We start from the raw sequence: 72089 nt of genomic DNA, 5'->3' as shown, positions 1-72089 counted from the left end.
TGTTGCCCCGTAAAAGACATAGTACTTTGCAACAACTTTGGGTGGCAAGGCACCAGCTCAAGTATGCATAATATGGTATGGAGCACTTCCATATGTTTGAAGAATTGAAGAAAGCCTTCCTAAAAGGATTCAGGAGAGATAAGACCATCACAGAAGTATTGTGGAAACGCTCCAGAGGCTAACTTAGAAGAAGAGACTAACAGAGGATTATACAGTAGAATTATGAGCACTACTAATGTATCTGGATCAGCCCAACAAACTTGCCCAGCCACACTGAGTTAGTGGTTCATCAGAGGAGAGAGAGAAAAGCTCCATACGACGGTGGCCTTGTATGATTTGGATAACCTCACCTTTGAACAAGTGGTGGTGGGAGAAACCAGAGCTGAGGGGATCTTGAAGAAAATAAACAGACCCCAAGAAGAAAAAGAAGGAGAAAAGAAAGAAGAAGGAGGAAGAAACTTCCAAGTCGGATTCTAGAGAAGACACCTCAGAATTAGATTCCAATCAGGAGAGTCAAATGCCGAAGAGTGAAAGCCTTGAGGACACGCAGGATCCATCGGACGGTTGGTGCACAAAGTGTAACAATCAGGGTCATACAAAGGAAGGGAGCCAATTGAAAAAGCACGCAGCCATGCGCTATCTGCGGGAAGAGCAACCACACCATTGAGATGTATTTTTACAACACTTGGAACAGGAATCTGAGAGTGGTGAAAGCCAGAAGCCAGTAGCGCCATCCCCGCAACAAATCCTAGCTGTCAACCAAATCTCTAGGGCCTCAAAACAATAGACCATATGAAAGAGGAGGTGGAAGATTTGGGCAGGGCTAATATGCTTCTACTATAATGCCCCAAGGCATAGACAAAATGACTACTCAATATTACAACGCCATCAGCACAGGAACTGCAAGAGAGGTAAGGCCGCAAAGGGAGGCAAACCCCCAACAGAAATTGATGCAACAGTGAATATAGTAAAAGTGGACCAATGGGCATGAAAACAACATGAAAAGCCACCACTTGTAATGGCTGTGACAAGATTGCAAGGACTTGTCAAGATGGTGAAAGGCAAGAATTCCGAGCTAAAATATAAGCAGAAGCTAGAATAGTGGGTAGGGCAGCAGAGAGTCCATAAGCATATCACCAAGTTGGTGCAGAGTATACAAGGGATGGTGTAGACAATGCAGAAAAGCCCGCTCCTAGGAGAGCATGCTGATGTGGATCCAGATAGGACAAGCCTGGTCAAGAAGAGGGAAGAAATTACAGCAGGCGAGAAGCTGCTATGCAATGATAGAGCAACTGAAGAAAGGATGATGAAGTGCCAAACTGGGGCCCAGTATAGCCGAGAGCAATGGAAGTGTCCCAAAAAAGGAAATGGAAAGAAATTCAGAGAAAGTCCAAATAGGGAAATTGACAAGGGAAAGTCATGAAAAAGAAAGAGAAGCAAAGGAGGGAGAAGGAAGAGTGTACAGAGGGCCAGAGTATGCCCACTGATGTGACAAGGAGGAAAGTAACAACCTTGTGAAGGAATACGACCTATGGGAGGATCTTAGCAAGATAAAGTTGAACATCACATTGGACCAAATGTTGAATCTAATTCCCAATTACAGGCAAAGGCTGCTCTCCAGGCCATAGTGCCAAATGAAAGATTGGCGAAGATGCCCATGTAGGAAATGGAAAATCTGAATCTAGAGTGTAGAATGTGGAAACAATCTAGGACTATGACACATCCGTTCCGGAGGTGACCATAAAGATCAGAGGGGAGGCATTTTCAAGGGTCATTCTCTGGATGGAGGATCAAGAGTAAATATAATATCAGACAGCCTGCTGGCCAAAAAGCTAAGAATCACAAATATGCAACTTATGTAAACCGGCCTTCAGAAACCAAAGGGCCGTGAAACAAACACTCGCACATAAAACACTTCAACGCCATTGTTGAGGACCTAGAAAAGGAAAACAAACAGGGGGAGCTAGAGTGCTCCTGCAAACAGTACACAGACACCGATTGGCCCCAAATCGCAGTGGCGCCCCTTGCGATATTTCTTTAATTGATTATAAGAGCTTTGATTACAATATAAGGCTGGTAATTCAGCCATCCCAGTAGAACTCCTAAAGCCTGCAAAGAACCTGCATCTGGCTTCTTGTCCACACGGCATCCACAAACAAAACCAGCCATTGTTCATATCGAAAGACTCTCCCACATTGAGTCTGCATACAGAAGCTTTCTCCCATGATCAAGGCTGCCACAACCATCCATAGCCTCTCACACTATGAACAGCATCACACCCTGACACATCCAGTGCTTCTGCATCACAACACAGACTCCCAAACTGTCTCTCAAAAGAGAACTCGCATCACAGCATAGCATACCATACAGTTGACACACGTGTACAAACCTTCTCTACCATCCAAGGGTACTATCCATCTCTGTCATGGATTCCCTTGAAAAGATGCAGGGGGGAAGAGAGCTTGAGCTCTTGCAAGCACACACACACACTCACAAAACCCTAATAGAGAACACACAAGGTGAGAGGCTGAAAATCTTCTTCTTCTCTACTCAACACTCAACACACCATATACAAGATAAGAGTACACACAATATGAAAGGTACTCAACCAATACATGCACGGGTTCTCTATAGTGTGAACCCGACTAAATGAGCTGGCGCTATAACTATGCTAGTCTCTAGAATGGCTGTCACACAGCCTGTCATCCCACTGGCCGCATATCTCCCATGATCTCACCAACCATGCCAGTGGTGTAAGTGTGGGGCCTATCCCCCAGGCGGGTCATCAGTGTCCACCGCCTCACTAGAGCTCGATATCTCAACACTCCCCCTCGAGCTCAACTCCATCTCATGTACACCAAGCGAAGCCCTGAATCTGCGGAGCTTCTCTGTACCCAATGCTTTGGTGAAGATGTCAGCTACCTGATCCTCTGTGCTGACATAAACAAGGTCAAGGTCTCCTGCCAAGACCTTCTCTTTGATGAAGTGGTAGTGGACCTCTATGTGCTTCGTACGAGCATGAAAGACTGGGTTCCTGGCCAACTGTATACTGCTAATGTTGTCACAAAAAATGACAACTTGTCTATCCACTGATAGACCCAAATCTGCAAGTAGCTTTCTCAACCAAGCTACCTCACATGCTGCCATAGCAGCTTCTCTGTACTCGGCCTCCGTACTCGATAGAGCAACCGTAGGCTGCTTCTTGCTGCTCCAAGTCACAGCAGCACTCCCCAATGAAAACATGAATCCACTGGTAGATCTTCTATCTGAGATACTACCAGCCCAATCAGCATCTGTGTACCCATGGACACATATCTCTGTCCCAGTCTCATAGAATAGTCCACAATGTAAAGTAGACTTCACATACCTCAGTATGCGTCTCACTGCATCCAAATGCGGTTTCCGTGGAACCTGCATAAACTGACTCACCAACCCAACAGCATACCTCAAATCTGGTCTGGTGATCGTCATGTAGATCAAACTTCCTACTATGCTCCTGTACATAGTAGGATCCTCCAAGATCTCTCCTGAATCGGCACTCAACTTGCCATTCTGATCCAATGGCACAGAAATAGGCTTACAGCCTGTCATACCATACTTGGACAACATGTCCAAGCCATACTGTCTCTGCAGTAATCCAATACCATGTGGTGACCTAATCACCTCAATGCCCAAGAAATATCTGAGCTCCCCCAGATCCTTCATCTCAAACTTCTGTCTAAGCAAGATCTTTACATCAAAGATCTCTGCATCATGATCCCCCGTAATGATCAAGTCATCTACATAAATGACAACAAGCACAACTCCTCTATCACCATGTCTCACATACAGCGAGAAATCTGCATTGGCTACATGAAAGCCAATAGTGACAAGATATTCAGAAATCTTGTCAGACCATGCTCTTGGTGCTTGTTTTAAGCCATACAAGGCTTTCTTCAACCTGCAAACATGCTCGGGTTGGCTCACATCCTCATAACCAGGTGGCTGCAACATATACACCTCTTCTTGCAAATCCCCATGCAAGAATGCATTCTTTACATCCATCTGATGTAAAGACCATTGCTTTGACGCAGCCACTGCTATCACAACTCTCACCGTTGCCATCTTGGCAACTGGGCTGAAAGTTTCCTCATAATCAATCCCATATGTCTGCGCATATCCTTTGGCTACCAATCTAGCCTTGTACCTGTTTATGCTTCCATCACTGTTATGTTTAACTTTGTACACCCACTTGCATCCAATGGCTTTCTTGCCTTCTGGCAATTGCACTAAATCCCAAGTTTCATTTCCATATAGTGCATCCATCTCCTCATCCATAGCTTTCTCCCAACACACATTTCCAACAGCCTCATCAATGCATGTGGGCTCTACAACCTGCACAACCTTTGCCATATATGCATAGTGATGTGCCACATAACCATCATATGTAAATCTCTGCATAGGGTTCTTCACTCTCCCTGATCTTCGCAGCTTTTCATTCATGGCTTCCATAGCCTTCTTTACACCAAGTGTTCTCATAGCTGGGATCCCAAGCTCCTCATCAAGGCTCATATCTGAGCCACTAGACTCTCCATCAACATGAGAATGCCCTGCAGAAATGTCAGGCATACCAAGGGGCTCAACCACTTTCTCTTTTCCTTTACGTGATGTAGTAATCACATTTGTAGGAGTGGTATTATGATGCAGCCTGCCACTCCATGGTCTATCAACAGACCCACTAGATGAGGACTCTCCTGGTCCACTCAAAGACTGTGATTGCTGACCTGCATTCTGTGCAACCACACTTCCACTCACATCAGCCCCAACAGCTTCTTTTTCAGCAGCATACCAGCTGCTCATCTCATCAAAGACAACATCCCTGCTTACCCTCAACTCACGTGTAGCAGGGTTATAACACCTGTATCCCTTTTGCTCAAGGGAATATCCAATAAACACACATTTTTCAGCTTTCGGATCCAGCTTAGTTCTCAGCTCATCTGGCACATGCACATATGCAATGCATCCAAAGACTTTCAGATGAGACAAATCTGGTTTTCTGCCAGTAAACCTCTCCTCTGGAGTTACATCATGTATGGCTGTAGTTGGAGTCCTGTTCATGATGTATACTGCTGTAGAAACAGCCTCAGCCCAATAGCAATGCGGCATATTCTTCTCTTCCATCAATGCTCGCGCAATCTCAGCAATGTGCCTGTTTTTCCGCTCAGCAACTCCATTTTGCTGCGGAGTATATCTGCATGTGAACTGTCTCCGAATACCATTCTTCTTCAAGAATTCAGAGAACTCATTGGAGAAGTACTCTCCCCCTCCATCTGACCTTAGGCACTTTACATATTTCCCTGTTTGCTTTTCAACCAAAACTCTGAAATTCTGAAAGTGAGTGAACACCTCACTCTTCTCCTTCATGAAATATACCCACAATTTTCTTGTGTGGTCATCAATGAAAGTGACATAGTACCTGCAGCCTCCCATAGACACGGTCTTCGTAGGACCCCATACATCTGAATGCACAACATCTAGTGCATTTCTGCTCACGTATCTGTTACGTGGAAACACATGCTTTGTTTGCTTCCCAAATTGGCATGCTTCACAGATTTTATGCATACCTTCCACTTTAAATTTTGGCAGCCCTGTCACAATTCCTTTTGTCTGCATAGACTTCAATCTCTGCACATTCACATGTCCAATTCTTTTATGCCATATGTCTGTGTCTGCAACAATTCCTGAACCATTTGCAAACATCGCAGCACTCATTTCAGGCATGTCTACATCCAACGTAAACATTCTGCCCACTCTGTTGCCTTTTGCAACCAACCTGCACTTGTCTTTAAAGTCTTCGACATAACACCCATCTGGGTTAAACCTAACCTGCAAACCCTGCTCAATCATCTGGCCAACTGAAACCAGATTCTTTGTTTTGTTCGGTACATGAAGTACATCTGCAAGGTACTTCACTTTGCCATCCTGCATAGACAATGGCACATCTCCAATGTGGGCAATTGGATGAGCAGTGTCATCCCCTGTTTCCACAAAACCTGGTCTTTCCGGGTTTTTCATCTCCTTGAACCACTCCCCATGACTCGTCATGTGGTTCGAAGCGCCTGAATCCACATACCATACATTATCTTTTTGTGCTGCATCAACATTTTCAGACATGGCATTCACAACATGCTGCATAACAAACAACCTTTCATTATCCTCATTATTTCTGCTTGAGGATGCATAGTTGTTTTGCTGCACTTTCCCATTTTGCATGTCAGCCTGCTTCTTATAACATTCTGACTGCACATGTCCAGGCTTACCACAATAATAGCATTCACGTGCATCATTATATTGCCTTTGCTAATTTCCACGGCCTCTTTGACTCCCCCTGCCTCTGAATTTGCCTCTTCCACCTGCGTGTTGTTGTTGTTGTTGATTCTGGGACTGTTGTTGTTGTTGCTGCTGCTGCTGGCCATAATTCTGATTACCTGTTCGGCCACCTCCTTGACCGCGTCCATGGCCTCCTCTACCTCGTCCTCTTCCTGAACTCGTGTAGAAGGCCTGTTGCTCTGAACTGCTTTTGCTTTGTGAAGACTGTTGGTCTTCACCCAAGCTCTTCTCTTCGATAATCAGCATAGACACCAAATCTTTAAAGTTGGACGTCTGTGGCCCGAGACCATGTAGACAGACTTCCACCTTGTCATCATCATCTATACTGACACACCAATAGATGCAAGGGATTCCACAATACCTTTTATCTTCAGCGCATAGTCATTCACAGACATGCTCTTTTTCTCCACAGTATGAAGTTCATTCTTCAACTGTATCTTACGTGCCTTGGTATTTGTTTCATAAAGCTTTACCAAGGTGTCCCACGCCTCCTTGGGGGACTTGGCATCCTGAATGTGCCCAATCATGGTGTCCTGTATACTAATGGATAGCCAATACATAACCTTCCTGGCTCCTTGGTTCCAGTCTTTAAACTCTTTCACATCTGCAACAGTAGGATTTATGTCCGGTATCTCCGGTTGCCTCTTCATGTTCACCTTCTATGTAGTCCCAATAGCATTTTCCCATCAGGAAATTCGTCAACCTGAACCTCCAAGCATGGAAGTTATTCTTGTCAAGCTTCTCAGCCACAATCTGTGTTATGCCATCATTAGACATCTTGCCAAACACACAATTTTACCAGAACCTGCACTCTGGTTTTTCCTACACAAATGCTGTATTTTCTGCACAGCGGTACTGTAGTACTCTCAAATGTCACAACCAGTGACTTCAATGTGCATACATACACCCAATGGCAACTGTAGACCTCTTTGCAGCACCCACAGTGTCTGCACAGTCAATTTGTCTTCCTGCAGTTCTTAAAACAGAGTTCTGCAGAGAATCGATGACTTACCCGCAGTGCTCGAAATCGCCTGCTTTCTGAAAAACGGAGGTCCAGACGCGCCCGAAACGCGTTTTCGGCTCGGAAATTTCAGTCCATAGGACTATATAGTTGCCCTATAGCTTCACTCCCGCGAAGAAAGCTCCTCAATCAGAGATCGTTTGCCGGTGCCTCCCGTAGAGCTCCCGACAAGGGTGTAGTCACCAACACAATAGGGAAGAGTAGTTGAAGCTCTTACCCTCGTACCGCTTCCTGTGGTTCTCTTGCTTGCAGCTCAGCCCTTAGCACGAACCAGGCTCTGATACCATGAAAAGATGCAGGGGGGAAGAGAGCTTGAGCTCTTGCAAGCACACACACACACTCACAAAACCCTAATAGAGAACACACAAGGTGAGAGGCTGAAAATCTTCTTCTTCTCTACTCAACACTCAACACACCATATACAAGATAAGAGTACACACAATATGAAAGGTACTCAACCAATACATGCACGGGTTCTCTATAGTGTGAACCCGACTAAATGAGCTGCGCTATAACTATGCCAGTCTCTAGAATGGCTGTCACACAGCCTGTCATCCCACTGGCCGCATATCTCCCATGATCTCACCAACCATGCCAGTGGTGTAAGTGTGGGGCCTATCCCCCAGGTGGGTCAGTGTCCACCGCCTCACTAGAGCTCGATATCTCAACATCCCTGTCCCCTGTCCTATCAGTAGCAAGGCTGTACCAAACATGTGTCCACTCCTGTACCTTCTGTCATGGATTCCCTGTCCCCTGTCCTATCAGTAGCAAGGCTGTACCAAACATGTGTCCACTCCTGTACCTTCTGCCTGCATGTGACCTATCTCCTGGAGAAACCCAAAAACATGTCTCTTCGAGAAAACCTACGACCTGTTTCCACATGAAACCCTTAGGCCTGTTTCCCTTTGAAACTTCTGTCCTGTTTCCATACATCTAGTTACCTGTTCCCTCATGAAACATCTGGCAACATAGAGATGCCCATAACTGTAGGTCCCACTGTTCCTTTCTAGCAGGAAGAAAACAATCTGCTCCATGAGCACGTAGCCATGCGAGCTTGCATCACTCGCATGCCAAGAAACATAACCAAATAACCTGTACTTTGCAGCCAAAAACCCAAGCACATAGCTGAATTTGCAGCCAAGCAAAAACAGCCCATAAACTGTCCCAAAACAGTCCCGAATCCAAAGCAAAGAGAAGCTGAAAGTTCCATCAGGTTGAACGCCATCGACATGATGTCTATGTTCATGGAAAAACAACCTCTGTCCACCTTTGTATCAAGAGAAACCAACCCTTGGCCACCTAGGAGAAAAGCACGCAGCCCTAAACGCCTGCAGTCCAGCCCTCCTGTGCACCAAGCGAGAGAGAGAGAGAGAGAGAGAGAGAGAAAAGAGAGCATGTGCCGCAGCTTCAGTCCTTCTACTATTTCTCCTGCAACTTGCCACCCTCCGGAAGAGATCTTGTCGGCCAACAATCCTGACCACATGGAATCCAAAGCTATACTTTTCTGCAGACCAGCCAGCCGCCTGGAGAGAGAAAGAAAACGCATCCTCCAAGAGCTAGAGAGAGAGAGAGATAAAGCGTTGCAGTCTGCCAGCTTTCCAAAAAAAAGAGATAGAGAGTGGATGAGCTTGCTGAGCTATGCGCTGCCCTGCAATCTGCCCACCTGCACTACTTGGTGACCAGCCGTCAAAGAAGAAGCACCCCCGTCTGCTGGCCCGACTTGTAGCTAGAGAGGGAGAACCTCCACGTGCTCCACAGAAGTTTCAAAGGGAAACAGGCCTAAGGGTTTCATGTGGAAACAGGTCGTAGGTTTTCTCGAAGAGACATGTTTTTGGGTTTCTCCAGGAGATAGGTCACATGCAGGCAGAAGGTACAGGAGTGGACACATGTTTGGTACAGCCTTGCTACTGATAGGACAGGGGACAGGGAATCCATGATAGAGATGGATAGTACCCTTGGATGGTAGAGAAGGTTTGTACAGGTGTGTCAACTGTATGGTATGCTATGCTGTGATGCGAGTTCTCTTTTGAGAGACAGTTTGGGAGTCTGTGTTGTGATGCAGAAGCACTGGATGTGTCAGGGTGTGATGCTGTTCATAGTGTGAGAGGCTATGGATGGTTGTGGCAGCCTTGATCATGGGAGAAAGCTTCTGTATGCAGACTCAATGTGGGAGAGTCTTTCGATATGAACAATGGCTGGTTTTGTTTGTGGATGCTGTGTGGACAAGAAGCCAGATGCAGGTTCTTTGCAGGCTTCAAGAGTTCTACTGGGACGGCTGAATTACCAGCCTTATATTGTAATCAAACCTCTTATAATCAATTAAAGAAATACCGCAAGGGGCACCACTGCGATTTGGGGCCAATCGGTGTCCGTGTACTGTTTGCAGGAGCACTCTAGCTCCCCCTGTTTGTTTTCCTTTTCTAGGTTCTCAATGGCGTTGAAGTGTTTTATGTGCGAGTGTTTGTTTCACCGCCCTTTGGTTTCTGAAGGCCGGTTTACATACATCTAGTTACCTGTTCCCTCATGAAACATCTGGCAACATAGAGATGCCCATAACTGTAGGTCCCACTGTTCCTTTCTAGCAGGAAGAAAATAATCTGCTCCATGAGCACGCAGCCATGCGAGCTTGCATCACTCCCATGCCAAGAAACATAACTAAATAACCTGTACTTGCAGCCAAAAACCCAAGCACATAGCTCAATTTGCAGCCAAGCAAAAACAGCCCATAAACTGTCCCAAAACAGTCCCGAATCCAAAGCAAAGAGAAGCTGAAAGTTCCATCAGGTTGAACGCCATCGACATGATGTCTATGTTCATGGAAAAACAACCTCTGTCCACCTTTGTATCAAGAGAAACCAACCCTTGGCCACCTAGGAGAAAAGCACGCAGCCCTAAATGCCTGCAGTCCACCAGCCCTCCTGTGCACCAAGCGAGAGAGAGAGAGAGAGAAAAGAGAGCATGTGCCGCAGCTTCAGCCCTTCTACTATTTCTCCTGCAACTTGCCACCCTCCGAAAGAGATCTTGTCGGCCAACAGTCCTGACCACATGGAATCCAAAGCTGTACTTTTCTGCAGACCAGCCAGCCGCCTGGAGAGAGAAAGAAAACGCATCCTCCAAGAGCTAGAGAGAGAGAGAGAGATAAAGCGTTGCAGTCTGCCAGCTTTCCAAAAAAAAGAGATAGAGAGTGGGTGAGCTTGCTGAGCTGTGCGCTGCCCTGCAATCTGCCCACCTGCGCTCCTTGGTGACCAGCCGTCAAAGAAGAAGCACCCCCGTCTGCTGGCCCGACTTGTAGCTAGAGAGGGAGAACCTCCACGTGCTGTTCAGCCCCCGCGTGCCACCTGTAAACAGACCGCCTGCCTGCTGCTCAATTCTATCCCCCTGTCCAGCAACCCACGTGCAGTCCATCCACGTGGAATTCAGGCCACTAGTCGCGACAGAGAAAGGCTTAGAAGTTCCCTCCTTCAGAATCCAGCAGTCGCCACTCAAAAAGCACAAGCTTCCTCTAAGAGATAGGCGCTTCCTTGCCTGCCAGCCCCTCTTTTACCCCAAAAAGCACACGTGGCCCCAAAATAGCTTATGGGCCACGTTTTCTTCATAAATGGCATTAAAAATTACTTTAAATGTTTTTAAAACCTTTTAAGTTAAAATTCCTTTGCCCCCTTTCACACATGGGGTTATCCACACATGGGCTTCCATCTTCACTCCCACCTGATGCCATTCACACTGTCCACCATGTCCCCGTGCACACCTGCATCTTGTCTAGAGAAAAACACAGGGTCGTGACAACTTACATCTGTTCGAAATCTGGATGGGTGACTAGAGAAGAGTCCGGTTAGTTGGAATCATCATGGGAGAACAAATAGAAGTGGCAGGATGTACGTTCACTGTCGTGTTTATAGTCCTAAAAATGGCTGAGATAGCGGGTGTATATCCCATGCTATTGGGAAGACCGTAGCTTAGAAGTGGAAGAATCGAGCACAACTAGGATACGGACATGATCATGATCCAGAGGGGGGGGAAAAAGGTATGCATCTTAGTGAGAGCAAGAAAAGACAAGTTTAATTTGGCCAGTCATATGCAGAAGGCCTAATTTACCTGGAAGGGGTAGAAGATGACGAGGAAGAGCAGATCTTGAAAGAAAATCTAGATCTGTTTGTTGCTGTCACTCTTTGAGGTGGATATTGAGAGGATTTTATAGAGATACGATCCAGAAGTCTTGGTTGCTTATCATGAGGTTCTCATGAATCAAGAAAGTACAAAGGAAGATGAAGAGGCCACTCAAGATAGTATAGCAAAAATACAGGCTGAGGAGGAGAAGGCCATGGTTGCTTTGAAGTAGGAGGAAGACCAATTGAGGAGGTGGAACATCAAGGTCTAGCAAGATGATATTGAGAAAGTAAACTTGGGAGATGATCATGAGCCTAGAACAATCAAAGTCAGTGCAAAACCGAATCAAGAATTTAGAGAAAGACTTGTGGAGCTGTTGAGATCCTACAAGAATGTGTTTACATAGAACCACTCTGACATGAAAGGAATTGATCCTAGCTTTAACCAGCACAAGATCAACCTACTAAAGGAGGATGCAATTTCTATCAAGAAGAGCAGGTATAGAATGAACCCTTACTATGCCAAGCAGGTCAAAGAGAAGATTAATAAGCTATTAAGAGTGGGGTTCATCTATCATGTAGACAGAGCAGAATGGGTATAACCCATATTCATTATCCCGAGAAGAAGAATGAGAAGCTTAAAGTCTATATAGACTACCGTAAATTGAATGCCTCCACCATATCAGATCCATTCCTCCCACCACTCATAGATTCTCTAATGGTGGATGCAGGTTGGACATGAGACATTCTCCTTTCTAGATGGGTTCAATGGGTACAGCCAGGTGCGAATGGCTCCAAAGGATAAGGAAAAATGGCCTTCGTGTTGTGTGATAGAATGGGGGCCTTTCACCTCCAAAGTAATGACTTTTGGAATGAAGAATGCTCCAGCCATGTTCTAGAGGATTGGTTCAAGAAATATTCTACAAATATTTAACGACCTTCATGAGGGTCTTTGTAGATGATTTTAGTGTGTTTAGAAAGAAAGAAGACCACATAAACCACCTCATGATGTGCCTGGAGAAGTGTAGAAAAGCCAGATTGAGCCTCAATCTAGCCAAGTGCACCTTTGCTCTCAACGGGGGCACATAGTATCTGTAGAAAGACTGAAAGTAGATCTAGCCAAGGTCAAGATTATTGTAAAACTGCAGCCACACCAAAGAACTTGCTAGATTCTTGGGACTCATCAAATGGCATAGCAGATTCATGAGGTTCTTGGACCTCTATACAACTTGACCTTCAACAACTGAATTTTGATCTGGTGTTCCATGTATTTGTTGATGCTTTTGATTTTGCCATCATTCGACATGCTTTGATGTAAGAGTTGTATAAAGAAGGCTGGTTCTGACCAGTTTACTATGTAAGCAGAAGGTTATCCAAGCTAGAAAGGAACTACTCCACCACAGAAAAGGAAGCATTGGGGATGATCTACTCGATCAAGAAATTCAAGCACTATTTGTTAGGTAATGTGTTTGAATTTCATGTGGACCACAAAGCAGTCTTGTACCTGGTGAACAAACCAGACTTGGCAGGAAAATTAGCCAGATGGATGTTGCTATATAAGAGTTTTAGTACACTATGAAGCGCACCCTAGGAAACAAGCATGTAGTCGCATATTTCCTATCTAGACTGGAGTCAAGAGAAAATCTAGAAGGGGTGGAAGATGACTTCCTAGATGCTCATCTCTTCATCAAAGATGGATAAAAACCCAGCTGGTATGATGAGATGATGCAGTTTCTCTTCAACTTTTCCTTTCTGAAGTATATGTCCAGAGATCAGAGGAAAAAGTTAACTCTCTAGAGCAAGTCATTTATGGTGGTGGTAGGTCAACTTTACAAGATAGGCATTGACCAGATCCTAAGAAGATGCCTCCCCAAGCATGAACAACAGGCTGCGCTGGCAGAAGCACATCAATGGATAAGTGGAGGGTACTTTTTTGGAGAAGTCACGGGGTGGAAAGTGTTCCAGGCAGGATTATGGTGGCCAACGGCATTAAAAGATACACACAAGTTCACGAAGGAGTGCGACATATGCCAGAGGCTGGGCCAGCCAAGTGATGCGTGCAGACAAATTGCCTCACACCCCAATGTTGCCACTAGAGCCATTCTAGAAAAGGGGTCTAGAATTTGTAGGCCCATTCAAGCTAGTAGCTCAGAGAATAGGGAACAGATGCATCCTAGTGGCTGCAGATTATTGCACAAAATGGGTAGAAGCAAAGGCTCTAAAATACTGTAAGGCATCGTTCAGTAGTAGCAAAGATTCTTTACAAAACTATCATGATAAGATTTGGGTTCCTAATAGAGATAACGAGATCAAGGGTGCCACTTCCTCACAATGAAGTGATTAAGAAACTAACAGAGCAACATATGATCATACATAAGAAATCGAGAGTCGATTACCCCGCAAGCAAATGGGCAAGTAGAATCCACCAACAAAATCCTAAAAGGAATTCACCCAACAGTCTATTACCGCAGGGGCAGAATCCACCAACAAAATCTTGAAAGGAATTTTGGTTAAGACGGTAAATGAAAACAGGACCGACTAGGACACGAAGCTGCACTCAGCATTATGGGCATTTAGAGAACAGTTTACAAGAACAAAATAGGACTTATGCCTTTCAACATGGTGTATGGATTGGAAGCACTAGTGCCCATGGAGTTCCTCACACAAATAACTTAAAGGCATGATCATGAGGGCTTCACATACAAAAAGAGAAGGGTTGGCCATGGTCTATACAGTCAAAAAGTTTCGTCATTATCTTTTGGTGACTAAATTCATTTTTCTTTGTCGACCACCAAGCTCTTCTTTACCTTGTGAATAAGCCTTGCACCACGGGCAAAATCACAACATGGCTCCTACTTTTTTTAGAGTTTGATTTTACCATCATGGTACGCAAGGTTTCCCAACATGCATTGGCCGACCACATGTCGCATATTCCTAATGGAAAATTGTCAATGGGAATTGATAATGACTTGCTAGATGCTCCCCTATTCCAACTATGAGGAAGTTGCACATTTCCTAGCTAATGGCTTAACCACCAAAACACCAATCAACAAGGATCAAGAAACAAGGATCAAGAAAGACACCTTATTAAGAAGGAACCCCCTATCAATTGATCATGATATAATTTTACAAATAAGGAAGTTGCACATTTCCTAGCTAATGGCTTAACCACCAAAACACCAATCAACAAGGATCAAGAAACAAGGATCAAGAAAGACACCTTATTAAGAAGGAACCCCCTATCAATTGATCATGATATAATTTTACAAATAAGGAAAAGAGAGAGTAATTAGATGAGGAGTTCGTGAGATGAGGATGAGTACGTCTCTATTTTGGGACAGGCCCACTCTCGGGTTGCAAAGGGGCGAACACTTCGTGGCCAGATACCCCTGCTCGAAAGATTCTCTTGGCAGGCTTATGGTCTCCAATCTTGTTTGGAGACGTGACTGAATATCTCAAATGATGTGATGAATGTCAACGGGCCGCAATTCTGCACAATAAGGACATGATGTCCCTTTATTATGTAATGTCCTTACAACCATTATAAATGGGACATTGATTTTGTTGGTCCCATTAGCCCTATTGCCCAAAACACCCAAGCAAGGTATATCATAGCAGCAAACGGACTACTCCACTAGATGGGTCGAAGCTTGAGCCACAAGAAAGCTCGACGCAAGGTCCACGGCCAAATTCCTTTACGAGTGTGTAATCACTCAGTTCAGATGTCCTCTTAAGCTTGTCAGTGACAATGACACCCATTTCATCAATTAGGTAGTATGATTCTTGCTACAAGAATTCTTGGTCACACACCATAAATCTTCACCTTATTACCCCCAAGATAATGGCCAAGTAGAAAGTACTAATTACGATGATATGTGCCATCCTAACCAAGACAATAAAGGCGAGTCGCAATGACTGGGAATAGAAGTTGTCGGCTGCACTCTGGGCTTATACATCATAAAAAGTGTCCATTAACACAACACCCTTCAGCTAAACATATGGAACTAGTCATGCCCATGGAATTCTTAGTGCCAAGCTTAAGGGTTGCGGTACAAGAAAGGCTCACTAGGAACGTCTTGAGTGACCAACTCTTTGAGCTAGAGAAACTAGATGAAACGCATCTAAGAGTTGTGTACAGCTTTATTGTACAAAAACTAAGGCACAAACAATGGTTTGACGACCAACTCAAAGACACGGAGATGCATGAGGGGGATATGCTCCTTCTTTATAGCACTAAAAATCATAAAAAAAATGTTAAATATAGAGGACTAGGAACATTCTTTGTAACTGAAATAACCCCATAGGGTGTTGTACGCATTGAAACACTCGACGACATAGAGATGCCAAGTTATTTCAATGGTAGCAAATTGCGACGCTACTACAGACCGCTCATGTAGAACGTCTTGAAGGTAATTCACCTCAAAAAGGAGAAAAAACAAAAACAAAATGAGATAAAAAGGCAGCACAAAAGGAAGCCAAGGAAAGGCAAGCAAAACTTAGAGGGAAGCAAATCTCTGTGAACATGCCTCAAGTAGTTGACATTGAAGAAGAGGACTGAGAAGTCAAACCTACCCGTTTGTGGTTTGGAATGACTATACCAATGAGCCTTACCCAAAAGTTAGCACTAGTAGACATTGGTGCTAATCATAACCTAATGTTGAATGACACATGGGGCTCTCTAGTCCAACCTACTTTACTCCACACCCAGGCCCACACCCAGGCCATAGTCCCTACCGTTGCTTTAAATCATGTTAAATGCCTAGGTGTTATTACAGTTCTATTTCAAATTGGGAATAACCCTTTGGAAGGAAAGTTCTATGTCATGCTTGCAGGGATAATGCAAGAAGAAATCCTCCTTGGAAGAGGGTGGATGGGCCACAACAACATACATAGAGTGGGAAGCAAGGACAACCACACATAGAGGGTGGATTATCACATAGAGTGGGAAGCAAGGATGGCCACACTACAACTTGCCTTTGGACAAGTTACTGTCCTTATGAGACAGACGAAGAGCTACAGCCGCAAACTCCACTGTAGCAAGGCATATCATCCTCATCACAGCAATCCTAGCCCCCAAGATGACTGAAAAACGTAAGACTATACCACCAAAAAAGAGGCAGATCCTTTACCATGAACCCTACATCGCCAAGCCCCTTTCCAACAAAGCCTTATCAATGACAAACTCCAAGCATGCCAAGCTTCACCAATGTCACTAAATCTACTAACACTACTAACTACTAGTAGGGTATCGCCTCAAACCACTCATGCATAGACCCTGCACTCAAAGCCATCCACCCAAACCAACCCAATACTCAATGGTGGGTACCAAAGAAGATCCTCGTCGCACAAGGGTACTACAAGGGTGCTACTACGATGTGGATCTTGAAAAGCTCCCAACTCCCCTCCCAAGCCTTGGCAACACCTAAGGCCAAGGCAACACACAAGGTTAGGAAGAACATTCGAAGAAGTCAACCTTGTCCACCTTGTCCTCAAGCCACAACCACTCAAAGATGGGTACCTACAGATATCTTGACGGCCCATAAGTTCTATGAAAGGGTAATATGTAGATATGGCTACCAAAGCTGCCGACGCCCAGCGTACAACCCCATAAGCCCATTGCACTGCACAACCTACAATGGTGCCCAAAGCTGGAGACACATGTCACCACTTAGTCTCTGCCAGATAAGGGCAAAGGAAAAGTGCAAGAGGATGCCAATGACACAAATACTACAACACGTGATTTCATCAATGATATACCCTCAACCTCAGTAGCCCCACCCTACCCTCATAATGTGACTACCAAGGTTCACCTCTACCAAGAAACCCATCCCTATAAACCCTAACTATCAAACTACCTCTGACTAGGTTGTGGCACGACAAGAGGAAGAGTTGCAAACCTCGCCAAAACCCAATTGGACCCGATTTGTAGCCATTGTAAATTGGGCGCAAGGAGTCAATACAAAACCCACAATGGGGTGCTACGAACCTAGTCAAGGGGTACAAAACCAATAAATAGGGTGCAAAAACAAGCCACGGCCATTCCCCCTTCAAATCCACGGCCATTCATTCTCTCTTACTACCCATGTCCATTCCTCGCACAAGCAATGGCCATTCCTCCCAACTTGTATGCAGACATGATTGTACCACTTCAAAGCCATGGGTGTACCTCCCTAGAAAATCTATATAAGGGCCCACCCCCCTCATTTTTCCCACTTTTCTTCTTGCTCTCTAGCCAAACTATTGCCCTTTTTTCTCTTGAATCTCAATAGCATCTTTCCCTCCCATCACCTTCTACTTACCTATTGCCATGCCAGTGTCGAGCGCTCCGACTCCTCTCTTGAGGTCATTGCCCACAACCCCCAAAAGAAGAGACAATATGTTAGCCATTTCTTTGAAGAAAATGGAAAGCACCCCACCCAGCTCTCCCATCTAGGAAAAGCCCTCATGAAGCAGGTCAACGGCTATGCCATCCATAGCCTGATGAAGAAGACACACAAGGTGGAACACAAGCTCTTGTACTACATAGAGTAGTGCTACCGTGCCGTAGTGGAACCAGCCATGCTAGCATGCCTAGAGTAGATTGAGCTCGATGGGTTGCCCACGATGGAGCCTTGGGGACCCGACCTCCTTGATTGCCTCTACTTCATTGAAACCTACAATGCCAGCAGTCAGGCAATAGTGCAAGTCCTCGATTTCAAAGGCACCCCCCTCTGGGCAAACATAGGGTTGCTCAATCCTTGAGAGCTAGAGGGCTTCTTGGACCACATCCAAGATGAGGTGCACTGTTAGCCATGTCATGCGGCATGTACGCACCTTCTAGGGCCTATGGCCAAGGATGGCATGAAGTGGCACAACGTCACCTGACAAGAGCCAACAGGGGTGCTCTCCTTCCTCCTAACCACCCATTGGGTGTGGTGATGCTAACATGGGCACTCCTTTCTCCTAACAACCCGTTGGGCAGACCTCTCCACCCTCGCCCTAGTTCATCAAGGAGTGCCAGTAAGCTGGGCCGAGTACCTTCACAAGGAGCTCCATGCAGTCTAGACGAATCTCCACGACAAGCTAGCGGCCTTATCTCTTCTCACCAAAGTACTATGTCATTTAGCAGGGTGGGACATATTGGCCCATCCCCATCCGATTTATAAGGGGAGACCGTTGTACCTCACCCAATCCTCAAGCTTTAACCTTCCTCCACCACTCCCCCCTCCAAACGCCAGCATCTTGAGACCCAAGAAGAAGACGCACGGTGCAAAGCTGTAGAAGAGGAGGATCTTTGTAACACCTCCCAATTCCTGGAGGAAACTATTTTGCATTCTTCACCCAGCATCCCTAGTGGCCAACCACTCCCCTTGCCCTCGCCAGCTCGCCCCCCGACAAAGGTCCCTCCGCATCACCCTCCACAACCAACAGACATACCATGGACACAGTGTTGGGTGTAGGCAAGATGTTTCCACTCACAACAGGATTTCTCTAAAGGCATCCGCACCTCCCAAGGCACCCTCATAGATTTTGTTGCCGGCTTCTCCAACTTAGCAAGAAAGTTAATGACCTCCATGATAGAATACATACAATGGCAACATGAGCAGGTCATGACCTCACAATTGGCCATGCTCCTAGCTTGGGCTGACCTCATACAAAACCTCATACAAAGTCAGCAGGACATCTAGGCTGCCTTAGTGCCAAATTGAAGGCCTTCGTCATGGATTGAGAGACCAGCCTCGCTGAAGCCCTAAATGTCATGGACCACCTATAAGCGAAGTTACACAATGCATAAGAGGAAGCCAAGTTCGCCCAAGCCAAATGCTAGCTTGGCGGGAAGCCTAAGAGATGTGGAAAATTTCTCAAGCCACCGAGGACGGCCGAGACATCTTACGCCTCATTCGAAGCCTACAAGCATGTTACAAAAAAATGATGGCCCAAAAGGGCGAGCAGCTCTACGGGCAACTGAAGAGCGTGCCAGCCAAGTGCAACCAACCGCTCCGGGTTAGGCATCCATCATTACCGAACACTAAGTGGACACATTGATGGATGCAGCCACCAAGCTTCTCACCCTTTCCTACCCACCCCTAAACTCCGCCAACATCTTAGAACTCAGTTTTCGAGCCCTCCCAATTAACCTCCTTTAGCATAACATCCCTTTTGAGGAACCCATCACCACCTCTTACCTCTCTTACATAATCACAAAAATCCCTCCCCACGCTATCAATTTGCTCGTCACCCTCTTATTTCAAAGCCAAATATTTTTGGATAGGCCCACCATCCTCTTACCACCAACCTCTTCAATTGGGTCCCCCTCATAGAGCATGGACAAGCCACTGAAATCGCTGCCTCAGTCGAGCTCATAAAAATGTCCCCTGCCATCATGTAGTTCCACGACTCACACATGGCCTTTCCCCAAGACTTCATCGCAGAAGATGCCCACCAAGCTAAGACTTTCTTCTTCTCCAAAAAAGCTCTTGCTACCACCAAAGGAGACAACGATGACGAGACGACGATGATGATAAAGAACCCTCCCTTAGTGGCAACCCAAGGGACCTCACCCCTAGCACCCTCATCAAGCTATCCACTTGCACCACCATGGCGGCTCCACTACTCAACCACCGCCGCACTCACCCCCAACTGGCACCTACCAACATCCACTACTCAACCACCGCCGCACTCACCCCCAACTGGCACCAAAGCCTCCCCCCTTCTGACCACCCTTCCTCTCTTCCCTTCACCACATGCCACCCCTCCTCACCACTCGGGCCCTCTTCAATGCCACCCTTACCCCCTTCCTCTCTTTATATTGGATTGGGCCCACCGTCGCTCCCCCACGACAAACCCTCTTTGTCAATGCGCCCACCCACCCTCCTTGATGCCTCGCTCGGTGTAGCACCATAATCTCTACCTTGACAACCCCTCCTCACGAGGAACCCCCACCCTCCCAAATCCCTATTAGTATTCCCTTGGAGGAAGGCAGAATCCCCCCTAGCCACCCCAGGATCAGGTGCCCCCCCCTCAATCCCCTCAATTGGTGTGACACCCTAGATTATGCAGAATTCAAACAAGCAATCTGAATCCTGCTTGGTTGCCAACTCCAACAAGAGCACCCCACCAAAGTTGTACATCGTATTATGGACATCCATGTCCTTTGACTCTACATCGACACGTCAATCACGATGGTGGCTAGAAAACTAGCACCTGCATAGGCAGCGAGGTGGCTACACGAGGCCCACAACCCAGACACCCAGCCAATCGTTTTTGATCTTATGGGCGAACAACCTATCTGCTGGCAATGCCCTTTCCTTTTGAAGCCTCACATTTGGACCGAGTACTGCAAAGCCCCATGGCACATCCAAATCAACCCCGTCGTATACCTCCCATCCACAGCCAATGGACGTGGAACCTGTTCCGCTAAGAATAGAAGCAGAACCCAAAGATCCAATTCAACTTCCCATGGTTTAGCCCCCCCACTTCCCGACAGTCCTTACACTAAAGAAATCATGATCGCTCAGATGACCGTCTTCAATGCCAAATATGATTAGATGCCCGATCGGGCCATCATCACTACTATCTTCTTCTTTAACTTAATCATCACCCTCTTGGTAGAATTCCATACATGGTACCACTATGATGAAGGAGCCCAAGGCCTCGCATTTGACATCAAGGGCCCTACACTCAGGAAACTCTTCGGGTATTATGAACGAATATAGTGGATGCTAGCTTGGTGACTCCATACCTTTGAAGGATGATAGAGATAGTGATTTGACAAGCTACAAAGCTTTCCACTGCTCCCCCCAATACCCCGAATCACAATGCGATTTCGTCAGCACCTACTCCCTCTACTATAGCCACTAAGCTTCATTGCCTGCTCACTCCACCACCACTTGTGTCATGATCCTAGGGGCTCACTCCTGAACTGACCCTTGAATCTTCTCTTCTCTCCTTCTCCTCATGCAAGGCAAATGCTCATTTTGGTGAACGTTAACCACAATGGTTAATAGTGTGTCTTTGGAGCAAGCTTTTTTTAGCGAGCTTATTTTGACAATCACTCTTTCTCTATACTGCCCATACCTCCCTACTTCTTCTCACTGTTCTTTCATCCTCCTAATTCCTCCCCTCCTCCTCCTAACCTAGCTCGGCTAGGCTAGCCCAGCCCAGCTCACCCAACTCTTTAATCCTCTCCCTCTCTCTCTCTCTCTCTCTCTCTCTCTCTCTCTCTCTCTCTCTCTCTCTCTCTCTCTCCATCTACCTCTTTTTTCCTCTTCTTCTCTCCCTCTTTATCGACCCTCTCTCCTCTCTCTTTCTCTCTCTCTCTCCTCTTCTTGGAAGCATATAATTTGGTGTCTCGTTTAGTACACAATGTTTGACAAATTATTCTTCTGGATATCTAAGTGGGTCGAGTTATAGACGGGTGTTTTCCTTAAAGGGAACAACACTGATTTGTAGAGAAGAATTTTTGAAGAGACCATTGACTTGGAAGACCAGAGACTCTCTTTTGGTTGTTCTTGTGCCAAGAAGGTGATCTTAAGGTTATTAGATGAACACCACTTAAGGGTGGGATGTTCTTTGGTATGTATTTCATGACCCCTGTGTTGCAGATTAGGAACCCACAACTTTTGTGGGGATGCTTAGTGATTACAGGTTGCTTAGGGATGCAAAGGATCGATATCATGACTTGGATGGTGCTATGCAGTTTTGGCAGTAAGATTGGTTAGACTTGGATAGATAGATGCCAAATCAAGAAGTCATAGTTGAGTGCTAGTGATTGACCAGATTTATGACTACTTGCACTCTCTCTCTCTTTCTCTCTCTCTCTCTCTCTCTCTCTCTCTCTCTCTCTCTCTCTCTCTCTCTCTCTCTTTATGACTCCTATTTTATTCCTCTCTGCATACCTTTTTCTCTGTCATATTCCTCTCCCCCTATGTCTCTCTTACCCTCCTCCTATTCTCTCTATCTTCAACTACCTCTCTCATTGTCCTCTGACACTCTTGTACCTTCTCTCTCTCTCTCTCTCTCTCTCTCTCTCTCTCTCTCTCTCTCTCTCTCTCTCTCTCTCTCTCTCTCTCTCTCTCTCTCTCTCTCTTCGCCTTGCTCTCACTCTCTCTCCTATCTCTCCCTCTCTCTTCATTTACATTCCCATCACTCAATATCCATCCATGCGACACAAAACAGACTTTGAGTGATTCCATCACAAAGAGGTTATTAGTAAAGAGAGAGAAGAAGAGAGGCCAATACAAAAGAAAGTTGCACACGCCCATCATTAAGTGTTGATTGCATGAAGCAGATAATATTAATTATCATAAGAAGAAGAGAGTACAAACACAAAAAGAGCTTCGTACGTCCATCATTATATCCATTACATTTTTCTCAATGGCACTAAAACTTTGTTAATAATATGCTCATCTGGTTCTACACAAACATGTCTCTCTTTGGATCTCTTGCAACTCGCGCGAGGTCTCCAATCTCATCATGATAAAGAGTTCTAGCACATCTCGCAGAACAATCAAGTACTCCAATAGCTTCTTCCAAGAAGCACTTCCATGTTGTAACCCACAAGAGAGAGAGAGAGAGAGAGAGAGAGAGAGAGAGAGAGAGAGAGAGAGAGAGAGAGAGATCCAGGTGACATACATACATACATACATACATACATATATATATATATATATATATATATATATATATATATATATATATATATATATATATATATAGATATATATATATATATAGAGAGAGAGAGAGAGAGAGAGAGAATGACTAGCAAAAAAACAAACCCTTCCCCACTCCCCAAATGGCGAGCTCTTATTTTTTTTAAATAAAAAGTATTTTTAAAAATCCCCTCTCCCACCCCACGTGTGGCAATTTTTTTAAATAAAAAGTTGTTTTTTATTTTTATTTTCCCTCCCCCACCCCCAAGTGCCGAAGCTCGCCACCTAGGGGGTGGGGGAGGGGTTTTTATTTTTGCTAGTCACTCTCTCTCTCTCTCTCTCTCTCTCTCTCTCTCTGTCTCTCTCTCTCTCTCTCTCTCGCTCACCTGTCAAAACACACACACACACACACACACACACACACACACACACATAGAGAGAGAGAGAGAGAGAGAGAGAGAGAGAGAGAGAGAGAGAGAGGGTGGGAGAGAGAGAGAGAGAGTGAGTGACTATTATAGAGAGAGAAGGTGGCTGGAGAGAGAGAGAGAGAGAGAGAGAGAGAGAGAGAGAGAGAGAGAGAGAGGAGCTTGCCACTTGGGGCTAGGGGAGGAATTAATAAAATTATTTTAAAAGTTTTTATTTTTAAAATGGAAAAAAAAATCAAAAAAATTTATTTTTCCATTTTTTCATAAAGAAAACCCCTCATTTTTTTCTACTCTCTCTCTCTCTCTCTCTCTCTCTCTCTAACACTGTCCCCATGAGACAATGGAGTGCCTTCAGATTTGAGAATAATAGTTGCTTAGCTTTATGAGAAGGTCATATGCCAACTTAAAACTAGATCGGCCTTATTAGTTGATTTCCTCAATACTATGGGTGTTAAGCAAGGCTACCCGCTATCTCCGACCCTCTCTATACACGAGGAAACGGATCCAATGGGGTTTCATAGGCCATCGATATGTGCCTTTTCCATCATGCTTCTATTGTATGCAGATGATGTTGTCCTCTTTACACACAAGGTGGCATTTGCTACACACATTACATGAGTTTTGCAAAGTCAGTGGTCTCTCAGTAAATGTAGGAAAGACCAAAATGATGGTTATTAAGACCATCCAGCCCGGGATATTGGCTAGTGTATGCTCAACCACCACAAGTAAAGACTCAGCCTCACATCAATTTTTGCATGCAAGTAAAGGCTAGGAGAGCCATTACTTTATTACACACTAGATGCCACCCCCTCGACACATTGAGGTAGGTGCATGGGCAGGTCACTTGACAAAAAGTCAGCTATGTAGACAATGTTCTATGCATGCCATTGAGACGGAGGAACATTGTCACGTTGAAATGCCTAGCTTATTCGCACATTAGAGAAACTTCAAGCAACTTTTAGATGGATAAGAAGATATACAATAGCTTTTGCGAGGAGCAAGTTTCTTTTCTCCCACCATGCTAGGCACATTTATCAACCAACTTTTCGATCATAGACAACACCTTATAAGTAGTCAAATTGACACCCCCTAAAACCCTTTCGTTTGAAAGGAGAATTATCTATGCTTTATAACAAAATTTGGTCCTGTGGGTCATGTATGGTCCCTAGTGGTAGATGATAATACCTAATCTAATCTCTCTCTCTCTCAGCCACAGTACACTCCACTATAGGGGTGAAACAGGGCTGCCCGCTCTCTCCGACTCTATTTGGACTATACATTGATGAGATCTGTGATTATATTGGGACACGAGGGGACAGAGGAGCCCAGTTGGCTGGCAGTTGGATACCTCTGCTCTTATATGCTGATGTCATGTAAAGTATCCAAGTGCCTTTGCATACGCTCTGGTGAGTCTTTCTCTCTCTCTCATGTTGAGCTGTCTTTCTCTCTCTCTCTTAATGGTTACTATTATCCTCTTTATGATGACTTATGGAAGTCTTTTTGTGTTTTGCATGAACGGATATTAAGTGATGGGTATGTAAATGAAGAGAGAAGGAGAGATAGGACTCTGTGTGTGTGTGTGTGTGTGTGTGTGTGTGTGTGTGAGAGAGAGAGAGAGAGAGAGAGATTGCAGCAAAAGCATGCACGTGAGAATATTGTCAGGATGCAAGATAGGCAAGGAGTATGGATTACTAATCCTACTTGTGTTCTAGATGTGTGTATGGGCTTTTATCGCGCCATTTGTTGGGTCCATAGGAGGTTACTTTTCCTGATGTCATTGTAGCTAGAGAGTCTTAGTTTCACTTGGTTTGTCACCAAGTATCAGATGTTTCTACAAATGAATTGGAAAGAGATATTTCTGCGGATGAGGTGGAAGATGTGTTGAAGCATTTGCCTAAAGGAAAAAGTGCAGGATGGGATGGGCTCCCCAATGAGCTTTTCATGAAGTATGTTGATGAATTGAAGGTCCCTCTCGCTTATATTTTTCAGGAGGTATGGAATACAGGTATCATGTCTGCGAGTTGGAAGATTGGGCTTGTACGTTTATTGCCTAAAGTTCCATCCCCAGCTAATCTATTTCAATGGAGACCAATCACATTAGCTCTCTCTTGTTTACAATTGTTACACATCCAATCTTATCTCGACTAGATAAGCTAGTGGAGAACGGTGAAGTTGTAAGGCTTACTCTTCCAAGTGGAGAGCAGATGGTTGGCCAAGCATTGGCAGGTGATTCTTTCATGTTCCTTAAGGCTCAAAGAGATAATGTTCACAAGACTATGGCTGTTTGGGATACTTTTGGTCTTGCTTCAGGATTATACATTAATATGTAGAAATTTGCTCTGATAAGCTGTACTGAGAGCGATTTGCTTGGTTTGGGATGGAATGGGCAGGTTGTCATACAAAGGGGACGTATCACACTCCACTTGGGTTATCCAATTGGAGTTGATGTTAATTCACAGGCTTTGTTTGCATGGATTTCTACAAGGATAAATGATAAGTTTGTGTATTGGAAATCTCAGGATTGGCCTATGCATGTTTGGCTCAAAGTGGCACAATCCATTATGATATGATATCCTTTTTCTTGCCTTAATTACCATGGACAGGCAAAGCTTTTGGATGTAGTGAATGGTTCCCAATAGGTTTGAGTGACGGCTTTACCTCTCCTTTCTCAGTTGATGATCTCATGGAAGAAGGTGTTGGCACACACTAAATGGAAGCCTTCAGATCAACGCGGGTGGTTGCAATTGAATTCTATGGAAGGTTTGGTGTTGGCTACTTCACGACTTCTAGAGTGGCCTGACTAACCTGTTGAGTGGCCAAAATTCAATAGAATGGCTTGATTGGGACTAGTGAGAATTATGGGATGCTTTGTTGCCACGTAGAGGTCGCTTATTATCTTTTCAAAAAATCCGTCAATATTTTCAAGTTCCACGTGAATATGTACAGTTATGGGAGAAGGTGAGGACAAGACTTACACCATTTGGTGATATTCCTTAGATGAAGGATCAACAACCTTGGTTAGATTGGGCATTTAGAAAGCCTCAAGACATTGTCCACAGCGTACAACAAATCAAGTGTACCATATGATGGTGGAAGAGAAGTACTAGATCACTGAGAAGGCTAATAGGGTATGGAACATCACGAAAAGTAGGGCCTGGTGGAAGGAAGTAATCTTACAAGGTTAGTGGCCTAAGATTCTATATCAAGGGAAGGTGTTCCTATGGCGCATGCTAGTTGGAGGTCTCCTACCATTGGGGGACCAGTCGCAAAAGCGACGAATTGCTTTTAGTAATTGTGTGTTTTGAACTACATGCTTAGAAACATGCCCACATCTTTTCATTTCATGTCCGGTGGCAAAGAAGGTGTGGGATTTCCTTTCTCGCATATGGATTCAATTGACAAACAGGCCCGTAAAGGTTTAAGACTCGATTTTTGGCAAGATTTCCGAATGGGCCGGATAACCCAGAACATTCAATTTTCTTTCATTTTTTCAAGTGGACAGGTTTGTGGCATATCTGGTTAACTAGGAATGCCTTCATATTTGATGCAAAAGTTGGTATTACAGCTCACATAGGTCGTATAAAAGGGCTACTATTGTGGCAAGTCTTTCCTTGCGGTTAGCTCACTTGGTGGAGAATGACATAGCTATATATTGGATGAGAGTTCTCCGAGCTACACCTGTGGTTTAGAATAATTAGTGAGGAAAAGCTAGTACATCACATGGCGGCATGTGGCCAATTTTAAATTAACTTTTGGTAATATATCTTCTATTACGAGAGAGAGAGAGAGAGAGAGAGAGAGAGAGAGAGAGAGAGAAGAAGAAGAAGAAGAAGAAGAAGAAGAAGAAGAAAGAGAGAGAGAGGAATGAAGGTGTGATGGGGTGGGAAGGAGTGAGGGGGCTAGGTCATGTAGGGATGGGCTCGAAGGAGAGAGGAGGAGGGATCGTAGGGCGTTAGTGGTAGTAGCAAGCATAGATGAGTATCAAGGTGAGTAGTGTTATTGATGTTACAACACAAAGGTCATTATGGTGAGAATTGTTAGAATGAGGATGAGCGAGCTTTTTGAAGTGAGTTTTTTTTTATAGTCAGTCTCTCTTTATAGCCTCTATTACCCTTGTTTTCTCTCTTTCTCTAGTTTTCTTAGGCCATTGCGCGCCCTCAATCCAATGTGCGTGTTTGGTCTAGCCACGTTTAGCACCAGAGGCTCCCACATGCCCGAGAATTCATACATAAATGCCCTTGAAGCACATAGTATGGCAATGGACTCTAGGCTCTCGGCTATACTGAGGTAGAAGTAGCCTTGCTAGGTACTAGCAAGTCTAACATCTTGCCTCTTTAAAATGCTTAGCCAGTTGTGCTTGTGGTTTCTTAGCTAATATTGATTTTGGTGATTTTTTGTAAGCTTGTTGAAATTTATATTACTAACCTTGATCATGGTTATGCTATTTTAGAGCTTTTTTGTTTGACGATCATTATTACAAAGAAATATAGATGACATGATGGAATAAGGTAGGACTACCATAAGAGAAACTACTAGCGACTAACAAAGGCATCAAAAGTTGACTAGTCAAAATTTGGAGTAATTGTTGGGAATGAGTTAGATGCTCCTATCGTTGGAGTAATCATTGGGAATGAGGTAGATACTCCCATCGTTGGAGTGATTGTTAAGGATGAGGTAGATGCTCCTATTGTTGAATATATAAGAATCCTCTCATACTCCTTACACATGAACATGCTAATTAATATCATGCATTAGTGAAGTTAATTGTTTGGATTATTGCTATACTTAAAGTGCATGTATGTGAGTGGGAAAAAGAAAGCCCTTACACAAGGTATGGCACGAAAAATTGGCACACATCTCTCCTTAAAATTATAATCATAATTGAACATGCCCATTCCTCTGGTTAGATGAACACTTTTTCCTTTTTTTTGGAAAGCCCCCTTTGGAAGGGATGTAGCCAAGCTAGAAGCTACACCACTCACACACACAACCCTACGATGGTGTTAGACTCGAACACACGACCTCTTGGTTAGGGTGGGTTGTGATGACCTGAGCCACATGGGCAAGTGCCCCCTGACGTTTAGATGAGCACTATCACTATCCTCCATCTAAACGTTAGGGGAAAGTGATAAGCTGAGCCACTCGGGCAAGTGCCCCTGATGTTTAGACAAGTACTTTCATTAATGAAATTAGAGGATAGTGATCTGTTATAGAGCCGCATAGCATGTGATAATGTAATAATGGTATCTAGAATATACCAACCTTTTATGAAGCCCTCTTGCCCAGGCCTTGATCTAATGAGACATACTATTTGACATGACAATCTCCCGACCAAAGCTTTGACAAAGATTTTGTAAACAATATTCAGCATAGTCACTCAAGGATCTCTAATTAGAAAAGTACATATGTTGGACCCTTCTTGTGTACTAGCTTAATGATCCTTGCATTAAGATCTAAGAGGAGAGTGCCATTAGATATAGAGAATATCAAGAGCATCATGAAATCCTTGGATACATATTTCCAAAAGGTTTTTAAATCTCATCAAGGAGGCCAACCGTCCTAGGGCTTTTGCCATCCTTCATGGATTTTACTATAGATTCAAGTTCTTTCAGTAGTGAAGGGAAGTTCCTGCAGTGCATTTTTGGTGATGAGCAATGGTGGCTTCTCTCACTAGAGATACCTCTTGGTGGTGATAGCAGGTGAGGAAATGGAATAGTAGTTTCTGACAAAGGAAAGAGTTTCCTCTTTGGATGAAGTGTGGGAGTTATCCTCTTTAAGAAGAGGAGGTATCCTTGGCTACTTTGGCTTTTAATAAAGAAAAAGTTCCCTTGGTAGGTCTGTCAATTCTCCCATCCTACCACTCCCTGAATTCTCCCATCCTACCATTCCCTAATGTAGAGTTTGAGTTGCCTAAATTAAATCTTCCACTTTGAGCTCTTTGCAAACATATGCTAGATGAATATTAGTGGAGAAGGTCCATATCAAGGAAGGTTAGTTAATTCATTGAACCACGAAGAATGGATTCTAGATAAGTGAGTTAAGGGATAACAAAGTTTGGATTCTAGATAAGTGAGTTAAGGGATAACAAAGTTCAAGCTACGAGATAATACGAAGGGTTTGATTATTGACACTAGGAAAAAGGTTAGTTAAGTCATTGAATCCAACCTAGCTTTTCTGAGAAAGGGGGTATCCTATCTATTAGACTAAGACAAAGGAGGAATTGAGGTTACCCTTAAGGGTAATCCAGCTTTTCTATTCACCCATATGTTGAGAGGGTGAGAGAGTGGGATTATGTAATGGCATCTTTCCACTTGGGATGGATAACCCATGCAGCCTCACCTCTACCATTTGAACAATTAGTATAAAATCAAATATATTGTTTCCTAATAGCTTGAGATCCTTTAAGCATTTGGAGAGCAATAAGATCAGTGTTGAGGTTGACATGATTAAGCCAAGAAGCTATTATACCAACTCTTGAGGGGTTGGCAAGCCCCTAAAAGTTATAGGTAAGCATGGTGATGTTCTTAATCATTGGGACTTAGAGGAGGGGCCTTACCTATCTCTAGCTTTGGGGCTAGTGGGAGGAGAAGCAATGCCCACTTTAGAGAATCTTTTTTTGAGTTTCTCTAAGGAAGTAGATTCTTGTTGTGGGAGGTAGGTTTTTGGCTTCTTCTATTTCAATGTTCTTTGCTTTGTCTTAAGGGAAGAATTGCAACTCTTCTAGGGATGAGACCATTTTCTTTCCTTGTTGAATGTTAATGATCTTCTTGACTTTGCAGACGATTTTCTAGAGCATTAAACGTGAAGATAGGCTGGGTAGAGGGAAAGCAGTTTCCTTTTCCCTCTAATAATAGGGGCAAATCCTTCACTTCCATTCTCCTCAGGGGAGGAGCAAGATTCTGAAAGAGGGGGAGAAGAAAGAAGGAAGGGGAGGGGGGACCTTTTTTATTTCTTTCATTCAACTTGTATTTAGAGGACGTCTTTCACAAAGTGCCCTCGTATGCCAAAGAAGAAGCAGAAGTTGGATAGATTCTTGTTAATTATCTTCTGATTGAGAGTTGGGAGATTAAGACCGACTTAATGGTGGAAATGCAATCTTATATGGGCTCATGAAGCTCAATCTCCACAGTTGCCTGAGGGCGAATTCTAGGTATAAGTCCATTGTCAGGTCTGTAACTCAGAATTTTACCTAGGGATTGGCATAAGAGTTCTACATAGGGTAAAGAGGAATGGGCAATAGGATTTTGGGTACTAAAGTGGGGGTGCCAAAAGGATAGGGATTTTCTTATAGATCATTAGCCAACAAGGAGAATTTCCTTACCCACTGAGTGGCATTGAAATTTGAAGCGATTCTAACCATTTGGAAGGTAATAAGCTTTTCCTTAATGATGTCAACAAGGGGTCGAGGGCCATGATATTTTAGTTTGTATCTTGTACATGCCCTCAATCCTAATCTTGAAAACACGAGCAGCCTAGACGACAATCCCAAGAAAAAAGATCCATGAGAAGCTCTTAGACACGTACTTGTTATGATAGTCTGGCACTAACGCATAACATGATTTATTACATCATGTATTTCCTTGCTATGTGGTACAGTTTTCACTTTTCACACTTGACCAAAAATGATCTGTGTGTTCTGTGTGTTCTAACCCAACTTTCAGAGCAGAAATGAGACTACTCTCCATGCAACAAAAAATGGAATCTGAACCCATATCTTCTTTCCATCAACCATGCACAAGGTTACCTTTTTCACATTTCCAAGCTTTGTAGTTGTCACATAAAACAACTCATCAGAAATATGAGAGAGTTAGTACCCACAAAAGGCTGTGCAAAACATGCATTTAGTAGCTCTATGAACCCTCACACTATACTTCATGGTACTTTAAGTTAAAGAAGAGATGCTCTTCATCAGCAATCACAAGCTGTCATGCACACATCTAAAGCCAGCTCATGTCCGATCACACACCACATCTAAAGCTTGTGTCCTAAAGCTCATGTCGTCCAAGGAAAGTAGTTTACCCATGAGAACAAAGATAACCAGCTACAATCCCGACAATGGCACCTGCACCCACTTGCAAAGGTGTGTGGCCAAGCAGTTCTTTGAGCTTCTTCTCACTGACTGGATGTCCCTGGAACAGATCCTCCACGATCAAATTCAGCACCTGCAGCAAGATTTTTAAAAGCCACGTGTCATATGAATGATGCAAAAATTACTTAGGGCCTTTTAAGTTCAACTTGCATGTGCTCTCTCTCTCTCTCTCTCTCTCCCAACGCAAGGACGAGGAGGCCCAAATGTGGGCGGAGTATCCAACTATCCCGAGGCTCTGCTGAAGACTCTCCTTGGCCACTGATGCAAGTCCAGATGACTAAAGGACTGCACATATGCTGGCTGAGATGTAAGGGAATCTTCCTTGTTGCTTGGAGATGAGTAGGATGCTGCAAACTGAAAGGAAAAGATTTTCTTTCTCGATCTAAATTTTTGCATATTTTAACTGACAAACTAAGAATAAAATATTTACAATGAAATCTTCAAGATCTGGTATGTGAAAATGGCATTTTTGTTGGGTAGGATGGAAGCTAGCCTGCACACACACACACAACCTCACAACCTCAAGCACAGAGAAACGTGAGTGCTGGAAAAGATGTACTCAAAAATGATAAGAAATGAAAGTACAAGTGAGTACTAAAAGGCCTAGGGCAATGTCAAATCCCCACCGGATCTCCTCATGGAACGCTCCTGGTACGGGTCAAGGCTGACACATGTATAGCCAAATTGGCCTGATCTGCACCTGTAGAGGAAGATGCCATCTTCTTCTTTTTTTCACTCTCAATACGCTTCTTGCATTCCTCTATGATGTGCCCTGTTTTCTTGCAATAGTTACAACGCTTTTTCTTTTCAGGCTTGTCCTCTGTCTTGGGAGGATCTGATGGGCTAGGTTTAGGCCCAGATCTATTCCCACGAAAGGGAGCAGCCATTGCTGACTCAACAGACATCATGTTGTTCCTGTTGGAACGAGATTGCTCTTCACTGAGCAAGAGAGTCACAAGGTTGTCAAAAGTGACTGCATTAGGTGCATTGCCAGCCAACAACTGCAAAGTGGTGCCAAATGTCTGATAAGAGTCAGGCAACTTACGCAAAACTGTCTAAACAAGATAGCTATCTGTCAAGACCTCATCAATGTTAATGAGATGCTCTCGTAGGTCCTATCAGAATATGCAGCGGAAATGACAACCAAACTTGGGTAGACAAGAGCAAGTAGACTGCAGAAAATAATCAGCACAAGAAACACAGAGAGATAGGTGTGTAAACTCTTCTCTATACACAAGATCCCGAAAAACTGAATGAGAAAGTGGTGGGGGCTGAGGGGCAATATATACATCTCCATGTGAGCAGTCGGCCAACTACAGATGGTGCCCACGACTGAGAAAATACCCACGACTACTGAAAATAGCAGTCGGCCAGCAATCTAATGCCTACGCCTGAGCAAAGCAAGTCGGCCAGCACTCCTAAAGCCCACGACTGATGTAGATCCAGTCGGCCAGCAATAGGGTGCTCCTGGCATCACCTGGCAGCCCTCCAACCACTAGGAAAAAATGGGAAAAAAAGGGAAAAAAATACGGGGAGTGTGGAAAAATGATATACGGGCGGGAACACCCACAACAGAGGCCCTGGTGTATACAAATAGACAGGAGATGACTTCTAACACCCCCTCTCAGCTCCTGGCTGTGAAACCAACCCCAGGGAGCTGGAGTGCCGCCTGAGCGTAGCCTGAGGTAGAGACTTCGTGAAGAGGTCCGCCGCATTGTCCTCCGTCGAACAATAAAGTAGCAAGATGTCACCCGCCAAGATCTTCTCACGTACAAAGTGATACTGTATCTCTATATGCTTGGTCCGGGCATGGAAAACCGGGTTCCGAGCAATAGCTATACAACTCTGGTTATCACACTGGATGACTGTGGGCTCCCTCTGTAGAAACCCCATCTCGCCTAGCAGCCTCCGCAGCCATCCAACCTCACAAGCAGCACCACAAGCAGCCCGATACTCTGCCTCTGTCGAAGAAAGGGCAATAGTTGGCTGCTTCTTGCTGCTCCAAGAAACTGCTCCTGAGCCGAGGGTAAAAGTGTATCCTGAAGTAGATCTCCTCGTGTCTGGATCTCCTCCCCAATCTGAGTCACTCCAACCTTGGAGCTTGACTCCATTCCCTCCTGTGTAAAAGAGTCCCAGATCCTTCGTACTCTGCAGATACCGCAAGATCCGCAATCCTGCGTCCCAATGAGTCTTCAATGGCGTCTGCATAAAAGAGCTCAACAGCCCCACAGAGAAGCTCAAGTCCAATCTAGTGTTCAGCAACCAGATCAATGAACCAACCAACTTCCGGTACTGCGAGGCATCAACTCGCTCACAAGGATCTGTAACAGTTAACTTTGTGTTTGGGTCCATCGGCGAAGTAATAGGCTTGTAGTTCTCCATCCCAAAGGCCTCAAGCAACTCATGAACATACCGCTGCAGAGAGACGAAAAACCCCCTCTGGGTCTGCCAGATCTCCAATCCCAAGAAGAAGTGGAGTAAGCCTAAGTCGGTCATCTCAAACTCCTTTGACAAGGCAGCCTTCGTCACTCCGATGTGCTCCACATGACCGCCGGTGAGAATGAGATCATCCACATAAAGGATGATAAGTGTGACCATGCCGCGTTCCCGAAAGAGATACAGGTTCGGATCTGCAACCGATCTCTGGAATCCAGTCCGAATAAAGAAGGAATCAATCTTCTGATTCCAAGCCCTGGGAGCCTGCTTAAGACCATACAAGGCCTTACGTAACCTGTAAACCATCCCTTCCGATCCTGGAACAATAAAGCCTGGAGGCTGATCAACGTACACCTCCTCCTGCAGGTCACCATTACGGAACGCAGATTTTACATTCATCTGGTACACGGGCCACCTCTGAGAAGAAGCAAGGGCAAGAACGGTCCGAATCGTGGTCATCCGTGCTGTTGGTGCAAAGGTATCCTCGTAGTCGATGCCTGGCCGCTGAGCATAACCTTTAGCCACGAGCCTGGCTTTGTGTTTGTCCACCGACCCATCAGCCGCGTACTTGGTCTTAAAGACCCATTTGACACCAATGATTGACCGCTTCGACGGCCTCGGTACCAACTCCCAAGTGTTGTTCTTCTCGATGGCATCAAGTTCCACCCGCATGGCTTCCCTCCAAGTATCCTGTGAAAGGGCTTCCTTTACGGAAGTGGGCTCTTTATCCCGCATGATACGAGACATTAGAGCATAGTTCACCTGAAGAAGCCCCGCCGTGTTGCTTTTATCTCGGACTCGACGTGATCTTCGAGGGCCGTCCTCTGTGGTCCACTCGGAGGGTAGCTCCGTGACACCTGACTCCCGAAGGGTGTCTAACAACCACCTAGGTACTCGAACAGATCGTGGAGCCTCCTGTGTTCGCGGGGGCTCAACTCCAGCTGCGGGCTCAACCTCCTGTGATGACTGAGGTGGATCAACTGGAGTAGTATACTGGGAATCATCATCAGACTCCTCTGGATCTCCAAGAAGTGGCGGCTCCTCGACAGTGGATGCTGGAACATGCTCGTCAAAGACCACATCCCGGCTGACAACAATCTCGTTCCTCTCTGGATCATACAACCTGTATCCCTTGGAAAGAGAGTTATACCCCACAAATACCAGCTTGCGGGACTTGGAGTCAAGCTTCCCCCTCTGCTTCTTCGGAATATGTACATACGCGTCACTCCCAAAGACACGGAAGTGCGAGACATCGGGTTTCCTGCCAAAATATGCCTCAAACGGAGTCATATGGGGTACAGAAGTTGTCGGAGAGCGGTTAATGGTATGGACAGCTGTTGCCACAGCCTCACCCCAAAGTGAACGAGGAAGATCACGATGCTCCAGCATGGTCCTCGCCATCTCCACCACAGTCCTGTTCTTACGTTCAACAACTCCATTCTCCGAAGGCGATCCAGTATTGGCCAATTCCCTCTTGATGCCATGATCTACACAAAACCGGAAAAATACAGTCGAGGAGAATTCACCTCCTTTGTCAGCCCTGAGAGTCTTGACCTGAAATCCAGACTCTTTCTCCACCATCACGTGTCAATCCTTGAACCGAGCAAAAGCCTGGTCCTTCTGTGAAAGAAAGTAGACCCACGTGAATCTGGTACAATCATCAACAAGCAGCATGAAGTAGAGAGATCCTCCCATGGATGGTATCTGCTGTGGTCCACACAAGTCAGTGTGAATCAACTCCAATGGATTCGAAGCCCGCCTGGAAGCCTGCTTCGGAAAGGATTCCCTGTGCTGCTTACCACGTATGCAAGAACTGCAGCGTCCTTGCCTATTACCAACATCTGGCAAGCCAACCACCATCTGGTCCCGGAAGGCGCGCCGCAAAGCATCCACATTTAAGTGGCCAAAACGAAAGTGCCACAAATCTCCGACCTGAGAGCCTGTCAATGAGGAGAGTGCAGAGAGCTTGTAGATGCCATTCTCCACACCGCCTTCCCAAACAACTTTGCCTGTCTCACGGTCCCTTAGAGCAACTGAATGCTCCTCAAATTCCACCCGAAAGCCAGTCTTGCATACCTCATGCACTGACAAAAGATGAAAGCCCAAAGCAGGGACATAAAGAACACGGGAAGCATGCTTGCCCCCCTTGCCGTCGGGAATAATCTCCATCCGGCCCTCACTATGTATCGGAATAGTGGAGTTATCGCCAATAAAAATACGACCTGACTGCCGTTTCAGATCCAGAAAGAAGTCACGAGATGGAGTCATGTGCCTGGAAGCACCACTGTCGAGAATCCATTCCCGAGTATCCTTACGCGGTGAAGCCAACTGCCTCCTCGCTCGAGGATGATGAATCATCGGAGTCCACCATCTCCAAGTGCACAAATGCCGGAGTCTTCCCAGCTGAGGCTGAGGAATCAGCACTCTTCCCTGTCCACTTAGGGCACTTCCTCCAGTAGTGGCCTTTCTCGCCACAATCATTACACGATCTTTCGGCCTTCAGCTTCTCTCGTACTGGATCAGGCTTCTTCTCGGAAGACTTCTCCGGTGAAGCCTTCCCTTTGCCCTTGTTGGTATTACGGCCTTTCGACCGTTGGCCAGTTAAGGCCTCCGAACCTCCACCGTGAGGAGGGTTCGTGAAACGTTCCTCCTGGTCCAAGACCATTGGCACAAGCTCCTCCCAAGTAATGGTGCTGAGCCTGCCACTCGTGATCAACGAGGAATAGAAAGCGGAGTACTGACCAGGCAAGTGGGAAAGTAACGTGATGGCCATATCTTCGGATGATATCTCTTTCCCCGCTTGAAGGACTTCCTGCTGAAGGGCCTTCAGCTTGTTAATGTGTTCCCGCATCGTCGAAGACTTTGCAGGGTTCATAACCCGCATCTGCACTTCCAAGGATATCCGCTTCATGGGTGACACCCTGTTGTACAAAGAAGCCAAGTGCTCCCATATGCCTCTCGCCAGCGTCATGTGCTTCACATGGTTGATCACCTGAGGAATATAAACGACCGGACCCTGGTGTTGACACGGTCCCACATGTGTGCCTGTGCCTCACGGTCCTTCCTCGTCGATAATAACTCCCCTTCCTCAGCTTCCGGCCGTGGCACCCCTATGATAATAAAATCAGCAAGATCATATGACTCCAAAACTGACTCCATCATGACCTTCCAGATGCCGTAATTGGACCCGTCCAACTGCCGATCCACTGGGAACGTGGGGAGAGTCGAAATCTTCACGTGCTTCTCAGCCATCTCTAGTAAATCTGCCATCTCGGAGAGTAACATGAAAGGGTGGGTGGGTGGGAAAAATCTAAAAATCTGAAAATATGCAAGTGGCTGTCCAGCCCCTTTGCCCGCCTTCCTCTTGCACCTTCTCTTCCCGTTCAGCCCGGAACAGTCCACCGATCAGCAACCTGTTGCTCCCCCTCTTGCTCAGAAAAACGCCCAAGATCTCCTAGAGCCTAGGGCTCTGATACCATGTCAGAATATGCAGCGGAAATGACAACCAAACTTGGGTAGACAAGAGCAAATAGACTGCAGAAAATAATCAGCACAAGAAACACAGAGAGATAGGTGTGTAAACTCTTCTCTATACACAAGATCCCGAAAAACTGAATGAGAAAGTGGTGGGGGCTGAGGGGCAATATATACATCTCCATGTGAGCAGTCGGCCAGCTACAGATGGTGCCCACGACTGAGAAAATACCCACGACTGCTGAAAATAGCAGTCGGCCAGCAATCTGATGCCTACGCCTGAGCAAAGCAAGTCGGCCAGCACTCCTAAAGCCCACGACGACTGATGTAGATCCAGTCGGCCAGCAATAGGGTGCTCCTGGCATCACCTGGCAGCCCTCCAACCACTAGGAAAAAATGAAAAAAATAGGGAAAAAAAATACGGGGAGTGTGGAAAAATGATATACGGGCGGGCACACCCACAACAGAGGCCCTGGTGTATACAAATAGACAGGAGATGACTTCTAACAGGTCCTTCACATGCGTAAGGTACTGATCGATATAGAGTCACCTTCAAGCATGCGGTCAGTCTCAAGCTTGCCCCAAAGGTAGGCTACACAAGCCTCATTGCGACCTGAATACAACGCCGCCAAGGTGTCCCAAGCACCCTTTGCAGTGGTGCAAAAACAAATGTGCCTAATGATATGCCTGCGGCACGAGAGAGCAATCAATGCATGGGCCTGAGCATCCCTAGCATCCAAGTACGCTGCTGTTGATTAGGAGGAAGACAAGGAGGTGGACCTGCAGGAGGATGAGCGAGTATCACTTCACCTTCCGTTGGGGCAGGTGCAAGAGGACACTCCTCAGTGCCCTCCACATATAGCCATACATTCTTGGCAACCAAAACATGACGCATCATATAAGCCCACATCGGGTAGTTGTCTCCATTGAGCTTGTCCTCTTGAGATAGCATTCCAAAGAGGTCATTATTACTGTTGGCCATGATAGCACAACAAATCTGTCACAAGTCACCAAGAGTAGGCAATGCCCAACAAAACCATAAGAATGCGGGAGATAAATAGCAGGATAACCAATGGACTAAAAGGGAACTCCTTCACCACGAGAAATACATATGCATGTCCCAAATCTGCAAGTGTACTGCACGATGATGCAAATCTGTCAAAGTGTCCACAATGGCATATATATACTACAGCAAACCACAAATGTATACATGTGCCATGAATAACACAATCAGCTGACACCTGTAAAAGCTGCAAGTGCTCAAATCTTGGCAAATCAAATGTAAATTGGTCGAATGCTCCAAAAATGGGCTCAATGTAGAAAAGCCTTAATTTTTAGGCATCCAATTACACCAAATGACCTGTAGAGGAGGCTGAGGGCGGCGGCAGGGTGACTGCAAGACGGTTGAAGGCAAAACCCTAACCCTAACCTAATGCAACAAAACCCTAATGCCCTGATGTGTGCAATAGGCTCAAGCTCTGAAGGGCAACAGGGGGCAAACCCTAATGCTAACCCTAACCAAGCTCTGATACCAATGTTGGGTAGGATGGAAGCTAGCCTGCACACACACACACACAACCTCAAGCACAGAGAAACGTGAGTGCTGGAAAAGATGTACTCAATAATGATATGAAATGAAAGTACAAGTGAGTACTAAAAGGCCTAGGGCAAAGTGCCCAACACACATAAGTGTGTTCACACGGGAAAAAACCTGTGTCCAGTCACAGGGAAAAAGTGCCCGTGGGGTTCACACCTAAACTAGCCGGGAGTGGACATGACCAACAATTTTTCCCAGCCCTAAAGAGGGGATTTTTCTAGGTTTATTTGGCTTTATTTTGAATTTTTGGGTCTTGCTGCTGGCCGACAGTCCCTTTACTGGGCCGACCAGCAGCCCACCTACTATATATAGCACAGCTTCATCATTCAGCATGGCACTACATCATAGACCACTTCATCGACCACATCTGCTGCTGCTGCTGCTGCTGCTGCTGCTGCTGCCGGCGCCTGCTCTACAGCAGCATACCATCTTCATTGACAGCTCCAGCGTTTCCTTCTGCAGCATACCCTTGGGACAGCAGCCGACTCTCTGCACTTCAGCGTTTTACATCAGCTCATATCATGGGACAGCAGCCCTCTCTACGACAATAGAGCACTTCAGCGTTTTACATTAGCTCATGTCATGGGACAGCAGCCCTCTCTATGACAATAGAGACCTTCAGCGTTTTACATCAGCTCATGTCATGGGACAGCAGCCCTCTTTGCTACAGTAGAGCACTTCAGCGTTTTACATCAGCTCACACCTTGGGACAGCAGCCCACTCTCCGCTACAGTACAACACATCAGCGTTTTATCGTCAGTTCATATCTTGGGACAGCAGTCCACTCACACCATATCTGCATTTTTCTTCTACGAATCTCCTTGGGACAGCAGCCCTCTTTGCTCACCATCTCACATCATCGGGACGGCAACCCTCTCTACTTATCTTCGTCGACACCACTCGGGACGGCAGCCCTCTCTGCTCCTCTCCACCCCTCGGGTATTGTAGCACCCTTGTCACCAGAGCTTGCACCACTCAGGACAGCAGCCCTCTCTGCTCCTCACCACCACTCAGGTATTGCAGCACCCTCGTCACCAGAGCCTACACCACTTGGGACGGCAGCCCTCTCTGCTCTTCATCACCCCCCAGGTACCGCAACACCCTTGTCACTAGAGTCTACATCACTTCACCTTCCGCTGCCCACTACCACCTCGGAGTGCCTCTACATCCACCGACGCGAGCCTTTGACACCGACCACCTCACGGAGTGCCTTTGCCTCACATCGATGCGATCCTTTGTCATCGATGGTGCTTCAGCTCCGACATCATCTTTGCTAATGCATCGGTCTTCTACTCAGAGTCACCTCTCATCAGAGGGCCTCTTGTACATATTTTCACTCACCGTCGTATATACACTCACTCACCCATTTCATGTTGTGTTGATGTGCTCTGATCTCTCGTACATCTGGTCCTTTCGTCCTTTTGCCCTCACATGGTATCATAGCTATCGTGAGCAAAGGGACTGAAGACCTCGAAAGCACACAGCATGGATCGTCTACCTGCTATTTCGGAGGACCAATTTTTCTCACCAGAAGTTAATTCTCCTTGCTTTCATCTGGACCACACAGGGAATGGGACTTCTTACTCAATGGAGAGCCCCGTTCAAGATCTTACCTTGGGAGATGATCAATCCATCTACATTTACTCACCCTCTACACCTTTGCCATCACGATCAATCCATCTACATTTACTCACCCTCTACACCTTTGCCATCACGATCTCCCTCTCTAATCTTATCAGACTTTGCTTCCAAAGGGGGATACATTCCTTCTGCCAAAGTGTCGGTATGGGACCTTGGTATCCTTCATCTTCTCTCATGGTCCCCTTTTTGGCCTAAGAGGGGGTGTGTGAAAATGGCATTTTTCCAAGCCCTAAAAAGGGGATTTTTTTGGGTTTATTTGGTTTTATGTTGGATGTTTGGGTCTTGCTACTAGCCGACAATCCCTTTACTGGGCCGACTAGTAACCGTACCTACTATATATAGCATAGCTTCATCCCTCAGCATGGCACTACATCATAGACCACTTCATTGACCACATCTTCTGCTGCTGCTGTTGCTGCCGCCGCCGCCGGGGCCGCTCTACATCAGCATACCATCTTTGTTGACAGCTCCAGCGTTTCCTTCTGCAACATACCCTTGGGACAGCAGCCCACCCTCTGCACTTCAGCGTTTTACATCATCTCATATCATGGGACAGCATCCCGTAGAGCGCTTCAGCGTTTTACATCAGCTCACACCTTGGGACAGCAGCCCACTCTCTGCTACAGTACAGCACATCAGCGTTTTATCATCATTTCATATCTTAGGACAGCAGCCCACTCTCTGCTACAGCATTTCTGCGTTTTTCTTCTACAGTTATCCTTGGGACAGCAGCCCTCTTTGCCATAGTCACAAGGGACGTAGGGGACATGGGGATGCCGTTCTGGGACGCGACAGCAACGTGGACAGACGGGGGCAGATGGACGTCTCCCTTGGAGGCGTCCCTCACAAGGGACGGGGCGACGGAGACGACTACGGCCCGGGACGCTATGGGGGACGGCAAAGAGCCATTGCGCTCTCCAACGGTCCGTTTTTCTAGCCGTTTGGGAATGCCGTCTCCTCTTACCTTGGCCCTTGCCTCTTCTCTTGAGTCTTGCCAAGTTGCCTCTCTCTCTTGCCTATCTATATAAGAACAAGCACACACATACACCTTCAAGCCTTCAAGAAAGTTGAAGTCTCTTGAGTCTTTGCTCATTGCTCAAGCCTCAAGCGGCAAGCCACACTCTAGTCTCTACTCTCTCTAGTGACTAGTCTCTCTCCCTCAAGCCTCTTCCAACTCACACAAGGCTCAAGCACTCTAGTCTCTACTCTCTACTATCTAGTCTCTCTCCCTCAAGTCTCTTCCAACTTCCAAGTCTCTAGGCTCTCACACAAGCACTCTAGTCTCTCGTCTCTCTCCCTCAAGCCCCTCCCTCTATCTCCCTCTCTCAAGCCATCTTCAACCATGGCATCCTCCTCACATGCCGGGGCTTCCCGTATAAGGACGACGGGATGGACATGGTGGGAGGAGGTTAACTACGCCCCATCCGCTCATGGAGGTGGTTCTCGGCCATGGGCATGCAAGCTTTGACCGCACTGGCGAACGGGTGGCGCCAACAAAGTGCGAGCCCACCTATTGCATGAGAGTGGGCATGATGTGTGGTTTTGCACGAATGTCACGCCCGAAAAGAGACGGGAACTTCTCAACAAGCTTGCCGGTCGAAGTGGCAAGAAGGGCACCACAAGTGGCCGTGGATCCCGCGACGATGGGGAGAAGAGCTCAAGCCTCTACGATATAGTCATGTGGTGGATCGGGATCATGCACGCCATCACCTTCACCATCAAGCCGGAATGTTGCTCCATGCATGACGCCGGCACCCTCCATCTCCACAGCCTTTCAACCCTTGCGCGGCCCACGGCGACAATCTACACTGGGGGAGAATTGGAACCCCAAGTTGAAGGAGGAGGTGGATATGGCAGTGGCCCGCTTCTTCTTCCACGACCACATTGCCTTTCAAGCGGCTAGGTAAGTGCGATCGATCATTGCCAATTCATCATTCATGTTTTCATCATACTAGTTCCCTTCTCATTAGTAAATTGCTTTCTTGAAGCGGTCGGAATACTTCAAGGTCATGGTTAAGAAGATTGAGGAGTATGGCTCAACCTATACGCCCCCCTCATCCGAGAGATTACGCACTACATTGCTCGAGAAGGAGAAGAGCATTGTAGAGCAAGCGGCCGACAACACAAAGCGGCCATGGGAGAGGAACGGAATCTCCCTCATTGTGGATGGATGGAGCGACACCTACAAGAGGAGTATTCATGGCATGGTTGCATATTCCTGTGGAGAGATGTACTTCATCTCATCTCATGATGCATCCGGCACTGGGAAGAACGCGGATGTGCTTGTGGGCAGAGTGGGTTGGAGATCATTGGCCCCGAGCATGTAGTGGACTTTGTTGCAAATGGGGAGCCTTCCAATAGGGCGGCAGGAGCTATCCTCCAAGGTATGTATGGACATGTCACGGTGTCCTTTTGTATGGCTCATTGCCTAAACAACCTCCTCAAGGACATAGGGGCATTGCCATGGATCAGCCCGCTCATTGAGGAGGCCAACACCATGGTCTCCTTTGTCCTCAACCACCAACAACCTCGGCATGAGTTCAACAAGAGGTCCTCTCTCTCTCTCTCTCTGTCCTCAAATATTCCGACACCCGGTTTGCCTACAACTTCCTCATCTTGGGCCAGTTGAAGGATTGTAGCGATGCTTTGAGAAGGCTTTTCCTTAGCGACGAGTTTGTCGAAATGCAAGAGTCCCGTACAAACACTAGCCGAGAGTGTAGGTTATGGGTGGATGACGCCTCTTGGTGGGAGAGTGTGAAGACCACGGATGCTATGGTGAGGCCCATAGTCCACCTATTGAGGATTGTAGACGCTATGCAACCATGCATAGGCAAGGTCTACAAGGCCATGGATCACATGATATAGAAGTTGAAAGACTTCATGCCTGATGAAGTCAAATACGAGGAGATCCATGCCTTGTGTCTAGGAAGGTTGAATTCCTACTACTCTCCATTGCATGCAACAGCTTATGTGGTGGACCCAAACTTCCAAGGCAACAAGCAAGAAAGCAACTGGGTGGAGGATCATCTTGGACCGTCTTGTGCCTGATGCATCTTTTAGGCGCAAGATTAGGGACCAGCTTTCAATGTACATGTCATTGCATGGCTCCTATGGCTATCATGATACACAAATGGACCGCTCCAAAGTTGGTGTTGCTCTATGGTGGGAGGACTTTGGTTCGGATGGACCGGAGCTATAGCAACTGGCCATTCGCATACTTAGCCACGCCGTCAACTCCTCTTGCTTGGAGCAACTTTGGAACACCTACAGCCACATTGCCTCTAGGAAGAGGAACCGACTTGGGGTAGAGTGTGCCAATGATCTTGTCTTCATGAGTGCAAACTTGCAAATGCTTTGCAAGAGCGTGACCAAGAAGGCATATCCCTTCACCGAGTGGGAGATGAGTCAACAAGAAGACCAACAAGAGGATGAGATGCAGCAGTAGCATGCCAATGGGGATGAGCTTGACGTTCCTTTGGCACAAGCTACCCATGACCATGAGGCGAGCACTTCACGGGATGATCATTCATGGATCATGATTCATAGGCCTTACTACTTAGCTCTAGCCTCTAGGCTTTAGCACTTTTTGTCATTTGAGTCCTTCCATGTATTGTGCCTCCTTAAGACTTAGTCCTGACTCTTGAGTCAGGACTCATTTTGTATCTACTTAATTATTAATACAATCAACCGTCAACGCCTTCACTCTTTGATCGGCGTATTTTGTTGATATGACTCAAAAGCTTACCATTTTAGTGTAAATTTGTGCTAGATCCATGGCCTCATAGACCTTTCCTATGCATGGTTGCATAGCGACTACAATCCCCAATAGGTGGACTATGGGCCTCACTATAGCATCCGTGGTCTTAACACTCTCCCACCAAGAGGCGTCATCTGCCCGTAACCTACACTCTTGGCCAGTGTTTGTACGGGACTCTTGCATGTTGACAAACTCCTCGCTAAGGAAAAGCCCCCTCAAAGCACCGCTACAATCCTTCAACCGGCCTAACATGAGGAAGTTGTAGGCAAACCGAGTGTCGGAATATTTGAGGAGAGAGAGAGAGAGAGAGAGAGAGAGAGAGAGAGAGAGAGAGAACTATATTAACGTCCTTTAGAGGCCACATCTGACCTATAGGACTAATCAGATACATCCATGTGATTACATTCCACTTCGGGGGGCAACAAAATGAAAATAGAGATAAAACTAAAAATAGTTCAAATTCCCTACATGACCGTAGGAGAATATTTGAGGAGAGAGAGAGGACCTCTTGTTGAACTCATGCCAAAGTTGTTGGTGGTTGAGGACAAAGGAGACCATGGTGTTGGCCTCCTCAATGAGCGGGCTGATCCATGGCAATGCCCTTATGTCCTTGAGGAGGTTGTTTAGGCAATAAGCCATACAAAAGGACACCGTGACATGCCCATACATACCTTGGAGGATAGCTCCCGCTGCCCTATTGGAAGGCTCCCCATCTGCAACAAAGCCCACTACATGCTCGGGGCCAATGATCTCCATGGTGGTAGCCCACTCCGCCGCAAGCACATCCGCGCTCTTCTCAGTGCCGGATGCATCATGAGATGAGATGAAGTACATCTTTCCGCGGGAATATGCAACCATGCCATGAATACTCCTCTTGCAAGTGTTGCTCCATCCATCCACAATGAGAGAGACTCCGTTCCTCTTCCATTGCCGCTTTGTGTTGTCGACCGCTTGCTCTACAATGCGCTTCTCCTTCTCGAGCAATGTAGTGTGCACAAGCTCTTCGATGAGGGGGGTGTAGTATAGGTTGAGCCATATTCCCCAATCTTCTTAACCATGACCTTGAAGTATTCCGACCTATTCAAGAAAGCAAATTACTAATGAGAAGGGGACTAGTATGATGAAAACATGAATGATGAATTGGCAATGATCGATCGCACTTACCTAGCCACTTGAGAGGCAATATGGTCGTAGAAGAAGAAGTGGGCCACTGCCATATCCACCTCCTCCTTCAACTAGGGGTTCCAATTCTCCCCAAGTGTAGATTGTCATCATGGGCTGTTGCGCAAGGGTTGAGAGGCCGAGGAGATGGAGGGTGCCTGCGTCATGGATGGATGGAGCAACATTCGACTCGATGGTGAAGGTGATGGCGTGCATGATCCCGATCCACCACATGACTCCATCAAAGAGGCTTGAGTTCCTCTCCCCATCGTCGCGGGATCCACGGCCACTCGTCGTGTCCTTGCCGCTTCGACCGCCTCGTAGACGGCAAGCTTGTCGAGAAGTTCACATCTCTTTGCAGGCGTGACATTCGTGCAAAACCGCACCTTATGCCCACTCTCATGCAAGAGGTGGGCTCGCACTTTGTCGGCGCCACCTGTTCGCCGGTATGGACAGCTTGTATGCCCATGGCCAAGAACCGCCTCCATAAGCGGATGGGGTGTAGTTAACCTCCTTCCACCATGTCCATTCCATCGTCCTTCTACAGGAAGCCTCGGCACGTGAGGAGGATGTCATGGTTGAAGATAGCTTGAGAGAGGGAGAGAGGCTCGAGGGAGAGAGACTAGAGACTAGAGTGCTTGTGTGAGAGCCTAGAGGCTTCGAAGTTGGAAGAGGCTTGAGGGAGAGAGTAGAGACTAGAGTGCTTGAGCCTTGTGTGAGAGGCTCGGAAGTTGGAAGAGGCTTGAGGGAGAGAGACTAGTCACTAGAGAGAGTAGAGACTAGAGTGTGGCTTGCCGCTTGAAGCTTGAGCAACAAGCAAAGACTCAAGAGACTTGAACTTCCTTGAAGGCTTGAAGGTGTGTGTGTGAGGAAGTGTGTGTGTGCTTGTTCTTATATAGATAGGCAAGAGAGAGAGGCAACTTGGCAAGACTCAAGAGAAGAGGCAAGGGCCAAGGGCCAAGGCAAGAGGAGAAGGCATCCCCAAACAGCCAGAAAAACGGTCGAAAAACGGACCGTTGGAGAGCGCAACAGCTCGCTGCCATCCCCCATAGCATCCCGGGCCGTAGCCATCCCCGTCCCCCCATCCCTTGTGAGGGACGCCTCCAGGGGGGACGTCCGTCCGTCCCCATCCGTCCCCATTGCTGTCGCGTCCCGGAACGGCATCCCCACGTCCCAAGGTCCCGTCCCCTGTGACTATGACCTAGAGTCACCTCTCATCAGAGGGCCTCTTGTACATATTCACTCACCATCATATATACACTCACTCACCCATTTCATGTTGTGTTCATCTCTCATACATCTGTACATCTGGTCCTTTCATCCTTTTGCCCTCACATCTAGTCTCTTGATGTGCTTTAACTTTGCTGTTGAACTGAGCTGAATTCTGCTACTTTCTTGAGCAGATCTTCTCTCTCTTTGCTGCTCCAGAAAGTTCTTGTAGAGGTTATGTAGAATGGGGAGTTAGGGATACCTTTAAATGGAAGAATTCTTGTCCAACTACTCCAGTCAGTCAGCCTTTTGCAAGCCTTGTAATAAAAGTCACTAAATGTGTTCAAACTGGACTCAAAAGGTGCCCAACCATTGGTCCCTTGGCCAGGCTTGTTTACAAATGCTTAGGCTGTCCAAAATTGCCCCAAATCTGTCCATTCCTACACCATACTGATTCACTACATGCATACACTAACTGCCTTGTTTCATCAATTGTCATGGCACATGCATCTGAGGACGTACGTGCTTAGTTTTCTCATCCACCAAAGTCCAAGTGATGACACATGCTTCTGAGGGACCGATGCATGTGACAGCCCCCATGCCAAGCGTCCCACATGTGCGTAGTCTTTTCATCCAGCACAGATACAGGGGCTTGGTTACATAATTTCTCAACCAGGCTCAATGTAGTCTATTCATGCACAATGAGAGTACATAAATAGCATGATGAACTGCCAATAACTGTAAGTATTTAATGGAATGAGCAAACTGATAGAATGTGCAGCGGAAGAAGGGAAAGTGGAAACACAGGAGAGAGTGAAAGAGAGAGATGGAGAGGAATCACAGGTGAGTACCTGCTCTCAATATCATCATCCAAAAGGAATACATGTCCCGAGAAAGAGGGGAGAACCTCGTATGTGAGGGATTGCAACTAGACAAAGCTAGGCAAGCAATGCTAAGCAGTGAAATATGAGGGAGGCATGCCGGCTATATATACCTCTACATGAAGGCAGCCGACTAGAGATAAATACCTAGACAACTGGAAAAAATACCCAGGACTCCATAAAATGGGGAAAAATATGGGAAAATATATGTGAGGGGTGACCAGCCCCTCAGACTAACATGGTCAACCCTAGAGGCTAAAATAGGACACCAAATAGGAAGCCAGCAAGTAGGGGATGATGTTTAACACCCTCTCTCAGCACCGGATGCTGAGCAAACTCCAAGAAGCCAGAGACACCATCCTCGATCAAAGATGAAAGACTACAGAAACAGGTACCAAAAAAGCTCCACAAGCAATCTCCTCAGCAACTCAGCTACAAAAGCAACAGAACAAGCTGCCAGGTACACCGCTCCTCTAGAAGAAAACAACCATATAGGTTGCGACATGCTGCTCCAAATAATGTTTCCAAACACAAGTGTAAGAACACTCCCCGAAGTCGAATGTCGTGTATCCAGCCTGGAGAAGGTATGAAAAACCTCAAAACCAACCAAGATCAGATCCTCTATGTAATCAATCCTGGGAGAAGCAAACTGCTCTTCACTGGAACCCTCAAAAGAAACTGCTCCAACTCTGTACAAAGAGTAGCCAAATGCTGTACAAAAGCATCCTCTGAAAAGATCGGCATCGTAAGATGTAAAGACTCTGTAGAAAAGATGGGGTCCATCTGCTCAAACTCCATTACATGAGTTGCCTAATGCTGTACATAAGTACACGCCACTGAGGTGGGCCTCGCAAGATGAAAGGACGACTCCCTCTGACAAAAAAAAATATCGTCGGACTGATATAAGCCCAACCTGATTCTGATCCAAATCCAAAAAACTCTGGAAGTACCACTGCGTCCCAGGCACGGTTAGCAACCTGCCAACCACAGATCCAAAGCATCCCACCGGGTCCAAAAAACCATCCTCCAAAACAAGAAGCTTGCAGAATTGGCAGGGGGAGGAGCATCGTCAGAAGCATCACAAAGAGATGCAGTGATAGACTCCTCACAATGAGAAAGGGAAGCATGAATATAAACTGCACTGGTAACAAAGTCCTCAAAAGCATCACAGATAGCAGAAGACTGTTCCAGAAGTAGAACCCGATCCCAAGAATCAGCAACAAATAAAGGATCCATGTAAAAGGATCACACCGCAAAAGGACAAAACACCCTCCTTGTTCTGCAAATACTGCAAAGAACACAAGCTTGGACAAAATAAACTCTGCTCAGGATCTCTGAAAAGATCACTGCTCTCCTCCAGAAAACTGGAAACTCCTATCACAAAAGAAAGTCTCCACAGATACAAAACAGCTCCCGAAACTGATCCTCAAGTGAAGTAGCTGGAGAAACGCCCCCTCTAAGTGTAGAAAACTCCTGTGGGAAGCAAAACGCAGCCAAAACACTGCTATCCAGCAAAAATAGCACTTCACCGCCAACAGAAGGTAAGGAACATGTAGAAACCGGGAAACCGTGTAGGCCAAGAACAAAACACCGGTATAGATGCTCCAAAATCAGCAAATCGCTGACTGAAATCTGAAATTCAGAATCCTCCTCAAGTACCAAACTGCCTCCAAAGCCACGATCCAAACAAGAAACCCCCTCTGCAAGTAATCTGTGTCCACTGGAGAAGAAAACGCAGCCAAACAAGGGCTACAAACCTGGAAATTCAGGTCAACCAATGTCCACACCTCCTATGAGGAAAAACGTTGAAGAGAAGGTACCTTCGGGTCCAACAAATGAAGCCCTGTGAAGGTAGAGCTACGAGCAAGATCGGTTCAGAAAAACGCAGCAACCATGGCTACAAATCTGAAAACGCAGAGGTATAAGGGGCTGTAGAAACAGCTATGTTGCTATCTAGACCTTAAAAGAACGCCTGAGAACCCTGGAAGGTGCCGCCAAGAAGGGCAAGTATGCTGTCCAGAAAAACACGCCCCTGTCAGGCTGCCTAGAGGCTGCCAACTAACGCCCTGATGAGGAGAAACTGCAGCCCACTGAAGTAGGGATGAATCAGCCCTTGAAGAACTGAAACGCAAGCTTCAAAGCAAAAAACGCAGATCTGTCCATAGGCAGGAAAAACGCAGAATTGAAGAGGTAGAGGAGGGAGCATCCAACGCTCACAATCACCGGTGCTCTTATACCATGATAGAATGTGCAGCGGAAGAAGGGAAAGTGGAAACACAGGAGAGAGAGTGAGAGAGAGAGATGGAGAGGAATCACAGGTAAGAACCTGCTCTCAATATCATCATCCAAAAGGAATACATGTCCCAAGCAAGATGGGAGAACGTCGTATGTGAGGGATTGCAGCTAGACAAAGCTAGGCAAGCAATGCTAAGCAGTGAAATATGAGGGAGGCATGCCGGCTATATATACCTCTACATGAAGGCAGCCGACTGGAGATAAATACCTACACGACAGGGAAAAATACCCAGGACTCCATAAAATGGAAAAAAATATGGGAAAATATATGTGAGGGGTGACCAGCCCCTCAGACTAACATGGTCAACCCTAGACGCTAAAATAGGACACCAAATAGGAAGCCAACAAGTAGGGGATGATGTCTAACACCCTCTCAGCACCGGATGCTGAGCAAACTCCAAGAAGCCAGAGACGCAGTCCTCGATCAAAGATGAAAGACTGCAGAAACACGTACCAAGAAAGCTCCATAAGCAATCTCCCCAGCAACTCAGCTACAAAAGCAACAGAACAAGCTGCCAGGTACACCGCTCCTCTGGAAGAAAACAACCATATAGGCTGCGACATGCTGCTCCAAATAATGGTTCCAAACCCAAGTAAAAGAACACTCCCCGAAGTCGAATGTCGTGTATCCAGCCTGGAGAAGGTATGAAAAACCTCAAAACCAACCAAGATCAGATCCTCTATATAATCAATCCTTGGAGAAGCAAACTGCTCCTCACTGGAACCCTCAAAAGAAATAGAGTCAATCTGCTCCAACTCTGTACAAAGAGTAGCCAAATGCTGTACAAAAGCATCCTCTGAAAAGATCGGCATCGTAAGATGTAAAGACTCTGTAGAAAAGATGGGGTCCATCTGCTCAAACTCCATAACATGACTTGCCCAATGCTGTAAATAAGTACACGCCATTGAGGTGGGCATCGCAAGATGAAAGGATTCCACATCCCCCTCTGAAAAAAAAAATATCATCGGACTGATATAAGCCCAACCTGATTCTGATCCAAATCCAAAAAACTCTCAAAGTACCACTGCGTCCCAGGCACGGTTAGCAACTTGCCAACCCCCATAGGTCCAAAGCATCCCACCGGTCCAAAAAACCATCCTCCAAAACAACAAGCCTGCAGAACTGGCAGGGGGAGGAGCATCCTCAAAAGCATCACAAAGAGATGTAGAGAAAGACTCCTCACAATGAGGAAGGGAAGCATGAATATAAACTGCAGTGGTAACAAAGTTCTCAAAAGCATCACAGATAGCAGAAGACTGTTCCAGAAGTAGAACTAGATCCCAAGAATCAGCAACAAATAAAGGATCCATGTGAAAGGATCACACCGCAAAAGGACAAAACACCCTCCTTGTTCTGCAAATACTGCAAAGAACACAAGCTTGGACAAAATAAACTCTGCTCAGGATCTCTGAAAAGATCACTGCTCTCCTCCAGAAAACTGGAAACTCCTATCACAAAAGAAAGTCTCCACAGATACAAAACAGCTCCCGAAACTGATCCTCAAGTGAAGTAGCTGGAGAAACGCCCCCTCTAAGTGTAGAAAACTCCTGTGGGAAGCAAAACGCAGCCAAAACACTGCTATCCAGCAAAAATAGCACTCCACCGCCAACAGAAGGTAAGGAACATGTAGAAACCGGGAAACCGTGTAGGCCAAGAACAAAACACCAGTATAGATGCTCCAAAATCAGCAAAATGCTGGCCAGCTTCCGGCCCCGGAAGGTGATGCTTTTTCTCTGGCTCACAGCGCATAGAGGACTGGCTGTGGGAGCTTGGCTAGCTTTTGGCAGACACCCAGCGTCCTGCCCTCGGTGCGGCCATGCACAGGAGTCGCAGCGGCACTACTTATGGGATTGCCCACAGGCACAGCAGGTCTGGCAGCGCGCTCTCAGGATGGTTTTTGCAGGCTCACCAGGTGAGATGCTGGTGACATGGGGTGCGGTGGCTTGGGCCACGGACAGCGGCCCGGCCCTTGGATATGAGGACGTCCCTGGCAGTGCGACCATCCAGGTCTCTGACAGGGCGATGGCGGCGGTTCCGACGCCAGACTTCTCTTCGGCAGCCCCTCAGGAGGGGGTCGGGCACAGATGGGAGATGATCAGCAGCATGACGGCTTGGCACATATGGAGAGCCCGATGCAGGGAGGCCATTGACCGCCAGGCGACTCCACCGACGGAGGTCATACAGGCCCTCTGGGGGAAACTCCAGGGCGACTCGGATCGCATGAGAGAGCGCCGCAAGGCTTTCCTCCGCACTTGGCAGCCTGGCCCTTTCCTCACCGCGAGGGGCGAGGATGTCACTTGGCACTATAGGCCTCCAGTTTGGCTTTTCTCACCTCCCACATGTACTACTAGGTAGCCCCCCCCAGAGAGCGGCCAACCACCACGGGGGTGGAGCTCAGGTGTTCACTGTGTTTTTTATCCCTCCTTGCGAGGTGAGCTTTGTAGCCTTATGGCGTTTTCTCATTAACTAATAGAAGGATCTTTTTTTTCGGAAAAAAAAAATAGCAAAATGCTGACTGAAATCTAAAATTCAGAATCCTTCTCAAGTACCAAACTGCCTCCAAAGCCACAATCCAAACAAGAAACCCCTCTGCAAGTGATCTGTGTCCACTGGAGAAGAAAACGCAGCCAAACAAGAGCTACAAACCTGGAAATTCAGGTCAACCAGTGTCCACACCTCCTATGAGAAAAAATGCTGAAGAGAAGGTACCTTCGAGTCCAAGAGATGATGCCCAAGTGAAGGTAGAGCTACCAGCAAGATTGGTTCAGAAAAACGCAGCAACCATGGCTACAAATCTGAAAACGCAGAGGTATAAGGGGCTGTAGAACGGGCTGAATATGAAAACGCTGAAGCCTCAGATCAAGAATTGCTGCAGAGAACAATCAAGGGGTGGAAGGGATGGCACAAGATAACCAGAAAGGATAGGCAAAAGGGAGCCCAGAGAGCTCCAAGATCAGGGCTAGAAAAGCAAGCCCAAACAGGCCAAAAACGCAGCTTGTTTGGGACAGCTATGTTGCTATCCAGACCTGAAAAAACACACCTGAGAACCGTGGAAGGTGCCGCCAAGAAGGGTAAGTATGCTGTCCAGAAAAACACGCCCCTGTCAGGCTGCCTAGAGGCTGCCAATTGATGCCTTGATGAGGAGAAACTGCAGCCCACTGAAGTAGGGATGAATCAGCCCTTGAAGAACTGAAACGCAAGCTTCAAAGCAAAAAACGGAGATCTGTCCATAGGCAGAAAAAATGCAGAATTGAAGAGGTAGAGGAGGGAGCATCCAACGTTGACAATCACCGGTGCTATGATACCATGATAGAATGTGCAGCAGAAGAAAGGAAAGTGGAAACACAGGAGAGAGAGTGAGAGAGAGAGATGGAGAGGAATCACAGGTGAGAACCTGCTCTCAATATCATCATCCAGAAGGAATACATGTACCGAGCAAGAGGGAAGAACCTCGTATGTGACATGGTCAGTCCTAGAGGCTAAAATAGGACACCAAATAGGAAGCCAACAAGTAGGGGATGATGACTAACACCCTCTCTCAGCACCGGATGCTGAGCAAACTCCAAGAAGCCAGAGACGCCATCCTCGATCAAAGATGAAAGACTGCAGAAACAGGTACCAAGAAAGCTCCACAAGCAATCTCCTCAGCAACCCAACTACAAAAGCAACAAAACAAGCTGCCAGGTACACCGCTCCTTTGGAAGAAAACAACCATATAGGCTGCGACACGCTGCTCCAAATAATGGTTCCAAAACCCAAGTGTAAGAACACTCCCCGAAGACGAATGTCGTGTATCCAGCCTGGAGAAGATATGAAAAACCTCAAAACCAACCAAGATCAAATCCTCTATATAATCAATCCTGGGAGAAGCAAACTGCTTCTCACTAGAACCCTCAAAAGAAATAGAGTCAATCTGCTCCAACTCTGTACAAAGAGTAGCCAGATGCTGTACAAAAGCATCCTCTGAAAAGATCGGCATCGTAAGATGTAAAGACTCTGTAGAAAAGATGGGGTCCATCTCCTCAAACTCCATAACATGACTTGCCCAATGCTGTACATAAGTACATGCCACTGAGGAGGGCATCGCAAGACGAAAGGACTCCACATCCCCCTCTGAAAAAAAAATATCGTCGGACTGATATAAGCCCAACCTAATTTTGATCCAAATCCAAAAAACTCTGGAAGTACCACTGCGTCCCAGGCACGGTTAGCAACCTGCCAACCACAGATCCAAAGCATCCCACCGGGTCCAAAAAACCATCCTCCAAAACAACAAGTCTGCAGAACTGGCAGGGGGAGGAGCATCCTCAGAAGCATCACAAAGAGATGCAGAGATGGACTCCTCACAATGAGAAAGGGAAGCATGAATATAAACTGCAGCGGTAGCAAAGTTCTCAAAAGCATCACAGATAGCAGAAGACTGTTCCAGAAGTAGAACCAGATCCCAAGAATCAGCAACAAATAAAGGATCCATGTGAAAGGATCACAGCGCAAAAGGACAAAACACCCTCCTTGTTCTGCAAATACTGCAAAGAACACAAGCTCGGACAAAATAAACTCTGCTCAGGATCTCTGCAAATACTGCAAAGAACACAAGCTCAAACAAAATAAGCTCTGCTCAGGATCTCTGAAAAGATCACTGCTCTCCTCCAAAAAACTGAAAACTCCTGTCACAGAAAAAAGTCTCCACAGATACAAAACAGCTCCCGAAACTGATTCTCAAGTGAAGTAGCTAGAGAAACGCCCCCTCTGAGTGTAGAAAACTCCTGTGGGAAGCAAAACGCAGCCAAAACACTGCTATCCAGCAAAAATAGCACTCCACCGCCAACAAAAGGTAAGGAACATGTAGAAACTGGGAAACCATGTAGGCCAGGAACAAAACAAAGGTATAGATGCTCCAAAATCAGTAAAACGCTGACTGAAATCTGAAATTTAGAATCCTCAAGTACCAAACTGCCTCCAAAGCCACGATCCAAACAAGAAACTCCCTATGCAAGTGATCTGTGTCCACTGGAGAAGGAAACGCAGCCAAACAAGGGCTACAAAACTGGAAATTCAAGTCAACCAGTGTCCACACCTCCTATGAGAAAAAACGCTGAAGAGAAGGTACCTTCGGGTCCAACAGATGAAGCCCAAGTGAAGGTAGAGCTACCAACAAGATTGGTTCAGAAAAATGCAGCAACCATGGCTACAAATCTGAAAACGCAGAGGTGTAAGGGGCTGTAGAATGGGTTGAATATGGAAACGTTGAAGCATCGGATGAAGAACTGCTGCTACAGAGAACAACCAGAGGGTGGAAGCGATGGCACAAGATAACCAGAAAGGATAGGCAAAGGAGAGCCCAGAGAGCTCCAAGATCAGGGCTAGAAAAGCAAGCCCAAACATGCCAAAAACGCAGCTTGTTTGGGACAGCTATGTTGCTATCCGGACCTGAAAAAACACGCATGAGAACCGTGGAAGGTGCCGCTGAGAAGGGTAAGTATGCTGTCCAGAAAAACACGCCCCTGTCAGGCTGCCTAGAGGCTGCCAACAACTGACGCCCTGATGAGGAGGAACTGCAGCGCACTGAAGTAGGGATGAATCAGCCCTTGAAGAACTGAAACGCAAGCTTCAAAGCAAAAAATGCAGATCTGTCCATAGGCAAAAAAAACGCAGAATTGAAGAGGTAGAGGAGGGAGCATCCAACACTGACAATCACCGGTGCTCTGATATCATGATAGAAAGTGCAGCGGAAGAAGGGAAAGTGGAAACACAGGAGAGAGTGAGAGAGAGAGATGGAGAGGAATCACAAGTGAGAACCTGCTCTCAATATCATCATCCAAAAGGAATACAAGTCCCGAGCAAGAGGGGAGAACCTCGTATGTGAGGGATTTCAGCTAGACAAAGCTAGGCAAGCAATGCTAAGCAGTGAAATATGAGGGAGGCATGCCTGCTATATATACCTCTACATTAAGGCAGCCGACTGGAGATAAATTATAAATACCTACACGATTGGGAAAAATACCCAAGACTCCATAAAATGGGAAAAAATATGGAAAAATATATGTGAGGGGTGACCAGCCCCTCATACTAACATGGTTAGCCCTAGAGGCTAAAATAGGACACCAAATAAAAAGCGAGCAAGTAGGGGATGATGTCTAACACAAACACCACCATACTAAGCCACGACTCAATCCAAGGACCCAAACATTATGTGAATTATGACACAAGTCGCATGCCTTACAAGCCTCGTACTCACTATAACACTAAAGTCCCTGCTGAAGAGATTGTAACAGAAGCGTAGCATGCATTACAAAAGGCTATAACTGTGGTCATACTTATAACATGAGCACATCATGCAATACTTAAGGCTAAAGCTGACAATAATGCTTGTGACATGGGCATATCATGCAATATAAACCTTACAAAAATTGTGAACCATAAACAACAAGCAGAAACTCAAAACAGAGTGAAGAAAGAAGAAGACCCTTACCTCAGCTTGCATGCCTGCGTGCCTTCTCACCCCTGTTGCATCATACATGACAATGAGGCTGAAGCCAAGGCATACAGGAAAGAGGGCATCGCTTATGCCATGGCAGATAGCAACAGAGGTTGTGAGGGCAACACAAAGAGCTGAATGTGATGAAGGCATGCCCCCAGATCCAAGCAGCATCTTGAAATCCCACCTGCTTTCCACAGAGACAGTGGTAAAAACCTTAAGAACCTTTGCTATGGTCCATGCCACTAGCCCTGACATGAAGGTAGGATTAGCACATAGGGTGGCTAGAACTGGGCTTATGTGGTCCTTAGCCATCGCTGTAGTGCTTAGCAACGCCATAGCCAGCCCACCTTGCTCCATAAAGCAGCTGGAGAGTCCCCTTTTCATTGAATTGCATTCAAGTTCTGCCAGCAGTTCATTGTTATGACCATGGATTGATTCACTAGTACAACCATAGACTGGTTTCTTGAACATGTTCTTCTGGTGTAAGAAGGTAGCTAGGGCTGCTGATGCATGGGGAAAGCTCAATGCAAGAGCTGCCATTGCATGTAGAGATGGAGAAACACTTGATGCCCATAGTCGCTGAAAACCTTCCAATGTTGACGAAGAAGAGATGCAGCACACAGAAGGCCCATATCGAAGGCCATAACTGTTGGCTTTCTTGGAGAGATGCAGCTGTGTGTCCAATGGAAAGCGGTCAATTCTGAAAGCACTGATGGTCTGCAAAAGGCATGGTTCATGAGCGTGCAGAGGCGATGAATGCAGGAGCGCCATAGCCAAAAAGGCGCGAGGGGGTGAAGAACCTACAAAACAAAACTACATGCAGAGGTGAATCGGAGATTGGAGAGAGTGGAAAGAGGAATTAATGAAGAAAAGGCGAAGACCCACCATGGGCACTAGGTGAGAACCCTGCAGTTGCAGGAGAACCCACAAAGCAAAGCTGCAGTTAGAAGAGAGCCCGCAACGCAAAATTGTAGTTAGAGGAGAACCCGCAAAGCAAAGCTACATACAGATGCAAATCACAGGGGGTTTATGGAAGTGAATGAAAAACCCACCATTTGGGCACTGCGCAGGTGGAGGGGAGCATGGACAACAGAGAGAAAAGAGTAGCACATACGTACACGGAGAGAGCGAGTGAGAGTCGGGGGAGTGCAACGTGACGTTTACTCAGACAATGAGAGAACGATCCTCTCGCGTCTACAGAATATGCTGGAGTGAGAGTAGGAGGCTGACTGGGCTTCCAAAGTTCCATGCACTCTTGGTCAACAAAAACTCCACTGCCCATCTCCCATCAATGGGTGACTCCACTGCCCATCTCCCATCAATGGGTGTTTACAGATTGCGAGGCGACTCCATCGATGTCACCTGACAAGGGTCTTTAAGACCCCGTGGCACCGTGGCACTTAGTCCTGAGGACGAGAGATGGAAGGTGTACCATACTACCTATTAATTAGTGTCCTTTAATCGAATTGATTTCAATTCAAATATAAACATAAAACAAATTAATTACGATGTATTTACATACTCTTTTTTTCTTCCCCATGTACATATTATCATAACAAGCAATACTTGAAGTTTTTATTAAAGTTGCGTTTACAAAACTACATCAAGAGACAAGTCAAGGCGTGGAGCTAGAGGGATGAGACAAGTCAAGGCGTGGAGCTAGAGGGATGTATTCATATGTTGCTGTGATCTCCTTCTCCTTTAGTGGGCCCCTGCCTCTAATACCACTGTTAGGACTTTAAGACACATGGAGAAGGAAACTCTAATTTCTCAACACAAAAATTAGAGCATAACATATACTTGCACAAATTAAAAACATAAGCCTTAATAAACCAAATAAAATAAATAAGAGAGAGATGGAGAATAGAGTAGAGGTCACTATCGACACAAAAGTGGGTTGAATCTCCCCTGGGATGAGTGTGGCCCTTATACCACTCACCCATATTTATATGTATTAGAAAAAGCACTTGCTTTCCAAAAAAGATAATTCCAAAAACAAAGCACAAGTGCTTTTGAGTTTATGAGCGTGCAAGCTCTACAAAAATATAGTAAGCATTGATACAAACTCTTGGGCCTACCAAAAGTATAAAATACTATTTGGTATGTATAAAGGTATGAGGCCTTAGCCTTATAGAAATATTGATGCCTAAAAATGAAACCATAAACTGTGTTCACATGTCTTCCAACATATCCCATAGTGGTCTAACACATGTTCCACCCACGATTAACACATAATCCACCACTCAAACATTGCCTTCATTCAAAATAAAAAGGTGTATCCAAAATAAAATAATGGGCATCCCCATAGAGGTTACACGTGCCTTGTCTTTCTATTTTTTTCGCTTATTCTGAAGCACACTCCCCTTCTTATGTTTGTGTGAAATTTGTAGTAGATTTTCTCTTAATTATTCATTCAATACCTTGTATGTACATACTTTAATACTCTCCAATTTAGGGATATACTTTTGGCAAGTAAACGGCGATCTCATGCCTCTACATAAACGCATGCAGTTAACTTAACTTAGCTGGGTATTTTATTGAAGATCGTTCCTTGGATATTTAAATGGCTTGATGGCTTAGCCTCTGCACTAAATTCTCTTTCTTCGTATGCTTAATGATGTCGATTTCGGTTCTACCTACGCGAACACCTTCGTCCGGATCTTCCATGGCGAGTCCACAAACTCAGGTATAGTGCACTAAGGGCCTTTATTAGCACTGTAATGGTACATTTTTTGGTTTTCTGAAGGTAGTAGATAATTGCCTATTGGTAAATCAAAAAAAAAGTCTTTACTTAGTAATGTAGGGCTACATGTTTTGGTTTCTCTAGTGTTTGTAGTAGTTGATCAAGATTGTCTTAAAGCACATATCTTGACTGTCATGCTGTTAAGATGTTGGTTTAGCATTAAATCTAGGATTAGCTTTTAACTCATTGACGTATTTAGATTATTATTTTGGTTTTCCTAGTGGTAGTGATTGGTTGTTGGTTATGGGATTGTCTAGACACACAAAATTTGGCTGCCATGGTATTACTATGGATGATTACTCACAATAATGAATGAGTTTTCATAATATAGTTCATCGATTATTAAAAACTCATAATCTCATATTTTACTTAAAAGTTAAAATTATAACCTATTAGTAATTGGTAACCTTAAACTAAAATCTGTACGGTACTAACCATAATATCAAGATTCATTATACTTGGGTAATTGATAAAATAATCACTAAATTAAATTTGTCGAGTTAGATGATCACCTTATCTGTAAAAGCTTTTAAGATTAACTTTGCCTTGAAATATTATCCACTTGGGTTTGAATATTATCCACTTGGGTTTGAATATAGATGTGGTATATTGGGGACACTTGATACTCTAGTTTTAGGCTCATTTTTATGAATTAGAGTTAGCTAATTACAATACTAAAACAAATGGATCACTTAAGGGCAAAAAACCTTAATTTATGTTTAAAATTTGGGTAAATTTCAACGATTAAGTTCACTATTTATTGAACATTGATGTTATGCATTTAGAATTTATGTCTTTCAAATATTAAAAATGAACCGGTAGCTTTTGATTTTCTAAAATTTGATTTGATTATGCTTTGCCAGGCACTCTTGAATTCTCGAAATGTTTGGGCTTACTTGACCCTCCTTCCTGGGAGAGTTGCCTTTTTGATACTAATTGACTAATTGAACCTATTTGATCAATTTTGTTCCCTAAAAGAATCTCAAATTGCTTATTGTAATTGCTTGAGTTTCATTTATGGCTATCTGATGTGGTGCCTTAGCTTTGGCAAAGTATTTTTTGTATTTGATTGTGGACATGCTCTTTGGTGATATTATAGATGTCTAAGTTTTGATGTTGCCTTAGCCTTGGAAAAGGTTTTTTACTCGACTGATGATATGCTCTTTTGATGTTTTTACAGATGTTTAAGAGTTGATGTTGACTTGTTCATAAATTAGTTTGAAGTTAAATATTTATTGCTTGGTAGTTTTAGCTATGTTCTTAAAGCTGTCTAGAATCTTATATACTATTTTTATCCTTTGAAATAACTTAATCTTCTCCCTTCAACCATGATCAATTGTTGAAATGGTTTTGGACTTGTTTTTAATGATGACTTGATTCTGATTGGAAATGTTTTTCCTTCCCATGGTTTTCAAAATAGTTAATTCTACTATTTCCCTTCCATTTGTCCTTCCTTAATATATACAAGCTCACTGACATTCTTAAGAACTTTGATTGATACTCTAAGTAGGTAAAAGTTTCCTTGTTCTATGGACAACCAATAATAGTTAGTTAATGGTTTATGATATATTGATCTTTAACCAATGTGTTACCTTCTTGTTTGCATTCTACTTCATTGGTTCTTACACGTTTCTCCTTTTTTTAATAGAATATTCCCTGACATATAATTTTTTGCCACTCAAATAGAACCCTCCAACTTACTACATGTTGGTTTGCTATAAACTTGGAAATCTGGTGTAGTAGCCTACCTTGTTATAGACGACCATAAATATGGACATTAATAAAACAAGTGCGGGTATGCCATGACACCTATCTTCCAAAAAATGTAACATTAAGTACTAACTTATGTTCGTTTTTTATGGTGACAGGTAATAGCTTACCCAATTATGAATCATCTATTCATGGGGTGGCTACTATCAAATTGTTTCAAAAGATTGGCAGCTAGCTTTAATTATATTTGATTTTTCAGTCTATAATTTTATGACAATTGCAACGCCTTGTAACTTTTTGTTATGACTTGTTATTAATTATCCGTTGGCTCTTATTGTGTTTCTTTTAATTTGAGCCTAGGGTAGTTTATTATATGATGTGTTATTATACAACTAACCCACACACACACACACACACTCCCTATCTCTTCTCACATGCACTCTCCCACACATAGAAACTATCTCTTTCTCTTACACCCAGGCACACATACTCTCTCTCTCTCTCTCTCTCTCTCTCACACACACACACACACACACTCACTCACTCACTCACTCACACACATACACACACACGTGAATATATATTATATAGAACTTTAGAGCTATTACAATATCAAAAAAAATCATACGATAAGATCTTATAGATGATCTTAGGAGCCCATAAGTTCTCTTAAGAGCTATTATAACCTCATAAGAGCTCATAAGTTCTCTTATAGATGATCTTAGGAGCCTATAAGTTGTCTTAAGAGCTCACAAGAGCTATTATAACCTTAAAATAGCTCCTACAAACTCATATAACATTCTATTAGATCATAAATTTTATATGATCAACTCATAAGGTCACATATAAGGTCATAAGTTCATACCACATCCTTTTATCTCATTTGAGATCATAAGTATATGAGCTCTCAAAGTGCTCCTATAAGATCATAAGATCTTATGTGTGCTGGTAAGAGATTTTATATATGAGCTCTCAAAGTTCTCCTAGAAGATCTTATGTGTACTGGGGTAAGACATTTTATAAAGCACATAGAGTATGATAGGCTCTCAAGGTCTCATAAGATCATATTAAAGCTCATGAAGTCCCACAAAGATCTCATAGAGTATGATAGACTCTCAAGATCTCATAAGGTAAAAGCTCATGAAGTCTCACAAGAGCTCATAATCTCATGTAAGAGCTCATATAATTTCCAAAAACCTTCTTAGAGCGTTAGTGAGGTCATATAAAAGCTCATGAAGTCTCACAAGAGCTCATAATCTTATGTAAAAGCTCATAACGTCTTACTATAGAAGATCTCATGAAATTTCCTAAAAGCCCATAAGATCTCTTAAGAGCTCATGGGAACTACTACCTGATCTAAAGACCTAGCAAGATCATAAAAGCTCACATAGGAGTTAATAATAACTCATAAGAGCCCATGGAAGCTCTATAAGCTTATATAATATCAAAAGAGCTTATAAGACCTCGAATGAGTTCATAAGACCTTATAAAATGTTTTGGGAGCTTATAAGAGCTCTTGAAATAAAGTTGTTGTGACCTTAAAAGCTTCTAGACCTCATAAGGACTTCTATTAGCTTTTTAGCTTTCTTGAGATCTTTATGAGGTTTCAAAAGGGCTTATTTTGCTATGGGACTAAGATTCATTTGGTTTATCCATATAGAATCTTTTGTTAGCTTATAAGAGCTCTTGAAATAAAGCTGTTGTGACCTTAAAAGCTTCTAGACCTCATAAGGACTTCTAATAGCTTTCTAGCTTTCTTGAGATCATTATGAGGTTTCAAATGGGCTTCTTTTGCTATGGGACTAATTTTCCTCTCCAAAGAGTCATTTGGTTTATCCATATAGATTAAGAGGACTTGCTAGAATTGGTAAACCAAGCTTGGTGGTTCTAGTCAACAATCTTAGCAGTGCTAGAATTGGTAAACCAAGCTTGGTGGTTCTAGTCAACCATCTTAGCAGTGATGGATCCAACGCCACCTAATTAGCTTATCCATGAAGTAGTAAGTGTTATAATGTGATAATCTAAAATACTAACATGTCATCTATCTAATTTTGGTGACCCCCTATTGGTTCCACCCTGTTGGTTCATTTATATATGTGATGCTCTCATGATCATGCCTTTAAGTGAAACATTATTAATGTGAGGAGGTGGGATCTAATTGGTGCCATTGGATGTTACTGAACATTGATGTTTTCATTAAAAAATCAATCGTGGTGGTACACATGAAGCCATCAAGTCTCATGTAAGGCCTTTGCAATACCTTCTATGTTAAACATTCCCTCTACAAGCTTTTAATAGCTCCAAGGAGCTCCTATACAAGCTTGTATAAGCTCACGCAAGCTCTTTTAGTCTTGTTTTCTCTAAGAAGCTATTATTTGACCTTGCACATTCTTGTGGGGAATTTTAGGGCATCAAATGAGCTCTTATGATAATATTGAATTGGAGCTCGTAGGATATACTATATGATCGTACATTAGCTCATGCAAGCTCTTTTAGCCTTGCTTTCTCTAAGAAGCTCTTATATGACCTTGCACATTCTTGTGGGGGATTTTAGGGCATCAAATGAACCCTTATGAGAATATAGAATTGGAGCTCATAGGATCTATGATATGATCATATATAAGCCTTGAGCTCATAAGAGGAGCTCTTATTGGCTCTTAGATGGTACCATGAGCTCTTATAAGATAAAATGAGTTCTTGCAACATCTTACAAGCTTATTCAAGCTCCTAGCTCCTAGCTCTTAAGGTCTATTTTGAGCTCCTACAAGATCCTACGAAAACCATATGATCTTGTATGAGATTTTATAGGCTTTCACAAGCTCTTGACCATACATGATCTTATATAATCTAGATAGCTTGTAAGTGCCCCTATAAATTTTTATGAGCTCTTGATACATCTTATAAACTCATTGCATCTCAAATGAGCTTTATACACCCTCAAATCAATCCTTTAGGAGCTTGCTCTTTTGTATAGATGAGATTGAGCCCATTGGAGCTCATAAAGGCCTATTTTGCCCTCAAAAGAATATGTAAGGTTGTTTAAGAGATATAAGGATATTCAAGTGAACTTATGAGGTAATATGAGCTCATACGAGTGAACTTATGAGGTAATATGAGCTCATACGAGTGAGTAAGAGCTCTATTGCTTCTACAATGTCTTACAAGATCCAAGATCGTAGAACTCATGTGAGAAGCTCTCACTACAGCTTGTATGAGCTCTTGTATGCGAGAGATGCAATCTTCCATCTTGACATACATATGCTTGATTAGAGATCTTAATCTTCCATCTTGACATACATATGCTTGATTAGAGATCTTAATTGCTATGAAAAACAAATGTAGGTCATAAGTGTCTCTCAAGCTCAAGGGTTTATTAGCTGAGAGGAGAGTAGGAGAAGAGAGAATTTATGTAAAACTATACTATATATAAGAGCAAAATGATCGATAATAATGTGAGATAAACTACTTATGTAGAAGACAAGATGCCTGCTACAATCAGCATATGCATGCTCCATGTCCACCTCTGTGTGCATGTTTATAGGCCTAGTAGCTGCCCTCCATATTGTTGTATCCACAACCAGCCTCTGTTAATTCATGCGTGTTGATGTTATATATGGCTCACTCCTTGTTCATGCACTAGCTCATGTGTTGTCTTTGTATGCCCTAGCTAGCCTACAACATATGTATGCCCTAGCTAGCTTATGATGTCCAGTTTGAGCTCCACCATGGCTCGCCAATTACAATGTCTAAAGTTTGCATTGAAAGCTTGTGTAGAGTGTACTGTGTCTAGCCTAGGTACATATTTTTTTCCCATGTTTTATTTATTTTTTCCTAAGCTGGCATACGTGTGCTCTATGTCCACCTATGTGTGCATGTCTATAGCTGGCCTAGTAGTTGTCCTCCATCGTGTTGCAGCCACAACCGGCCTTTCCTAATTCTATAGCATGCATGTTGATGTATATAGCTTGCTCCTTGTTCATGCACTAGTTCACGTGTTGTCTCTGTATGCCCTAACAAGCCCATGATGTCCAGTTTGAGCTCCACCATGGCTCACCAATTACAACGCCTAAAGTTCGAATTGGAAGCTGTGTGGAGTGTACTGTGTGCAGTCTAGGTACATATTTTTTTCCATGTTTTAATTTTTTGATGTTTAAAATGTTTCATTAACTTTAACACACACACACACACACATACATACATACAAATATATATGTATGTATGTATGTATGTATGTATGTGTATGTATATATGTATATATATACATACACACACACACATACATACATACATATATATACATACATACATACATATATATGCACACACACACACACACATATATATATATGTATTTATGTATGTATGTATGTATATATATGTATACGTGTGTATGTATATATATATGTATATCACACACACGCACACATACATATATATATGTGTGTGTGTGTGTGTGTATGTATGTATGTATATATGTATGTATATATATGTATACATATATGTATACGTGTATATATGTGTGTGTGTGTGATATATTGCTATTTTTTTACGTAAAAGCATGGGCTGAGCTGAGTTCTTAATAAAGGCAACATCTCTACTCACCTAAATCCACTTTATGCCTGGATGGTAGAGTCTATACCCTTTGCTTTCTAAGCTATGTCCCACAAAAATACATTTTACTGTCTCATCATCCAGCTTATCACATTGTTACTCAAGTGTAAGAGCATAAGCAAGATAACCAAAAACTTAAATGAGTCACAAAGGACTGCCATTCTAAGCTTCATAAAGCGATAATTGTCTGTAAGGCCTTGGTGGGGCATCTGTTTAGTATATAAGTAGCACACAAAACTGAGACATAACTGCCTCTAACCATAAAAACCATGAGACAAATCCTAGGCTTTAAATATGCAACGTGCCATCTCCAAGAGAGATCTGTTCTTCCTCAGCCAGACCATTTTGTTAAGGTGTATAAGGTGTTGTGCATTGATGTTTTATGCCTTCTTCAGCTATATATATATTAAACATGCAAAGGATGCCAACTTTACATGAAGACACATTTTTAGCCATAGAAACAAAGTGTTTAAAGCATGTAAAAACCTTTGACTTTGCCTTCAATAGATACACCCAATTTTTCCTGGAGTAGTGATCAATAAAAGTCACAAAGTAGAGATATCCCGGACCACATACATCACTATGTATAAGCTATAATTTTTGGACAACCCTAACCGATCCATCTTTCGAAAATGATGCCTGTTGTATCTTGCCTAACATGCACCCCTCACATATATGTTTGAGAGGGACCTCAAGCTTTGGCAACTCTGACACCATCTCTTACCTTTAAGGCACAGCAAACTCCCAAAATTTAAGTGACCAAAGTGGGCATGCCATAGCTCCATGTCACTCATAGCACGAGTGGCAATAACTAAACAAGCATTATGTGATAGTTTCTCATACCTATAAAGCCGATGGCTTAGACTATCGGATACCACACCATCACTCTGATCATGAGCTGTACACATGTCATGAAAAAATCTGACCAATAGCAATGGTAGAGACTGACAAAAAGTTCTTTTTAATGCCTGGCACAAACAAGACTTCTGAGAGAGTGGTTATCCCACCATTTACAACAGTGAGAACAACCTTACTGACTCCTTTTACTAGATACAAGGAGTTGTTTGTACATGTGATTGTGTCTCCTTGAGGAGTAGACTTAAATGAGGGAAATAATTCATGTTGAGAAGTAATAAGCTTGCTAGAACCACTTTCAAAGTAACAAACATATTGATCTATTAGATGCATATATCATGGGACAAAAGGAGGTGTACAAGGTACCATATAATGAATTCCTAATAACCATCCTTTGTATAGTTTGCTGACTCCTTTTTTTCAGCACTTGGTGTTGATGCATCAGACACCATAGCCATGTCTGGATCTTTCTTCTTCTTCTTCTCCAGTCTTTTTGCATTCATTGATATAATGGCATGACTTCCAATAGTAGTTTCATTTGCCTTTCTTCTAAGGCTTATCACCCCCCTTCTTGGCATCCTTTTTAGAAGACTGAGCCGATTCTTCCTTTGGCATATAGCTACCCTGATAAAAGGCTTTGCCTTTACCTTTTTGACTAGTAATGCTTGATTTCCCACATGCATAGTTGATTGGTTTTTCCAAGATTGTTCTTCTTATAAGAGCACTACAAAACTAACTCATCAAAAGTAAGGGCATTGGGGTTACCCTTCATTCATGAGAGCCAAAGTGTAGATGTAAAACCATGGTATGAATCGGTAAAGATATGAGAATAGTAGGCACCAAAGAACTATTCAGATAGGCTCATGCTAGCGCTGTGAGAATAGTAGGCACCAAAGATTTATTCGAATAGGCTCATGCCACCTAATCCTTGAGATCTTTAATCCTTATGAGAAACTCATCCATTAAATCTTCATTACTCATATGCATGGACTCTAATTGCTTATGCAAGTAGGCCATTCATGCCTCGTTATGCACCTGGTAAAGTGTAACAAGCATATACCAAGCATGCTTCATAGTTTTACATCAGCGAATATGAGAAAGAATGCTCCTTTTCACTGAAGGTGCCATCCCAGCTAGTTATTCCATTGTGGAAGGTGCGGAGGCAAATGCCATAGTTACATCATAACTCGTATCACTATCCAAAGTACTTATACTATGTTATTGTGCTAGTGAGAGAGGGCATGCCTTAATACTGATAACAACATTCCAAATCCCTTTGGGTGGCGACTAATACATGACACATCATATAGGATCACAATGGGTAGTTGGTCTCGTCAAGCTTATCCTCAGCAGAAAGCATCCCCAAATACATCATTGCCTACCATTCAACCTGTAAATAGCTAAACTCTAACATAAAATGTAAATATTCCAATTACCTACGTGAATGCAACCAATATAGCTGCTGCCAATAGTAGATGATAACTGATGATAATGGAAACCTGCAAAGTGTATGAAAAATTGTAGAGTGTAGTGTGGAAATGATACTTAGCAGGAATGCAAAAATTAATGAGAATGTTGATGATGTTGTTGAAGCTATTGTGAAGATGACCTCAAAGATACAATGCCAAAGATGACGAGGCCATGTTTGTACACTAAATACTGCTACTGCTATTGCTTTGCTATGCATAAAACCCAAAATTGAATAAAAATTGTTTAAATTGACACTACCTTGGGATGCCTGTGAAAACCTTATAGCATGGGAATTATCCTCGAAACACTCCGAAACATGAAAAAACTTTGCTACACCAGACAGTTAATAGAACACTAACATAGTTACACTAGTTAACAGACATAGTTAATAGAACACTAACATAGTTAACATAACAATATAAGGTATACCTTCTCCACCTAAGAGGATAGCTCAATCTGAGATAATGAAAAGTGCAACTCGAGGAGAGATGACAAGGGGTGAGGGCAGAGAGAACCTACTCTGATACCAATTGTTGGAGTGGATTCAAATTAGCAACCCTCTGGATTGGCATACTGATATGACTATTCTATTTATCAATGTTAACCTCTTTAAGTTTGCTATATTTTTCATAAGTCTAAATAAAGGTGTTCAGATATTCACATCCAACACAAATCTATCTTTGATAAGTTGGTCATACACTAGTTTCCAGAGCCTAATGCCCACATTGAGTTATAAATCCGTTTGGGCACGAAGTGATAGTTGGTTAAGCCTTGAAGTGCATTCCCAACGTCATAGACATCGATGGTTGGTTGAGTCCCGAAGGGCAGATGAGTCCCTCATGGGACTGCCTCGAGAAGGGCAGCATGGTAGCCTATGTCATAGTTTAGTTCTTCAAGGAGGAAATGAATGTATCCCTGCATCCCAACTTAGAATAAGAATTAATCATAGTTCTTTTGATTTTCCTTATGGAAACGGAAAGCCCATGTATTTACTACACTTTGCGATCAACAACATTAAAAAGACAAAGAGAAGGCCATGCAACTTGAAGGACCTTTAACTCCAATGCATATGGAGAAGAGAGAAAAAGGCCTTAGCCTAATGCCCACAATGAGTCACATTATTTCAATAAGGTTATCTTTCTTTTTAGGTCATACAAGAAGGTAACCATTTTAGGCCTATACACACTTACTACATTGTTTCAAACAATTCCAATATAGCATAACCATGCCTATGTTGTGCATAGCTTCCAATTTTCACGCTTTAAGAAACCACATCTCCACCTTGTAACCTTTGAAAAACCTTGTATGCTCTTTAAAGTCCCATGCATTTACATGAGTATTTCCAATGATTGTATCTAACACATAGCCAGTTTCAATTATCTACCCATGTATTTCCAATGATTGTATCTAACACATAGCCAGTTTCAATTATCTACCCATGTATTAGGTTCAACATCACTATATAATACATCTAGTTTCAATTATTAGGTTCAACATTACTATATAATACATCTCTAATACATCTAGTTTCAATTATTAGGTTCAACATTACTATATAATACATATCTAATACATCTCTCAAAATTGCTAAATATTGATGTATTAGGCTTAGCATCACTATATAAACATCTCTAAAATCATTATATATTGATGTATTAAGTTCAGCATCACTATTTAGTGATGTTTAGGTTCAACATCACTATATAATACACCTCTAAAAATCTCTTAACCTTTGATAAACCTTCGTTCATGCTGTTGACATGAGAAGCATACTAGCACTATTAGACCAAGCCTTTCACATCATAAATTGTCCTTCATACATACATACATACACATAAGCATTTTACTTTTATCCCACTTGATGTTTGTCTTCAAAGGTGCTGTGCCCAATGCCCAATTAGGTATGCTATTTAAATAGGCAAGGGGCATTTAATTTCCTAATATGGACGTCGTCGGCATCCGCACTCCATTGTTACACTAGAATGCTCTTGCCAAAAGGGTGAAGGGAGAGCTCTCAATGCCTAGATGGTTCTCTCTCATAAAGGGAGAGCTCTCAATGCCTAGATGGATGCAAGAAGAGATGGTCCTTCACGATGGTTCTCTCTCATAAAGACAAAGGAAGATGAAGAAGCCATTGCACTAAGAAAACTTGTAATCAAGCCTATCTAGCATACATCCATCAACAAGCAAGTAAGATTCAAAAGCATATAAGCAAGCATCAAGCATGACTATTATAGGTGATAAGAATTAGCACAGGTCATGAAAGAACAGTGCCTATGTGTTTATTACATGGAGATGTCATGGATATTATAGGTGATGAGACTCAACACAGGTCATGAAAGAAAAATGACTATGTGTCTATTACATGCAGATGTCGTGGATATTACAGGTGATGAGACTCAACATAGGTCATGAAAGAACAATGCCTATGTGTTTATTACATGCAGATGCCATGGATATTACAAGTGACAAGACTTAACACGGGTCATGAAAGAACAAAGCCTGTTTGTGCAACAAGGTGGGCCCATGTAGAAGCTTCTTCTAATAAAAACTCTAACACTCTCCTTTCTTTGACACTTGGCATTCTACTTTCTTTGAATCTCTTTTTGATTTTCTTTTTCCTTCTTCTTCTTCTTCTTCTCCTTCTTCTTTTGGTTGGTACCCTTGGACAAGAGTTTTGTACTGAAAGTGGGCCCATAAAAGATTGGACATGAAGTAGGTCAGGCTCGGTGTGGAGTGAAACTTACCAACCTCCTGCATTGGTACCAAATATGCTGCTAGTCTCATAAAGAGACATGGCAAAGAGCTTACGGGAAAGCCATCGGCCAAATTGGCACACATGAGCTCAAAGGGCTTCCAAGACCCTCTATCTTACATGCCTTTAAAGGTAACCACTCTTTAACTATGAAGTATTTTTTCGAGTAGCTAATAGAAGCTAGGACCTTCATTGAGATTGAAGAACAACTGCTCTTTGCTTGTCCATTGGGTCTTTGGCACCTCCTCTAGGATAAGGATGCTGAGGCCATGATAGTGGGTTCATGGACCCTCGCATAGTAGAGGTCATTAAGGTTCTTCATTTAGAGCCGCATATCTCTATGGTGGTGATGAGTAATGTAGGGCCTTCAATGTAGGGAAAGTTGTAAGTAGGTCCTTTGCCTTCCATGCACAGGAGCTTACGCCAAGACCACCTCCTTTTAATCGGCATGAACTTGGGGTTAGTGTAGCTTTTTGTAGGTGTGGCCATGTATTCCCACCATATTTTGTGATCACCAAGAAGATAGTACATGTGCCACTTAGGTTGGATTCCTATGTGACCTCTGCACTGGGGGTAGTCCTTGGGGGGTCAAAAAATTGCCAGCCTCCTTTGGTGGTCATGAGTGGTTGATCTTCCACTGAGAAAATAAGAAATCCATGTATTGGTTCACCAGACATATTTTGGCCATGTCAAAGGGGTTATCCAAGTGACTATGGAAGTTTCCTTGACACATCAATCTATTACGTTCATCTTGGCACTTTGTGGCTCCAACTGATCCTTTATTCCACTACATATAGTGAACTTTGAAAACTCACTTGTTTTGGCAAGGCTAACATGCTTGAATTTTGTATTCCAGATCCTACCAAATGTTGATGTCAACATTTCTTTCTGGTTGAGATGCTTTAATGTCATATTAACCTCATTCAAAATGTCCACATGCTTGTAGACATCTGGAATAACTAGTTGGGTCTCCCTAGAACCATCTGCCATGGTTCTGCTCATATGAGACATCTTCTCAGAATTGTTTTGTATAAATTCTCAAATTATTGCCCTTCCTAGTTAAGTGTGATCCCATGCCTTTCTTATAATCCCCTTTTTTCTGTGCATTGACTTTCGTATACCATTCTAAAACTGACCCATGTCGCTCTGTAAAATGTTGTAGTTGGAATACCATGCATCTCATACCATGCCCTTGAACATACTTCCATACCATTGAATGTGAAGCTATATTGTCTTGTCCCCACTTTGTCCACATGGCATGCCATTTTCATGGAATCATACATACACATAATCAATGTGAGATTGCAAGAAATGCCCCCAAAAAACTTTGCGGAGTTGTATCATTGCATCACGATCAACAACTTGGCAA

The 72089-nt window shown here is 44.4% G+C and overlaps 1 protein-coding gene across 1 annotated transcript; it reads right to left on the bottom strand.

The window, feature by feature from the left end:
- Positions 1–31252: 31252 nt before the first annotated feature.
- Positions 31253–57711, bottom strand: LOC147633434 (uncharacterized). The gene is made up of 4 exons (XM_086806512.1): positions 57629–57711; positions 57462–57513; positions 56568–57376; positions 31253–31716 (listed from the first exon to the last, which is right to left on the bottom strand). Exons 1-4 carry the CDS (start codon positions 57686–57688, stop codon positions 31570–31572), a joined length of 1068 nt encoding a protein of 355 aa, XP_086662638.1. The 5' UTR covers positions 57689–57711; the 3' UTR covers positions 31253–31569.
- Positions 57712–72089: the final 14378 nt, after the last annotated feature.

The sequence above is a fragment of the Cibotium barometz genome, chromosome 12, assembly GCF_041138505.1.
Source record: "Cibotium barometz isolate CiBa-2024 chromosome 12, ASM4113850v1, whole genome shotgun sequence".
Lineage (NCBI taxonomy): Eukaryota > Viridiplantae > Streptophyta > Polypodiopsida > Cyatheales > Cibotiaceae > Cibotium > Cibotium barometz.
This window is presented reverse-complemented; position numbering and strand designations above follow the sequence as displayed.

Excerpts from the sequence above, each read along its gene's own strand:
- LOC147633434 (XM_086806512.1), bottom strand. The coding sequence starts at position 57,688 with ATGTGCTACTCTTTTCTCTCTGTTGTCCATGCTCCCCTCCACCTGCGC. Across the intron at positions 57,514-57,628 it reads ACCTGCGCAGTGCCCAAATG|CTTTGCTTTGTGGGTTCTCC; the intron begins GTGGGTTTTTCA and ends TTCTAACTGCAG. Across the intron at positions 31,717-56,567 it reads ACGCAGGCATGCAAGCTGAG|GTGCTGAATTTGATCGTGGA; the intron begins GTAAGGGTCTTC and ends ATCTTGCTGCAG.